Below are 69,667 nucleotides of genomic sequence, written 5' to 3'. Positions count from 1 at the left end.
AAGCTTCCAAGAAAAAAAAACAGATCATTAACACAGGATTAGTCTTGAGATTCAATAATCAATCACAAGAACTGATCAAAAAAAAAATCTGCATTCAATGAACATGCTAAAACTAGTACTTCTATCCTTCAGATTCAATAATAATTTCACAACGAAAATTAAATGAACACTAATCAGAGAAAAAAATTAAAACCACTTCTAATCTTCAGATTCAATGACAACACAAGAAAACAATCAAACAGAAAGATTCAAATCAAATAACAATTTAATGAAGATCTTTAGCTTCAATGCTGAAAACACCAAAAATCCATTACAAGACAATTGAAAGTTTGTTGGAGGATTGAAAAGCAGCAAAATAAAATAATCTTCCGGGGGAAACTACTGAAACTAGTATCATAACATCCAAGTCTACCCATAAAGATTGCACAAACCCTAGAAAATCCATAGGAAACAGGCGTAGGAAAGACGCTACTACGGCATAAATCAAAGAAGTATCACCTGAACCAGGTGTCAAAAAGGGGAGAGAGCTTCTTCTCTTGTTCCGCAGAGAGAGAGAGGGGGGGAGAAAGAAAGTTCTAGAGCGAAAAACAGAATAGGGAAACGGAGAGAATGAATGGCTTTATAGAGAGAGTTGGAGGTGTTCAGAGGGAGCATGCTCGGTGCAATGGGGGGCGAATCTTAAACGGTTAACACTAACAGAACCGCCCTTCAGCCATTGGCCTGCAATGGCCCACATCATTTTTTCCTCTACTTGCCCCTACACGTTTGGAAGTTTCTTTGCCTTGGGTAAGGACAATTTAGCCATTAGCTTCTCATGCACCAGCAGACGGTATGAGAAATTGTCTGAAAGAAGAAGACTATGGAGTAGTCAAATGGTTTAACGGTTTGATCGAATAGGACATGCAGTATGATTGATATCACTATACGATGTGTGGCTACGATGGGGGCGCTTAATCACAATGGAGAGGGATTCACCACAGAGGAGCAGAGCCCGTGGTTGTTAGCAGTAAACCGTCAGTCACATGCATCACAATTGCCACCAACGGCAATGCTTTTTCGATGTTTCTTGGACCCAAAAGGGTTTTAATTTCGTGTAAATCAATATATAAAAATAACGGTATATGGAACTGAGATATATGGCAATGGCATTATGTTTTTAGTTAGTGTAACAGCAGATAAGGGTCCCAATAATTATTCCCATGAATGGGATTGTTATCGTTATGGTTATGTCTAGAATATAATGCTTGGGCAGGAAGATTAGATGGTGGCAGGGATGAAACACAGGCAAGGGTGTATGTAAGGTGCATGGTTGCGGTTAGAGATGGGTATTTGATTAGAAAGTTTGCTTGGTGTGGAAGTTTATGGAGGGTGGTGGTGGTTTTGGGGCATTCGAAATTTCAGGACCTGTGGGATTCAGGAAAGGAGGCATCATGGTTTTGGGGAGTTTGCTTCTTTAACACAACTTTAACTACCTCTTTTGTCTATAGCTCCCCCATCAAATCTAATATTGTTTGGTGAATAACCACATGATCCCACAAGTTGTTAAATTAGCCACGACATTCTTCTCATTCTCGTTGACCTCATAATGTTTTTCCTTTAAGATCTGGATTCTCTTTAAATTTGAATCATCAAAAAGCATGTATAATTGGGTTTCGCCTACCAAAAGAATACCCAGACCATAGACCTTGCATTTTGAATACCACAATCATTTCTAAAACACAATAACAACGTGGTAAGTCATTCGGTGGCCTGGTTGTTTAATAAGATGATAGAATTCCTTAATTTAGAAGTGAACCCGTCCATGTACCATATATATATATATACACACTGCAGACAAAGTGGATTTGTTTCGAATCTGTATCCATATCGAATTCTACGGATAAGCAGCAGATATAGGCAACTTCTGTTAACACCAGGCCTAATTTTTGCAGCTATAGCTCGTTTAGAACCGATATTATACATACCTTTACACGAGGGACCAAAAGAATTGGTTGGAATTAAGTAATAAACATGACAAGTACCAGTGAAATGTCATTAATTTGCCCTGGGGTTGATCTTGTACACAACAAACTAAAATACAAAAATAGAATGTTATCTTCAATAACTTGGTGTCGCATTGACACTGTCAGATTCGTAGCCTTCTGCTTTTAGTGATTGACCTTTTACCCGCTTTCTTGGATCAGCTTTCCGAGGTGTGTGTCGGATTTGCTTTTCATTCCTGAAAATAATAAGATACAATTTGCCATAAGAGAGCATTAATACACAAGGGGAAATGTAACCATTAATACACAAGGTGTGTGTCGGATTTGCTTTTACCCAGTTGCACCCTACCAAGAACTTATTCAGCAACCATTAATACACAAGGGGAAATGTAATGTTGCAGACGAACAAAACTTAAAATCTTGATATCATAGGCTTGGGTTAATAATAAAACCATCCGTATCTTAATCTTTTCAAATGTGGGTTCTTTTAGCAAAAGGGAGCCACATAGATGATTACTGCCTACTAGTTTTAACCATTCCTGGATGCTTATTCCTGTAAATACACCGATTGTTTCTACGGATAATTCTCACACTGAAGTGTATTTCAACAGTTCTTTAGCTGTTAGTCAATATTATATCCTTGAATTTTAACAGTAAACAAGTTCTTAGTGATGATTTTAATCAACAGCTAAAATGTTTTTAGTCTGCTTCTTCTACTTTATGTTATAAAATGTGTGAAAATATCATGGGAAAGGGAATTCTTCTATCCTTCAGGTTTTTATTAAGGGTTTTCAAGCCTTTCCAAGGAAATTTGTACAGTTAATTTTTTAGTATTCTCCTAGGACCTTGAGACATTAGGGTGCGAGTAGTCTTTTAAAACCTCTACTGTTAATACCAACTTGAAAGCAACTTCGTTCTTTGACTTGGCTAAACGAAAGGCATCATTCATACAAACCCTGAGGTGGAAATGATGTTGAAGTCCTATATATGATGGGCACTAAGGTTGGTTGCTTACAACTGCAGGTATCAGTTAGGTACTAAAATCAGAAATTTATTGTTTTTCTAGTTCAGTGGGTATTAAGAGCTTGTCTACTTAAAAGGAAGTAGGGGATTCAACACCTCACTATGACAGCCCAAGGCAGGGTAGGTTAGAATTTATGACTAGCAAAGGGTGGGTGGGACCTAAGAGTAGCCCAGAAATCGAAGGAAGAGGGGGATGAGGATGGGGATTGGGAGGGGAGAAAGAGATGTCAGGGTCTGATTCAAGTAAGCAGAAATCCTGTTATTGGAGAACTAGTTAAAGAAATTGGATAAATTAGTGAGTAATAGGTGGTTCATGAGAGAGACCTTAGAGCAATCCATGACATTGATGATCCAGAAGAACATGGGAGATGATCTTGTTACTTACATTCGGACCTTCTTCTTCTCTTTGTATCTCATCATGGCATTTTCTCTGGCTTCTGAATGTGCACTCTCCAGATCAGATGAATCAAATGGAGGCCCTCGTGTTGTCGTAGGTGAAAGTCCACTATCGAGATAATCAGTACTACTGCTTTCTGGACTGAGTATTGAAACAGAGAATGACATAGCCGAAAAGGATGGTCGAATTGGGCAGTGAGAATTCACGCTTGTGGAGAAGTGATGAGCTTGGTCAGAAGGATCTGTGTCTTTGTCCACATGAGCTGACATAGTGACACAAACAGATGAAGCCACCGAAGCAACCTGTCATCACAGATGAAAATAGAAAAAGGAAGGAAAACAAAATACAAAGTTAAAAATAGAAATCCCAATGACCCAAAAATCTACATTCTACAGTGACAGCAACAATGAACATTGAATTCCTGGAAAGCCTCAAGCTAAACACAGGTTCCAAGGAGAAGCAAAACTCACACCCAGAATTTGCCAAAATGCTAAGACCAGGCTACATTGATGGCCTCTAGTCTTGGTGGACCATCCTACTCCCCATTTGATGGATTCAATCAAAGAATAGTCAGAAAGGTGAATATCACAGTCCAAACCAATTTTATCATCTAATTTTTGCTATTATTACAGTGGAACAATTCATTCTTGGGTCACAACCTGGAGGGTTCATGATAAATGAGTGAGTTTAAGCATATAATAGCTTTTTACATTTAAACTGAATTATGCAACTTAATCTGAAGCACACAATCCAGTAGTGTCCTTACCTGTTTTAGATAAGCATCCACCTAAAAAAATTTCACCTTTAGCACTAGATACCGCTGAAGCACTCCCATGAAAAGCAACACTAAGGCTCTTCAGTGCATCCTATGTCCCTAGGTTTGAGAAATAATTGCAGAAGCCTAGGCACTTGCCTTTGACAACACTGCTTGTGATAATACGTTCATGCAAAGGTTGTGAAAAGCTTTTAGTAAATAAACAAGTAAAACAGCAAGAACTAATAGGAGCCTAAGCTACAACAGCATAAAGACTTGTTGTATACAGGTGACTCAGCATGATTTCAACCAGCAAGAAGTGACCACTGGGTCACTTTATCTATCAGAAAAAAAAAAAGAAGGAAAAACTTAAAAATTCTCAAGATCTTATAAAAAAGCACCATGAATGTTGTTGATTTAACCCACTGAAGACTTTGTTGGAAGCACAGGGCTTATAGGTAAAGCTTTAGGCTCCATATGGATCATGGAAAGAAAGAGGGAAAGTAGGAGGGAAAAAATAAAAAAGAGGAAAAAGAGAAGGAAAGAAAAAGAGAAAGAAAAAAGTATAAACCCAAAACATTTTTTCTATTTTGCCTCTTCACTGTTCTTAGCCCTCTTTTATATAGGGAATAAGAATTTAAAAATGTAGAAGTTCATAAAAAGTTCTCATATTTTATTTCCCTTCGTACTTCCATAGAAAACCAAACAATGAGATTCCTTCCCTTTTTTTTTTCCCTAGTATTTTCCATGATCCAAATGGACCCTCAAAATAGATCCAGGACCTAAACCTCATCATAGGAAATGCCCGACTGGTCGTAAAATGAAATTAAATGAAACACTAAAATGAATAATTCTGCTTCATTTTACCAAGCGATGACCACAGGAGAAATTCATCTAGCTTCGCATTGAGCTCCAAACAAATGCAACACACTCATGGATGTATTATTCCAAAACTGGAACAAATTTTCACTCATTTATCAATATCTGCCAATGTATCCACCATGGCAGTGCTTGATCTTGCCACACTATATTTCTCACACTCTGCTCTTCTCACTTGTTACTTGTAGTGCTTTGATTTATTGACCTAATAACATGTTCCCTTCATTTTCCCAGTGTTCCAGTGAAAAATTCATGCTTCCCCCAGTATTTCCTGAGCTTCTTTTCAGGGAAGCAATCCATCCTACTGTATCAAAATTTTCAGCTTTCATGGTGAGATTGTAATAATTGCTAGAAACACTGAAATAAATTTGATACAAGTAGTGGTTCAAACCTCCATAACTCTTGTACAGCCATCATCCGATTTATCAAGGGATGTATCCTTCTCCAAGGAGGAATACGTCACATCTTCAATGTCAACAGGTAATCTGGTTGGATCTTGATCACCCCCAAAGAGCTCTTCAAAGTTTTGAAACGTCAGATCAACATCAGGAATGTTAAAATCATCTAAGCAGTTAACATCCTCACAAACTCCAAGATCTTGCATATTTTGAGACCACAACTGCATAATCCAATTAGAGAAGATTTATATGGAACCTAACCATAATGAAGAAATAAACACAAAATTTCATATTTCCATAAAATGTTACATTTTCCATACATGAAACAAGCTTCATTTTTTTTTTCCAATAATGCATTAAAAATATCATCTAATTTTGATTACAGAACTATGTTGATAGATTGCATACTACCAAACTTTTCTTGTGAACCACAACTATTCTTTAATAGAGTATGCTAAGGGTAAAATGGTATCTCTAACAGTCCAACACTAAGTTTAGAATCTCATTCAAGTGAGGTATATGCTCATTGAAACAAGATGGCCATAAATAAGCATTCTAAAATATTTGCATACTCTTGTTACAGCTAAAAATGCATCCTAGTCTCAAGAATCAGAAACAAGTCATACAACTTCAAGACATTCAGATTTATAATAAGCTAAAATGCAAGTAAACTGAACGGAGCCTTTGTCCCAACTATTGGGGATGACTACAGATTCCTGTTTCACTATTAAACCATTCAATTTTCACTGTGCTATTAGTTGCAAACAAAATTTAAAATAATAACAATAATAATGTGCATTTCCAACTTCATAAATAAGACATTCTATCACAAAAAGGCAAAGATTTCCTAGCATAACAATAGTGTGGGTAAACAGTCTGAACAAATAAAATATGATTTATCACATCAATGAACAAACCTGGCTACTCTGAATTGGACTTTTGCATTGCCAGAAGGGGTCTCCATGCAAAGGGATTCCAACAGTTGAAGAAGATGATAACTGCTCCAGTTGAGAAAATGGTGAGGGAAAAGGCTCCACTTTCAGTTCCTGCTTAGGACTATCCATTTGCTGAAGATCAGAACAGATACCAAGCGAATTTTGTGAATGCTCATCAAGATCATCATCAAGCCTTTGTGAAGTGCTAAACTTAGATGAAGATATATCAGTTTGTTCTTGGCCACGTATCAGAGATGATGTGTTTTTCCTGTCAGTGAGCTGTAGCCTTTTCAAATCAAGAATTTGCTGCAAAATAACAGATGTTTTTTGCTGCCCTTGTCCATTGTAAAATGCCTGTAGCATGAACAACCACAGTAATAAGCGATGCAACTAAATAGAGGTCTTTATATGCAAAATCTTTACAAAAGCCCCAGGAAAACCATGGAAGTCTATACTTTTGTCCACCAGCAATAACTCCAGATTGCCCTTAGCATGCTTAAGTGATTTTACTCCATTTTCTTTTCAGTTTGAAAATAGATTCAAGATTTATACCAAGAAAGTTAACAACCAAAATCCATCAACAGAAAAGGAGGTTGTTCTATTCAAAAACCTAACGAACAAAAAGAAAAACCAGAACCAAAACAAGGAAGGTATGATATGTAAACTAGGTTGAAAATCTGGTATAAATTTTGCCCTTGAAACCTATGTAATAAGGATGTAGATTTTTGCTATATCTGGAGAAGACTCTCATCATCATTCTCCATCACCAGGAGCAGCACACTGTCTTTTACCCAACTTATTTTAGCTGTTACATATCATTGTTCAGGTGGAAGCTTTAATACTTAACATATTAGTACAAGAACACAAGATAAAACAATCCGAGTACAAAGGTATATGAGGTTTGAACGTAGTTAGGCCAATCATGCCCATATCCATGGAAATATGGGACTAAAACATCTCATATTTCCCCATTTCTTGTATCTAAACCCTGAACTGTGAGTTCTCCCTCCAGCCGATGTCTTCCACTCTTTCTCACATCTCTATTTACCATATATAATCTTCACAAATACATCTTCATTTCATAACTTTTTTCCCTCATAACTTAGAACACTTACGGAAATATTCATAATATCCAACACTCTTTATCCATGTTGAGATCATAACTGCAATATAAAAATGGAATATTTTCAAACAGAGAGCAGAAAAAGATTAACCTATTCAGGTTGGTGTATAAAATACATTATCATTACAAATTAATTAATCAAAAGATATCAGACAAATCAATTTCAAAACCAGTCCAATTTGCTCCTGAAAGTGACAAGAATATATTTAAACTGCTCTGACATGAAATTTACCATAGGACCTTATTTCTTTTACGGTTCTCAAGCAGCACTAGTGTTTCTTGTTGTCTATATTTAAACTACAAAGAATTCTTGGAGGAGTATTACTAAAATCATGTCCACGAAGAAACTAACTTTAAACAAAGAATGAAAACAACAGTTTTAATTTTCTTAATATTAGCAAATACCAAACAAAAGTTCACATTTTCATAAAAGGAAAATATCTACCAGGTAGCGATAAAGCAAGTACAGGATGTAAAATTGTCTCAGAAATCCACTACTAACTCCCTATCAGCGAGAAAAAAAAAAAGGAAAAAAAAATTGACAATCTTTAGTTTTATGAGGGCCAATTCAGTTTTTTTTGCAGAAAGTAGAAGTCATCTGTAGTGATCAACATGAGATATTGATCATTCATCTAACTAAATTTCAGACTACACAAAAGTATATGGACCGAAGACACATGTTTTCCAGTTGAACCTTTAATTATCCCAAGTTACTATTTTCCTTAAAAGCATCATTCAATATCCTACTCTGATCATATAACCATCTTTGGAAAAACTAAATAATACGTTCAGTATTCGGATTAATAAAAGTTTGTATCAGTATAAAAAATAATTCTAGATCATACATTTTATGTTTTCAAATTTCTATTGAGATCTCTTATGCAGCTGCTCAACTCTTAGACCTTGAGGGCTACCCAATACACCTGGTGGGTATGAATGAATATCAAAAGTATATCAAGTAGTGAACCATTTGGAGAAAATATTTAAATTATCATGATTATGGAAGATAATCCTTTTATCAAATTCATCAGAGGCACGTATTTTAAGATATTTTATTTCTTATTGCTTTATAATTTTTGGGTTAGGAGTCAATAGAAGCAACATATCATTATCAATTTGTTTAAATAATTTCTTCTTTGTGATTTGAAAATGGAATAAAGAATTGACTATTCAAACATCAACTCAATGGGATGCTGCATAAGTACATGGAAAACCTATGTAAGCAAAAGATACATACATACAGAAACTTATTCATAACTCCAAACTTTCAGCATATGAAAAGTAAGAAAATATTGAAAAAAAAAAATAGTGGACATGTACATCTTTAATTTATCCCTGTGCATCTCACGTATTACTCAAATGCAGTTTGTATGGACTTCATAAGCTTTTCCAAATGTATCACCACTTTTTCTGTGGTTGAACCCCTAAAATTGTCAATTGAAAAGATCATCAATGTTATATACCAGCAGAATAACATGCTGAATCAGATCAATAATGCCAATTAAGAGAACTGTTGAATATCAAAGATGACAATTAATGAACTAGACAGTTACCAATTCAGATAAGTCCTGCCTACCTTACTTTGTTGTGTGCTCGATCCCACCTCAGATTCTGCACCAAATATTGAAATTGAGGAGTTTAGTTCAAAAGCCAATGAAGAGACTCCATCTTGTTGGCAAGAATGTCTTGAAAAGCTTGAATTTCTCACACGAGGACCACATGAATTAGAAACAAACTGATCTCGAGGAGCAACAGTTTCCATTTCGTTCAATTCAAACCCCCACAATGCCACAAAATCCTTAGCAGATGGGCATCCCACATAACTTCTAATTGCCCGTCTATGATGTTGTGAAGAAACTTCATGCAAGCTCCGGTCACAATTACGACACAAAAACACCCGGTGATCTAAACATCGAAGAGAAGTCGGGCGGCATTTGCATGACTCACATAGTAGGGTTCGAGGATGCCGGTTGGAAAGTGCATTTGCTGAGTGAACCTTTGCATCACATGAAAGGCAAAGCAGTGCTGCATCTGCCTTACAGTAAACAACTGGCCTCAAAGATGTGCAAAATTCACAAATTTTCTCCATTACCTTATTTCCTAATCATAAAAGAACCCCAAGGTTCCAATAGCATTTGAATACTGAGTTTCAATCACTTCTTGAACCCAGATTCCATAGCATTAAAGTTTCAGTTCCTTCCAAGAAATCATGATTCTTCTTTGTTTCTACTCCAATCCCAAAAAACACCTAGCCATAGAAAAATTTAAATTCAGATTCAACTTCAACCACCAAAACAAAGATCAAGCCTTAACATTATAAATTTAATATGAAATCGGCATACTAGAACCTATCAAATGGACGACGCCAGCCAGTCCTCTTTGTACTTCTTCAGCTATCAACTTAGAAGATCTCACCACGGAAAAACTCAGTCAGAAATCCCGAATCTTCCTCTTTAGTTTCCCAAAATTGAAAAACTCAACCAAATTAAAATAGATGGTTGTAGAGTCTCCTGTTATCCTTTCTCAGCAACCAAAAGGCGTTTAAGTCTGTGTGGTTGCTGAGAAATAATAGGAAAAGATATAGGAAATTCGGAATTTCCTAGGGGCTTCCAAGATTTCCTTCTTTTATTGCATGTGATTTCTCGGAAACCAAACGGAACAATTCACAAGTAGATGCGTAGTTCATTTGAGCTCAGAAACATTTGAAATTCACGATCAACCGTGATTTAAATTCATGAACAACAAGCAGTAGAGGAACAAGAATAAACGCACCTGTCAACCGCGTTTGGTTGCCAAGAAAATACAAGTAGTTTAATGTTTGTGTACTTGGAAAGCCCTAACACCGCGTGGCCATAGAGAAGAGAGCTTGGAGCAGAGCCTTCCTCTGGAGAATCAGCTCTGAGTCTGAGCTTCTTCAGTTCTTCTCTCTTCTATCCGCTGTTTCCGTCTCTCAATCTTTACCTTTTTGATCTGACGTGGTCATTTCTGGGCAGGGGGCTTCTTACGTGGACTACGACGCGTGGCAAAAGTGGGCCCGCCGACGTTATCTGTGTGCATGTGAAGTTTGTCATGTGATCCCAAAGTTTAGCCACTCAATCCAGTGGGAGCTTGCCGCGTGGTTGATGATGGAGCGACAACAGCTAGGCCATTGTGAGACAAAATCACCTGGTGTAAGGACCATGGTAGGCTGCCGCTTTTCAAATTTATAAACTTAAATCTCAATGAGAACTGAGAACTGATAAGGCAGACCATGAGAAGACGAAAACGTTACCAGTCATTCGTGGAAACGTAAATAAATACATATTAAAGGTACATGTCCTGATCCAAGTGCAAGTCCGAGTTTCGTAACATATAATTTAACCTGATTTAATAACTTAATTAAAATTATTAAATAAATTAAATATATTTGATAAAATAATTTAATAGTATAATTTAAAATAATAAATAAAGATAATTAACTTCTTCTTAAGTCTAATTTTTTACTTTCATTTACCTCAGTTATCTTTATAAGCTTATTTGTTATTTCACAACATTATTACTTGACTTTATTTGCCATAATTATAATTTATGAGGATAAATATGTCAATTTGATTGTTTAAAATAATTTATAAGTTAATTTTATTAAACAACTTTAATACTTAAAATAAAAATTAAATAATAAATTTTAAATCAATAACTTAAATTATAATTTAACTTAAAGTTGGTTTAAGTTATTAAATAATAAGAATTAAGTTTTACCAAACACCCTAAAAACTAATAAAATTGATCCATATAACCATCAAATCTATTTGAAAATTTTAAAATTTTGAAAATCAATTTTATTAAAAATTGAACTAAATCAAGATTCCAAGACTTTCATATTACATAATTTTTTATTTTCCAGATGAGTTTTTTAATATTTGCTATTATATATATATATATATATATATATATATTTTCATATTAAAATAATTCATTATTATTAGGTTATAATCAAATTAATTTTTTAAATATATTTATGATATTTTAAACTTCTAACGCAAGTTAAATTGAATTAGACTAAATGCATACATTAATTTGCATCTAATTCATCATTTAAACCGAATCAAATCAACTATAAACAAGCTTGATTTGGTTTGGTTTTTCTATTACTAAAAGATTGATTCAACTTTAATTCAAATAGAAATCGACCATGTTAGTTGGACTATTTCTTCAAACTACGACAAAACAACTAATCTTAACATCCAAAAATGGTGATAGGAAGGTGCTTTACAAAGTGTGGAGATTGACTTGTAATTATCAGGTAACAAAGTTATGATAAAACTTTTGAAAAATGATACTTTTGACACCAAGAAAAATTATTAATGGGAATATTGATTTATATTGAATAAATAATTTATTAATTTCTCGTAAATGAATATTTAGTAGTTTAAAGAGAGAATCATATTTCTATTACATCTCTTGTAAACGAAAAATATATATTAGAAGTAGTGTATGTATTGAAAAAGACTAAGGATGAGATTGAGTTTTGTTTTTATATATAAAAACTGCATATTTTGAGAAAAAGTTAAATTGAGAAAATATAAGTAGTGAAAAGTTACTCGATGCTGTATTTTATTTGCTATTTTTTTCAACAATTATTGATTTATATTTCCTATAATTTATATTTTTTATTTTTAAAAAAAATATTATTTTATATATTCAAAGTGCATTTTACAATATTTGTTCTCAAAGTGTTTTTAGTGAAACTAAAAAAATGTTTATGGAAGAATCATTAATTAAGAGTTCGTTTGATAATAATTTTAAGAAACGCTTTTAATCTTTTTAACAATTAAAATTTTTTATTATTCAAATATTAAAAGGACTATAAATATTTTCTATAATAAATGTTAAATGCATTTTAAGAGTGCATTTGATACTGATTTTTAAAAACATTTTTAGACTTTTTAGTATTTGTATGATAAAAAATTTCAAATATTAAAAATGTTTCATAAAATCACTATTAAACGGACTATAAATATTTCTTTAAGAAGCATTACAAGTAATTCTTTAACAACCTATGTTTGACAATGATTCTAAAAAACATTTCTAATCTTTCTAATATTTAAATGATAAAAAAAATTTAAGTGTTAAAAATATTAAAAATGTTTTCTAAAATCACTTTCAAACTGGTTCTAAAGATGTTTTATAAATTTTATTAAATACCTAATTTTTTTGTCAAAAAAATATTTTTGAGGCTAAAAATGTTTTTAAAAAATACTATCAAACATGCTCATGGTAAGATTATTAATTGAGTATATTAAACCAAATTGAGATTAGAAAACTTTATTATTTAAATAATTTTATTAATTTATAGAATATTTATTCATCATTGTATGTATAAATAAGACTATAAGTTACTTGTGTCATGCTTTGGTGTTTCTCACTTGCGAAAATATGTTATAAAGTACAAAAATGAATAAAGAGCATATCATCTCAATTGAATATGATTATTAATTTAATACATTAAATCAAATTAATATTAGAAAATTTTATTATTTAAGTTCATTAATTTATCATATATTTATTTTTCCAAATTTCACTGTATGTGTAGTAGCCTAGTAGGACTATAAATTACTTGTCATGTTTTGACTGTGTCTCGCTTGTATAAATATGTTATAAAAAATTATTATTACTTTACTTTAATTTTTTTATATTTATCCTTTTAATTTTAGTTGTTTTTATTTTAAAATATTAAAAATATAAATTTATTTAAAAATTTCTAAAATATAAAAAATGGCAAAATTATAATATTTTATAAATTAAAATTAATTTGATAAAATAAATTATTAATATAATTTTTAATAATTTTAATTATTTAAATAAATTAATGTCAATAACAAAAAATTATCACCATAAATTTATAATAAAATTTTAAAAATTAAATGTCAAATAAAATATTTATATAAATTCATTTAATTTTTTTTATTTATAATGTAATAAAACATATTTTAAATGAATTTAAGATAATTTTTTTTTAAAAAATTTGATAAATATTATTCTTGACCATATTTACAGCAATTATAATTACAAAATAACTTTAACATATATATTTTTATTTATTTCATCATTTTTGTTTTTGTCAAAATATGTAATATTTTATATTTTATTAATATTTCTGATATATTTTCATCCTCGAACAAAACTATCAAAATTCAAGACGTGCTTTTCTCATCTATGGCGCATGTGCTCGTGTGGGCACAAAAGCAGCAATTCTTTGTTCAGACTGCAATGACCATGAGAAACAGGGGAATACTACAGTTTTGAGTTTAAACGATACCTTAGGGCAGCAATCACGTCCAGCACTCGCACATGGTGCCACCCACTACCTCTGAATTTAGACGATACCTTGTTACTCTACTACTCTTTTGAGTGCCGTAAACAACATTTTCCTCAAGCTCATCGCTGCCACAACCGAGTCAAAGCTGCATTTTGGGTGCTTCAAGCTAACACCTCCAACCAACTGGAAGTGGGCACCCACCATTTACTTCAGCCTCTAGAAAGCCCAGGCACGAAAAGGAAGAATGGAAGACATCCTCCTCATCAAAAAGTGAAAATAATCTTTCGCAGGCAAAATTGATTGATTTTCCAAGTACTAGAAAAAATGAGAAATAAAAGAAAAACATTTGATCTCCCTGCAGGACAAAATTGATTGATTTCATTTCAGCATTTTCTCAAGGTACATGCATGTTCTTGAATAAATTGATTCTAGCTCCAATCTGGACTTTGGGTTCAGCAAATATACAATGACACCCACGTCTAATTTAAATCAAGAAGCAGAAATCCATGATGTCTGTACAAAGTACAAACAACTATAAGTTAATGGTCCTGTCCATAAACAATTTTAGCAACATATAGTTACATGAGGACATAAGCATGGGAGAATTGTTTTTTGTTCTGAAATCACTTTCTTGTGATTAAGCAACTTATAAGCTTATAATAGTTATTGTTGTTGCCTAGAAAATCCCAAAATTTTGCATAGCACAGCAATTGAGGGCCAAAAAGTTGGGAAAATGGCGAGCTCCAAAAGAGCAACACAAGTTGATTATGGAGCCACAGCTGAAGCAAAAGACCTGAGTCAAAGAAGCAGCAATTAGAGAAAATCAAAGAGGAAGTTAATGCAAACAGCCATTAAAAAACAAGAAAAAATGAAAATTAAACTGACAATCAGGTGGCAAAGTGAGGAGAGAATTAAAAAACAAGTTGATTGAGTGTACATGGAGTTGCTCTCTTTCTCCCCCATGCACGCTTAAGATCTGCATAATAATTTCTAGCATTATCATGCTTCCACCATCCCCTCCCTCTTGTCCACCCGTGTCATGGCATCACTAAACATGCCAAAAATGTCTGTGAAATCACTTCTAAACTATCCACCTATTTACATCCCTTGCTCTGACTTTCTTTGCCGGTACATTAGACCTGAGTCATTGTTCCAATTACCCATGATTATTTGGCTCATAGTATAAGAAAACCTATTTTCAATGAGATTCATGTCACAAACTAATGAAAGTTTGATTAAGATTATAACAGAACAATTTGAAAGCCTTCAGGAAGCTTTTGGATAATATTTGTGACCCTCAGAAATATTTTTTTCTAGGGAAATGCACCTTCAAATGTTCTCTTGACATTTGCATTGTAAGCAGAATATGTTATAACATCTTAGCCAAGTGATCTTCACATTTGCAATTTTTTTCAACCCCGGTGTGTGTATATATATATATATATATATGGAGAGAGAGAGAGAGAGAGAGTCTTTAATCCATTAATTTACCATTACCACAACTTGATTATGATGCATGCCCTTAATCAAGTTACACCTTGAACATCAAATTTCCACGGCAGTTTAAAACTGTTAAATTCCAAAGCAACCCTCAAAATGCTAGTCCTGTGTTTGCTTCTGGTTTAGTTATTCACTGAGACCACATCATAGATAAGGCGCAAATTTGTTTTGAAAAACAAGCTCAAAAAATACCCCTGATGTGAGCCTACTGTAACATACATTCTGGTCCCACCATTTTTTACACAATCCATCAGATAAGCCTTAAGTTGCATATATTTTATGTTGGTTCTCCTAAAACCACATAAAAATGGTTTTTGTAGTTAAAGTAAACAGTTCAATTTTTTTTTTCCTCTCAAATAGAATTAAATATGTTGTAACTTGGGGACCTTTCCTTTACAAAGACAATGTTTTGAAACATGGGAAATTTGAAGCTAGCATTGGTTATAATGTTAAGAACTAATTCTGTTTGCAGAATCTAGAGAACAGTGATAGGAAAGCTGGGACATGAGAGTGATAAGTAGCCTATTCTTTATTGGCAGGTTTCCCCTTTTTTTGGGTATATGGAACTAAACCTCGAACATCCCCCATATCCACCACAACAGTACAAACCCTTGCCACCTATCCCAAGGGCTGACAATTACCCTATTAAATTAACATCCTTAAGAAATAAGATTTCTATCTTCAGGTTTCACCATTCAGGAATTACTTATTTTTTTATGTGAGTATTTGTTTCATTTGGAAAAGAGCATGATGAATGGGGAGCCCCTAAGCTATGAAAAATTGTTCATCTTAAAGATTCACTGTGTCACCTGCCAACTCTATGCCTCAGTGTCTGTTGTGCGCAAATGAGTTTTAGGATTATAAGACACTAAAAGTTCCAAATTCCACTTTTGGCAAGATTCACTATGTTTAAAGCAGCAAACTGTTACAACTATATCACAAATATGACATAACCTAAGGACACCCAAAGTAAGACCCATCCAATATGAACACATTCACTTACATGCACATACACTTAACACATACATCAAAATTAACCAGTAGCCAAAATAGGATCACAAGCATCTGCCACAATTTCAGAACCACAGAAAGGGAAACTAGAGGTTTGCTGCTAAAGTTGATCTTTTACCTCAGTTAGCTTGATTTAATGTGCACTTCAACAATATCATTGTCCTCCATTCCAAGCTCATCAGGAGTTGCTGTGGGACTAATTTTATCCCCATCAAAACAAAAAATTAAGCTTTTCAGGTCAAGCTTAAGTTTATCCGCGTACATCTTAAAAAGCCGCTCAAACTTGTCATCCTACAAAGATGGAGTAACTCTTAATGACATCAAACATACAGTTTATGTCAAATAAAAAAAAAATTACCACAAAATAATAGTATAAAATTGGATCACAAAATATGCACAAAGGAAAAGAGATGCATGTATTTAATTTGACTAGAAAGAAAAAAAAAATTGAGATGCATTTGGTATTCACATTCAGTTACATGGCACTTGCATAAAGAATTATATAAAATGCTGGGATACACATGAAAGCCCAACTCAAGACCTCCACATGCTTCTTGCTTGGATCATAAAAAAACTAGGGTATCATTAGCAAATAAAAGAAGAGACAATGCCCCGCCCTCGCCTCCTCTCCCACTCACCATGAAACCCTTAAGATAGCCCCCCCTTGTAAAGCTCTTTTCAATATACAAGACAGCGGCTCCGTTGCCAAAATGAAGAGGAAAGGAGAAAGATGATCTCCCTATCTTAAGCCTCTAAAAATTTTGGAAAAAGCCTAATGGGGAACCATCATTAAACAAGATCGACAAAATGAGCTTAAGAAATACACCACCTCATCCAACTAACCCACTTAACCCCATCTTTTCCATGATTGCTAGTAAGAAAGTCCAATCCACATGATCATACGTCTTTTCAATATCCATCTTGCAAATAATGCCACCCTTTGCACTTTTTAGTCTTGAGTCTAAGGCCTCATTTGCTATAAGGACAACATCCAAAATATGCCTACCTTCAACAAGGCGTGTTAGGAATTTGAAATCACTTTCCCCATCACTGTTTTCAATCTATTTTCCAAAACTTAAGTTAGAAGCTTGTAAAAACTCCCCACTAAGCTTATAAGACGAAAATCCTTCAAATCATTTGTTCCCCCCTTCTTAGGTATGAGAACAATAAAGGTGGAATTTAAACTTCTCTTGAAATGGCCCGAATCATGAAATTCAGCAAAAAAAAGCCCATTATATGTCCCAACAAAATTGCCAAAAAGCCAAAGTGAACCCATCCGGTCCAAGGGCTTTATCCCCACTCAAACTAGAGAGTGTATTCTGGATCTCTTCCTCAGAAAAAGCATCCTCGAGGAGCCCCGCCTTGACACTGTCCAAAAAGGAGAATGACAATTCAGAAATGCTCGGTCGCTAGTCCCATGTCTCTGAAAAAATATTCTGAAATGCATTAACCACCCCCTTCTTTATCTCTGTCTCCTCAGTCAACTTCCTACCATCCACTATAATAGAAGATAAAAAATTCCTTCTCCGAACGTAGCCATCTTATGAAAGAACTTTGAGTTTTTACCACCTTCTTTCAACCGCAATTCTCTTGACTTTTGCCTCCAAGAGATCTCTTCCATGACTACCCACTTGCCGAAGTCCTCCACTACGCATCTTCTAGCCTCGGAATCCTCTAACGAGAGACCACAATCTCTTTCTTTGGCATCCCAAAAACCAATCCAATTGAGAACGATGTTTTTATTCAAGGAGACATTCCCTATCACCTCTCTATTCCAAACTTTCAAATCCTACTTCAGAGCCTTTAATTTAGTAGCAAGAATGTGACTGCAAGATCCCTTGAAATTATAGCTTGTCCACCAATTCCTGACCAAGTCTTTGAACCCCTCCACTTTCAACCACATATTTTCGAAGCGAAAAGGGGTTTTTCGCCTCTGATCCTTCCTTCATCCAACAAAATAGAGGCAATCCAATCACTCTCACCCATACTTCACTAGCACAAGCCTCATCCTTAAAATAGCCAACATCTGGCCCTCACTTGTCAGTCCGCAATCTTTTCCCCTTGTAAAAATGTTCCCCATATGTCATATCCTTTCAACTTTAAACCATTCTTAAAACTCAAACACGGTGAGAGAACCTCCCAATAAAATCGGTCGAAGGTTTCTTTTCAATCTCCAAAATTCACTAGCCCAAGATTTCAAAGAGCCCACATCCAACACCTAGTCTAGAAAACCTCCTCACCTCCTCCATCTGAATCCAAATTGCCTCACTCACCTTCCTCTTACCTTTAATCACTCCCTTTGCAAAAGAAACACACTTTGGCAGGACTTCACCTCCACTCTCCTCCACTCATCGTAAATCCACCTTGGGGGCCGCCTAAGGCCTGGGCAAGGAACAACTCTAATGCTCCTCAACTTGGTGGCTAGGGTCTTCTATCTCCCTAGAAGATCCTTACCTTACGGGAATACTAAGGAGAACCTTTTCTCCTTTGTTAACAAAACTGAGCATATCAAGAATCTATTGACATTGTTGCTATGTAGCACCAACTTGTAGCCCTTTCCTCCTTCAAACCACACCATCTTGAAGGGCTTTTTGGACTTCCTTGCATAGCAAGGTTCAACCCCCATCCAACAACCAACTTTTAGTGGAAAATTTCTTGAACTAACTTTGTTGAACCTCCTTTCTTATATCAAAATAGCCAAACTAGCCAACAATTTAGGACATGTATCGCCAAATAGATGCATACAAATCATAAGAGAGAAAAATTTTATAAACTTTGTGAGCAAAAGTATACCATATATATGCGAAATTGCTTGAGTCCATCCTTGTCCTGGATAGAAATAACTATTTTAGCTCTCTCACAAGGAGGCTTGGATGGTTGGCTTGCAACACTTTCAATATAAGACTGTAATGAACTGCCAAGTTCTCTTTTTGCAGACTCTTCCACAGTTCGCAGCACATCTTTGGCTGATTCAGCAAATAACAGCAACTCCTGCTTCTTTAACCTGCATGCAGGGAAACGCATTTAATCAGCAAAAGTGAGAGTAAAATATCAGGAGGAAAACCAAATTCAAAGAAACAAAAAAGGTAAACAGCATTAGGACAACATTATTGAACTACAATTTGGCAAGCCAAAGGGGTTTTGATAAATAATGGACCGATTGACCAATAGTTACCATTTCAATACCCATAGTAGCAGGACCACATCTATCATCTTCCATGAGATTACAATGTATAAAATCTTTCTCACCACATGTCACAAGATACTCATAGCTTAGTCCTCTCAAGATACAGAAAATGGTCTCAAAAATAAAAATAAATTAAAAACTTGCCGACATTTTTTCCCCCCTTTTTTTCCTTTTGTATAGGCTGAATCTATTAGATTATATACATAGGACACTTGTCCCTATTGATGGTTAGTGTGTTAGAAAATTTTAACACAACACTCATGTCCATCTGTGTCCAATACTTACCTTTATGTCTGTCAAATTTGTGCATGGCAAATAAGTGTGATACCTAGTTGGTGTGCACTTTACTTCAGTAAATTCTTGTAGGGGCACTTTAGACACCTATGCCATGTCAAGCTAATGAAGGAATCATAACAGCTTTCTGTAAGAATGCTGCAAATGTAATTACAGGGCACCCATGATAAGCTTTTAACTGTTTATGCCAATGATCAGATACAAAGAGCTTCCAGCTGGTCAATAGATTAGTGAGTTTACAAGGGGCGAGTGGAGAAGGCCTATATTGTAAAGCAATTCTTAATCATAGGAAGCTATCCCATAGATGGCTTACTTAAAGAGACACAAACAATAATTACTCCTCATGTTTCAATAAGTTACATCCCTGCCATCATATATATTCCAAGACTCAATTTGAGTGGTTGCTTAATGCCATTTAACAATTTTTTATATTATATTCCATACAAGGCCTACATTATGCAGAGTTACATTCCTGCCATTTTCTCTATACCAAGAAGCATATTTGTGTGATTGCTACATGCAATTTAGTATTCTCTATATTGTATTCCAGATAAGGAACAATTTGTGAATACCTGAGCTGCTTTAGAGTCGAATCCTCACCAAGCTGGTTTTGCACATCGACAGAAAGCTTGGGAGGTGGAGGTAGCCAATCTTCTTCCTCGTTTTCTTTGCAATCAATCACCTGTGTAACATTCTCGTTCTTCTCTTCCTTTTCAACCAAATTCCCCAATTAATACACAATATATCTTAAATAAAAAATAAAAAATAAAAAACCACGCCCACAAACACTCAGGTACACACACATGCAAAATCCATGAAAGCAACCCCATTCTCAAGTACCATCTCCACTCAAATGAGTCAAATTCAATTCAAAGTAAGAGACGTCAGAAAACGCGCACATGCGTACATCCATGCACACATAAATATACAAAGAGAGAGATCTTACAGAAGAATTGGAAAGCTTTTTTCGTTTAGGGGTCAGATTCGGGGATGAATCTGAATCATCGTCTGCCCATAAAGAAGGAAAGTCACAGAGAAAGAAACGAAGAGCAATACAAAGAGAGAGTGGGTGTTAAACTGACCGTCGAGGGGTACGAAATTTAAAGGCTGGACTCGACTGTAATCGAAAAGGGGTTCAAGTTCCTCTGTTGATTTCTCCTGCAAAAATCACAATTCCAGTTAGACACTCAAACCCTAGATATTCAAACTTCAAAATTCCACCCACTTAAGACCACCAGCGCCGGAGAGACACCCACCATCTTCCACTTCTCTCTCTCTATCTCCCTTCCTCTCTTTCTCTCTCCCTCTCTTTCTGTCTCTCTCTTCCCCTTCATTCGTAGACTCCACGGCTCCCTCTATTTCTAAATCCCCCGCCCAAACGCCATAGCCGCGGGCTCAGAGGTCTTGGGCTTCGTTTGGTATCTCCATCCAAAAGCCTCTTTTGGCCCAGCCCAAACACTTCTCTAACCTTTAAGCTTTAAGCCTTTAAGTACTTCAATTATTGTAATAAGACTGCAATCTAAAAAAATAAATGATAATTTAATGCAAAATAAAACAGAAATGTCAGAAAAGAAAACATAAGGACTCACAAAAAAAAAATGTAATAAAGGGCCGAGAATTGTTTATTATAACAAATTTCTGCTATTCCCAAAAAAAAAACACCAAATATGTTTGGTAGTAAAAAATTGTTTTCTCCTTTTGTTTTTATGAACAAAAAACCAAGCGTTTTCAAAAACATTTTTTTAGTTATTTTTTTATTATTTTCACTTTTTTTTTAGGATTCTTTTAAGAAATAATTATACAATATAATAATTAAAAATAAAACATTACATATAAAAATGATTTTTAAATAATTTAAAAATATTTTAGATTTCCAAACAAACTTTTCTTCTACAAAAATTAGAGAATAGATTTCAAAAACGATTTTCAAAATTATTTTTCAGAATTATTTTTGAAAACAATTATCAAACATCCCCAAAGTTTTGCAATAATATAACAATATCTTAATTAATAATAAATAGGAAATTAATGCATTAAAATTAGTGCTTCACTAATAATGGCAAATTTATAGCATTGAAATTTATTTTCAATAATTATGAAAATTTATTTAATATGAATGGTACTACAAGTTGTCACAATAATACAAATATAGAAGTATTTTAGTAAAATTACCAAAAATAATAAACTTAATTTCTAGTGCATTAAACTATCATACAAGTACCATTAATACATTATATTATTTATTATCATCATCATAATTATTGGTATTAATGCTCTTTAAATTAATTTTGAAGAACTTATAAAAGGAGAATTAAACAAAACATTACATAATTACTATACAATCTTAAAAATTATCTATATATAGATATTTTTTATATTTTCAAGCATTAATATGCATATCCAAAAAGGCTTCATCCAAGATTTTCCGTATCTCGGAAACTTTTCTTTTTTTCCCACTGTCATCAATATTGATAGCCATTTGGATTTCATACATGAAATCAAATTCATTTTTTTTAATGGAAATAAACTACAAAGTAAGAGTATTTGTACATCCCATTAAACGAAGAACCGTAATAGTAGTCAAAGTCAAATTTTATAACATCTTTGAGGAAATTTGATTTTCAAGTAAATGACTTTAAATTGTAAATATTCTGTTAACTAAACAATATGTTGTTCAATGACGAATAAATACATTAAGATTTTGAGTTATTTTTCAAATATCTTCCATTAACAACATTAACCGGTGAAGTGAAATTCATTGTTTAATTCAAGATGCCTAAAAATAAAAATCAAATTCTTATGTTTGATGTCAGAGATAAGCTCTATCTCTTAAGCTTACCAGTGTTGCTTTTCTATGGGCGTCCTCCTCCGGGTGCCATATATAGACCACTCATTCACGTCCTTTACTGTATTCAAGCAGCTTTCCTCATAAACACTTCTCTCTTTCTCTGTATTTTTTTTTTTTTGGGGTGTTTTTGGTCTTATGATAATGGAAGAGAATTGGGATCCGTTAGCCCGCAGAATTCCCAGCTTTGGTCGTGGCCTACGGATCCTTCTGGTGGATCATGACACTACTTCTCTCATGTACATATCTTCAATGCTGGAATCCCATTCCTTCAAGGGTAAGGCCAATAATTATTTTTAGAGATATGTATGTGTGAATTCTCTTTGTCGTAGTAGTGTTTTATATCCAACATTTTTTTAGGAGGTTTTGATGGGTTTTATGAGGTTTACAGTCTGGGTTTTGATTTACTTTAATATCTTCATTTGATAAAGCTTCTATCTCTAAAGGAAAAGCCCCATACTTATACTGGTTTAGGGGGAATTGGAGGTTGATTCTTCTTTTTATTTTGATGTTTTAGCCCCATGTAGGATCTTCTATCTGTTCATCAATCATTCATTTTCACGTCTTCGATACAAAATGATTTTCAAGCTGATCTCTAAGAGAATCTATGTTTATTGAATCCATGATAATCTGGTGTTATCTTACTTTCAGTTACAACCATTGAACTAGCATCTCTTGCCATGGCCATATTTGCAGAGCGGAAGGACGAATTCGACTTGGTTATGGCCGATGTTAACATGCAGGATATGACCAACCTTCGCTTTATCCAACAAATACTTCTTATGAAAAATCACATGCCCATCATTTGTGAGCTTCAACTTTACTATTGAAATTCCTATGTTTCTTCATTTCTTCTTGGTCAATCCAATTAACTTCATTCCATTGCAGTAATGTCCTCCAGGTATCCTGGCAAGATAGTTGCAGAGCAAGCCCTGAGAGATGGGGCATGTTTCTTTCTTCAGAAACCTGTTTCTGACAATGATCTGAGAGACTTATGGCAACATGTGTATCGGAAGAGAAGGTCTTCGGAATTTCCAAAAGAGAGGAGTAAATCTCAAGGTGTGAAGATCAAAGAAGAATCCGCTAGTGCGTTTAGAAATGATTGGTTTAGGGAGGTGGGTAGTGTGTCCAGGACCAACTCTAGGACTGCCAATGAAAATGATTTGCATGGCACTAATCATGAACACTGGATAGCTGATCTAAAAGGGAAGAATAAGCAAATCAAACCGGACAGTGGCCTAGTTGATGGGGATGCACAAACTACTGAACGTGAACTGTTGAGGATGGCAGCTGACCAAAAACCAGGATGCAATGATAGAAAGAGATCAAATGAAGACAACACAGAAAAAAGAAAGTGCAAAAGGAAAATCTACTCTGAACAAATTCATTCCCAAGGTATAAGCCCCATTGAAGAAGACGGGAATGAAAAGAAACAGAAGAGTAGCACCTTGGAGAAAAGGCAATGTATGAGGTGGACTCCAGATCTTCACTTCAAATTTACAGAAGCCATCAGAAAACTGGGTGAAAAAAGTAACCTTTCTTTCTCTAGTTACACACAATCTAAAATTCCAGTCACTTGACTTTTTTATTTCTTCTCACACAAAGCTCTGCATTGTAGATCGTGTGCTTCCCCTGAATAAACTGCTTCTTCTTGTGGTTTGTTGTTTGTTTTCTGGATGCAGAGGCTAGCCCAAAAGCAATACTAGAGTTGATGAAGGTGCCGGATTTGAGACAAGGCCATATTTCCAGCCATCTGCAGGTTCATTTCTGCACTCTCTCCCTCAGTACCTTTTTTGTGAAATTTCCCTACTTTCCTTGCTAAAACTAGAAAACAGCTCAAAATCTACTGTTAACTGGTGGTGAAGTAAAGTTCTTCAGAGCGAGGACACCCAACTTTAAGCTCTCTTTAACAAATAAAATTTATAGGACAGTCAAGAAACCACCGAACAGAGCTGGTGGCGGGTGATCCTAGTGATATAATTCCTACTTTTGACATTTGCTTTAGGTGTAAGATTATTTGCCACATGTTTTTTCAGAAATACAAAGCACAAGTTCAGAGCATGTTGGACACCTGTGGGAATACTCCACTGCCACTTCCATCTTCTGTGAATATATCAACATCCAATGGCAATCGCCAAATGGGAGTTCCACAATTCCAGGAGCGGCAGGGCTCTGTTGGAGTTAACGCTAATTCATCATTGCAGCTTCATCCTCCACTCCCTCTGAAGGCTAGTCCTGTGCCAGGAAATGCAGGGCCTAGCAACTCAACTGAGCACAAGCAGCATCCAAATCCAACCAAAAACAACAATGGAGTTCAAATGGTGGGGTATGGAAAGCATCAAGGGACAAGCCAAATAAGGGAGAGGACAGGACCTTTTCCAAGTGACGTCAACATGAATGAGAATGGAAAGGGGAAACAGCCTCTGGGTTTCCAAGGGAACAGTGATCCACATGTGGCACTAGATCAGGCTACTCTTCATAGATTGACTGCTCAGCAGTGTTGGCAAAGGCTAACCCAGTTTCCAACACCATTTAAGAGGTTAACTGAGGCGCAAAATTTGGTGCCTGGGCTGACTTCTTCTGCCGGTAGACCCAACTCAGACATTCCTGATGGCATTAATGCTACCGAGGATGCTATACCACGACTGGCTCATCTAGCCAATTCAGCAAATCAGAGCATTGCCTATGCCCCAGGTACAGGCCATGGTGGATTGGATGAGAGCGGTGATGATTGGTTGACTGAATGGTTAAGCAGATCTCTAGATGAAGATAATCCAGATGCTCGTAACTTCGATGGGCCAGACAAGTAAACTTTATGTACTGTTAACACATGATATTGTTATTAATGTACAAATATGGTTGAGCGGTGTTTCTTGTGTTACTGATTGTTTTCCATTTATTTCCATTGTTATTACTCTTCCATCCACTGATTCCCCTATTAAATATTCAAATAGCCTAGCCTAAAAAACTCTTTATCTCCAAAACAGTGGTCTATGATGCATGCACTCAATCCACGTTATTTAACCAAAAGTCTAAATCCAAAAGAAATCCAGAAGCAATTGCATTGGATTGCTCGAAATTTTGATTAAAAAATTTGATTTCTGTTGTTGGTGTTGGAATTCATCTCTATTGCCATGCCTAAATATGGAAGATCACACAGCATACTTACAAAGTAAATAGAATATATTTACCAAAACTTCATGTGTGCTTGTGTGTGCGCACAGTCCAAGAGCAGGTCGAATGAAAGATCCCATATTATAGATGTTTCTAAGAATAACAATGAATGATACAGATACATTACTTCAAGTATCTATGTTGGTTATTGGACCTTTAAACCAGTGTCGAGCACTTATGATCCAAGAAGCAACTGCGAGAAAAAGTAGGCCACCAACTGCGACCGGAGTATAGTTAAGAGTCTCCGTTGTGATGGGGTAGGCCACAGGCAATGAGAAAAGCACTGAAATTGTTATCACCCAAAGAACTGCAACCCAGCCAACAAGGATTCCGTAGCGGCCCAAATTGAAAGGTCCTGGAATAAATGACTTACGGGCCAAGGTCACCCTAAAGAAGATGGGGAGGGCATAAGCAATGTAGAGTCCAATAGTTGCAATTGATACCATAGCTTGAAATGCCACAAGGCTTCCCAGTGACTGCAAAAGATTTTAAACAAATGAGCACCTAATTTAGCTGCTGAAGGAAGAGAAGAAGCATGAGTGCAGGGGAAACGTCAAAATCAACATGACTTGGAATTAACCAAGTGCATGCGTCATTGGGAATCACTTTGATTTGAAAAGAAAAAGTAAAAAACATCATTACCAAGGTTATAAACTAATAATAAAAATCAAAACAAAATCAATGTCTTGAATATTTTATGACAAATTCCATAAATGTGGAGAAAATGATCCCTTCCTTCCCTGCTAAAAACAAAATAGACTTGTACATGGAAAACAGATACTCATGATATGTAAAAGTTAGAGGTGATTTCAGATCCTTGTTATGCTGGCAAACACTAGTTTGTTTCTGCCTGAAATTTGGCAGAAAACCCAAAAATCCATGGTTGTAAGGAAAGGGGTGTTTGTATATGACTTTACTGATGGCTATCATAATCGCAGAAGTAGAACTAAAAAAAAATAAAAAATAAAAGAATCATACCGTCAATGCCATACAAAATGATATAACAGCAGAAAGCCAAACTGCATTTATGGGGACCTCCTGTGAGTTCACTTTATGCCACAAGGGCGAAAAAGGCATTGCACCATCTCTAGAGAAAGCATAAGCCATCCTGAGAAGGAATTTTCAGCATCTTCAGTAGGTCTCTAAGGAATTAAAATCCCAAGTGAAATCCTTGTCATATGAGAAGAAATCAGTAATGAGCAAGTTACCTTGAGTTGCTAGTAACTGAACCCATCCCACAGAAAAATATGGCAACAGCAACCACTCCTAAGCAAATGATTCCTCCAACTCCACTGCCATACCTGCTCTTGAATGCTTGGTAAAATACTTCAGCAATGGCATAACCACCAGCATCATTGGTCCTACTCAAAAGGTATGAAATGTCGGTAACTGCAAATGTGATACCAATTATGTAACCCCATCCAACAATTACAGATATGCCGATGGCACTAATTATTCCTCTTGGTCCATTTACATCTGCGCTCTTGGTTTCTTCTGTCTGGAAAAGGAGGTTCAAAGAAACAGGCTGGTTTAGTTTCTGTCGTCTGGCTAAACAGAGGTAAATGACAGAATGGAGAAGGGCTAGACCTTTATAAGTAGAAAAAGGAAAAATGATGTAAGTTGCAAACCATGAAGAAAATAACATAGACAAGCTCCATTCTATGTAACTAAAATTTCTTGAATTGCTGAACTTTAGGGCTAAGGACTCCCTGCTCTCAGGAAAACTGGAATCCATTACATTCATTCAGTTTTTAGTGTTAAACAAAACAATATAACCATGGAAAAGTTATGCATCATCCAAGATTCCCTAAACTTCGTATTGTCACAAAGGTCCCGTGTTCACCATGAGTCAATCTCATACAACTTTGACATCTGTCTGACTAGTTAGGCTGGACACATTTCTACATATTTCAAATGCAGTGAGTTTATTCGAGAAAGAAACTAGGAAGATAATTCTAGTTACCATGTGAGCAGATGCATCATACCCAGTTAGGGTATATTGGCTCATTAGAAGCCCAAGGACAAATATATAAGCTTTACTGTTGATTCCTTTGGCACTATCAGTGTTGAAGTAAGTGAAAACAAACTTGGCACTTGCCCTCTCTGTGGCAACCAAGGGAATGAGAATCATAAGAACAAAGACACCTGAAAAACACCAAAACATTAGAGGATGAAAAAAAGGTTGCCTCAAACAATACAAAGTGGAGAAAGGAGAAAATACCAGGAAATTTTTCATACCTACAATATTCCATGCTGCAGCAAGCTGCCCAAAGAAGGATAACACTGAGATGGGAAGACTGTTTAATATAGCATGCATAAGCAGAATTCCCCCATGGAAAGCTATAACTACATATTTAGATGCCTCATATCCACCACCATTTGCTCCACCTGTGCTAAGAAGAATGATCACCTGAATCATCTGTGCAAGGGAGAAATCGATACTTGTTGTAACAGCCCACTGCAAATGAAAAAGTTTCTCAAATGATTATTGCATAATAGGAAATGTGACATCCGTAGCAAGGTTAACCTCCATATATATGTTCAAGATCTTGAACTCCACAATATATGAATTCTTAGAAATACCTGACCAACAATGTTGAACCTGCATGGAAACAGAAAACCATTTTCCATGCATCAGAAAATGTTATTGCAGACAAACAAATCATGGTGGAATGTAGAATCAAATTTGGCAAGCAGGATAAATATTATGATTCAATAAAAAAAATTAGAGCTCTAATCCATCTCCAGAGAAAATTGAAGGACAAAAGAACACAAGGAGGTTAAAAACAAGAAACCTTCTTACACTATCTCACAAATTGACAAAGGATTAGCTTTTTAAGAAAACAAGAAGCTGAATTGCCAAATCATAGGAATGTATCCAATTCGCTACCCCATTTATTATATGATAGAAAGTAAACGGGGCAAAAGTTTAACCATTAGTAGATCTTGGAAATTTTGCCACAACATAGAGGGTTGTTAGACACTGGATTGGGGATAAAAATAATAATAGGATTGCAGAACTAATGCAAAGCCACTCCTTGGCATCAGACATACTACAACTGTACTGTGGAGAGAAATTCAGTTGCTGGGCACTTTTCCAAGAGACATGCAAGATTGAATTTATCCACCATAATGAGAAAGGGGTTTAAAAAAAACCATTAAACTATTTCCCTGCATGGATTTGGAACAGGGAAACCAGAAGCACATGTGATTATCTCAAACATAAAAAGATCTGAGGATAGAAAATTAACCAAAAACATTGTAAACAAAACATAAAAATTGAACAAAACATACTGAGGATTCTAAACAAGTTCACTTTTATAATTACTTCAATTCTCAGGAACGTATTTGGTCTTCTGCTGTTCGAGCCCAAAACTAATTACTAGGGCAACGGCCCTGGAGCAAACACCAAAGGTTTCTAACAAAGAGATGAAAAAGGGCACAGGGCTTGTTCTTTGATTAAAAGAAAAGGGCTCCCTAATCATTCTCCACCTACTTATCTGAGGCATCCCCAAAAAAGTTAGATGATTAAGTTAAGGATGGCAAATCAGAAGTAAGTCTGAGTGAAAAGTTGAGAAGACAATGAAATTGAAGGAATGTTTGAACAATATCAAGAAGATCAGCAGAAAATCTGTACCAGCCAGTCATCCATGGAGCAAAGGGTGCCCAACTTGGGCCAGCAAGTTTGGCACTCCAATAGTAGAGGCCTCCAGATGTTGGGTATGAAGAACATATCTCAGCCATCGACAACCCAACTAGCATACTGAATCCACCAGCTATAAGCCACCCATACACCATAACAACAGGTCCACCGTTCGTCAACCCACTATTGTATAGAGTGGTTACCCCAGTAATCACCGAAATGATCGAAAACGAAAACGCAAAATTCGAAACAACCCTGCAATTTCGAACAAGACCCATGAACAAAAACACCTAAACAACACCATCCTCACCAACCCCCATTAACAAACAGGGAAGGAATGGCCAACAAAGATTAGAAAACACAGAAGAGGAAGTGTGTTGGAGTGAATTACGAGAGATCACGCTTGAGTTCCTGCTTGTAACCGAGCTGGCTGAGACGAGATTGGCCGGAGTCGGCGATTCCGTCCTCAACTTGAGAAGGTAGAGACCTTTCACTACGCTCCCAACCCATCTTGCAGTGGAGACTCTTCAAACACCCACCAGAAAGAACAGAACAAAGGACCTTGCTTTATATCAATCGATCATTCAAATTTGAATCTCTCTCTCTCTCTCCTCCCTCGTTCTGGGAGTCCTCGATCGTGGGACCCTCCTAATTGCAAACAGCAATTCAATGGGGATCCATCTGAATCATCTCTACCTCAGCACTCATTCCCACCTCGGATTTTCATCGACGTACCAAATTACCAATTGAGACGTGAGATAGAGAGAGTGATTGATGTAGCCATGTTGGTCAAATAAAGCTCCCAACGGTGTACCGTTGACCCGCGGGGCATGGAGTTGAAAATGCGAGTGACGTGGGCAGTCGCCACTCTGCCCGGGGCCTTATTATGGGTTCACATTATAAAAACCCCTCAACATGCCAACATTAAATTGAATGCATGTGCCCCATTTTAAAAACAATCATTTGTCTTCCAATTTTACTCACTTTCATGCCAACCTTGTTTCATTCTGAATTTTAAACAAGGAAGATTCTTCCATGATAGGAATGATTTTTTTTTTTTTTTAATTCTTTCTAATCAAGTTTTCAGTTTCTAAAATAGAGAATTTCTTCCGGAAAAGATTCATTTTTAATAAAAGGAGAAAAAAAAATGATTTTAAAAATTATTAAAATTTTTAAAACTACCATAATAATTATTATATTTAATAAAACAATTTTAAAAATATACATTCTAAATTAATTTTATTTTAACTTCTTTTAGTATCAAATATAGAAGTTAAAAGTTACCCCAAATATGGTATCCGTTAGTTTGATATGTAAAAATAATAAAATAGGAATAAATTAATATTTATTTAAAAAATTTTAATTAATTTTTAAATATATAAATGAAAGTCAATACACTCCACAGGAAAGAAAGGGAAAGAAAATGGATTGTCAGGATTGATCAAAGATTCAGATTCCGTCTTGGATCAAAACGCAGCCCCAATGGACGTAAAAAAGACGGAAAGAAAGAAAAGAAGCAAGGAATTTTCAAACTTATACTATTCCAAAGGAGACATAACGGATCTTGGATGACCATGTTGAGTGATAGATTGGGGTTGAATGAATAGAATCGTAATTTGACATTTCTAAACTTTTTGTCCCTTGCGAGCTTGCCTCAAAAAGGGGGCCAACCATGAGGGCTTTTGAAAGGGGCTTTCACACCTGGATTGTGTATCTGCGGGTCGTTGTGATAGTGAAGTTCTATTAAAAATAATACGAAAGTCGGTCCAATGAATGAAGGAAAATATATAAAGATCAATGGCTAGATGGGAGTGCCAAATTTCCAAGTGAAAGATTTGGTTTAGTCTGTGCTTGCAGTGAGATGTAAAAGTCTCTCATGTTAGAGTAGGGATGGCAACGGGGCGGGTTTTTTCGGGTACCCGCCCCGCCCCGCCCCTAATGGGACGGGGTTAAAATTTATTAAACGGGTTTGGGACGGGTTTGGGATTTTTTTTTAAAACCCGGGGCGGGTTCGGGGCGGGTTCGGGTATTGCCCCACCCCGCCCCGCCCCGCCCCGCCCCGTTACATATAAAATTATTTTTAAATTTTAATTTAATTTAATTTTAAAATTAATTTAATTTAAAATTTAATTTTAATATTTTTAATATATAGATAATAATAAATTTTTTTAAAAAATAAGTTATAAAAAATATAATAATTTTATATTTATAAAATATATTTATTTTAATGTAATTTAAAAATTTTAAAGTAAAAAAAAAAAAAAAAAAAAAAAAAAAAAAAAAGGCTAAACGGGGCGGGGCGGGGCGGGTATGGGAAATTCCCATACCCGCCCCGCCCCGCCCCGCCCCGTTTATTTTTTTTAATGGGACGGGGATGGGAATTGATTTTGCTAAATGGGGCGGGGTTGGGATAGGGGCGACCCGTCCCGAACCCGCCCCGTTGCCATTCCTATGTTAGAGGTTTGGTTTGGGCCCTTGCAGTGAGATGTGCAAGGTAACCTAATGTTACGTATTCTAGGATACAACAAGCGCCACAGAAGTTAGACACGTTGAATAAATAAGGCAACTTATCAACTCAAGGAATGTCAAAGAAAGAAAAAGAAGAAAATTTTAATAAGTTTGCTTCAAAAGAAAATTTAATAAAATTTTCTATCCTGCAAATGACTAGGGGCATCTGTTTGGGCTGGATTACTATTCAATTCAGGCTTTGACCTAAGGATGCGTATTTGAATACTGAAATTGGTATAAAAATAAGGCTTCCTATTACCTTGAATTTACACAAGATCCAGATTGGTTGCGTACGAGAACCATTCTTTTCTTTTTGTTTTCAAGGGAAAAAAGAAAACATATTTCTTCTTTTGTTTTCAAGGAAGAAAACAAAACATATTTTTCATTTTCGTTTTAACGGATCTAGAGAGATAGGAGAAAATGTATATTTTTCTCTGATTTTCAAGGAGAGAGAATTCTCACTAGGAGAGAGTAATTTTTTTTTTTTTTTTTTAATAATGGTAATTTTTGGGTAGTTTTAAAACTCTAAAAAATTGTTCCTTTTATTTCTCCCATTTATTTATTGGGGGCGGCAACCAAAACCAAGTCCAACAGAACTTATGGTTAAAGAGTCTTAAGACTTAAGATCCATCATATAATTTTGCCTTATGGTTGATTTTGACTAGAAAAACAGTAACCACACCTCTAAGCGACGATCACCAAAATTGGGCCTATAAGAAGTTCGTTGGACCAGATTGCTGATTTGGGCCTACGGAGAATCCAGACTCACCTCAAATTACCAGGCTAGACCAATTAAGGAACGCTAGGTGATTTTTGGGCCTGATCATGGATTGAATATCAAAGGAGGGTCCAATAAGCCCACAATGGGCCTTTTGCCTAGCCTTCTTAGGGTTTTCAAGAGCGTGGGTTTATTTTTACTTCGTAATACAAAGATGTTGCGGCTTGCCTACTAAACCCTACACTACGAAAAGAAAAAGATAGTTGGATCCATCATCCACGCCAACATGAAATCAAAAGAGGTGAAACAAAAAGGTTGAACTTTTGAAACATCAGTCAATGAATATGCATGCAGTTGAGCACATGAGATCATCATATAAATGCCAAGGTGAAGCAACATACCAGCCAGTGAGCCAGGAAGCAAAAGGTCCCCATTCATTACCACAGAGCTTGGCGCTCCAGAAGTACAACCCACCAGACGTCGGATAAGCAGAACAAATCTCGGCCATGGCTAGGCCAACCACCAGAGTGAGCATGCCTACTATGGGCCATCCATACACCATCGTTAGTGGGCCGCCATATGTCAGGCCCGTGTTAAACGTCGTGGTCAGCCCGGTGAGAACTGATATGATTGTGAAAGTCACCGCGAAGTTGCCAATTGACCTGCCACAAAGCCACAAGCACGATGAAATTGCACTTATTTTTACTGAGATGTACATTTATGCCATTACAGAAAAGTGCTTTTACCAATTTCACGTTAAGAATAATAATAATAATAATAATAATAATAATAATAATAATAATAATAATAAACAATTCCTTGATTTTATCAAAATTAAAATCTTGCATTTGGGGCCTTGGGCAGCACCACGAAGCAGAAAAAGCTTCAACAAAATACTTTGAAAATGGAAATATTCTAAAAATGCTTTAATAAAACACTTTTAAACAGCTCCACTTTCCTCCCTTCTTTCCCAAGAGCCAAAAGCAAGCGTAGCTGCGCAAGAATCAAACCTCACCCAAAATTCTGGATGCATATGGATATGAATCGAAGATGGAAGTGAATGAAAGGGAGAATTGATCGCAGATGTATGTGAAAACTGAGAAAGGGAAGCGGAAATAATAGAGGAGGGGAAGAGTGCGGAAGAGCATACGAGAGACTGCGGCTGAGCTCCTGCCTGTAACCCAGCTGTTTGAGGCGAGAATCATCGGAAGCATTGGTGTACCCATCTGTGAGAGGGCGATAAAGACCTGCATCCTCGGATATCCTAATTCCATCCTCCATTGTTGCTTCCAACAATCGACCGCCTTTCTCTAGTGTTTGCTTTTTGAGGATGAATGCTTTGATCTGATAGAAAAGAAAGTGAGTGCGGTTTTGAACTTTTGATCTGAGAAGGTTCCTAACTAACAGTCAGCGCATGAGAGAGGGGAAAAGAATCAGGCACATGTCTGCTTGGAGAAGACGGAAACCGATCACCAAGGGAAGTCAGCAGAGCATTTAATTCCACTCCCTTCCCTCATTATTTTCACACAGTAAAAACACAAAAAAGTAAAACCCTTCTCATATGTATAATAATTTTACTACTTTCAAGTCTCAAGTATGGAACCGACTTTTGCTTTTTGGGTGCCAAACCACACTTTTTCTCCAATAAAGGCATGGCAAGTGTAAAGGCGCCCTAAATAAAAAAACAAAAAAAACTCCTTCAACAGGTCACAGGTCACCAATAGGTTAACCCATATTTTAATGGGGGAAGATCCTATGCATGTGATATGAAGGTTCTCATTACAATGCAATTAAATAATGTTGTAAAATATTAATAAGAATAATTGTTATGAGATGATAAAATATTCATTTTATGATATAAACTTATAACTCACCTTTCAAAAAATCATATATAAATATATTAAAATAAATATTTATTGTTAAAAATGCGAATTATGATTTATCTATTGTTAATTGAAAATAAATAATGTTTATAATTTCTTAAATTGTAATTTAAATTTATTTATCGACAAGATTGGCTAAATATTGAACCAATTTTTTTTTTTAAATAAAGAAAAGTAAAATTTGTAAAATTTCAAGGGCATGAAAAAGAATGTGAGGACACTAAAAAAAATGTTTTCAATTTCATACTCTTCGTTACATTCTTTGTACCCCAATTACTCTTTTAAAGTGAAACCAAAAAAGTAAGATTTTGTATTACTATCTTATATTTATAAAGAAATGTCATACAAAATGCATAAAAAATTCCTGCTCCCAAATCCCCACAATACTCCCTTCATTTTCAATGGTGGAAAAACTATGAACCTGTCTATTATTAGCTTTAATATCTCATCCACACCATCTTCATCACCTGTCCCGATATATATAACACTAACACAAACTATGTTAAATAATGAGAGTTAGAAGTATCAAAGTAGAAATTGAAAAAAGAAAAACCGATTTTCATTTTAATATGTTCATTCATTCATTAATCTCGTTTTTTTTTTCCCTCTCTTTCTAATATGATTTTAAGGTAAAGACAATATGCCTATAAGAAAAAAAAAGAATAGCATAGTTGAACACCCGTTCCATGGATGGAGTTATATATATATATATATATATATATATATATATATATATATATGTAAAATTCAACAATATTCACATTTTTTTAAGGTTAGAGAATTGATATAACACGTCTAGGCATGTTGACACAAGTAGCAACACAAGCAACAACTCTCAATCTGGCACAAGTTCTTTGCTTCCACTTGTCTTCTTCTTACTTCTAAGGCATTTTTGACAAAGTTTCACAAATGCCTCACCACCTCAGACATTGTTGCCTTAGAGTTTAAAACCACCGTTGTTGACGGGAGCATAAAAAATAATAATAATTACAGAATGGAGAAGAGAAGAGGGAAAAGAGCTTTGATGACAACTTCGACAAAGCTTCACAAATGCCTCACCACATTGAACATTGTCCGCTTAGAATTCAAAACCACCATTTCAAACAAGACCATAAAAAAAATAAAAATTATTACCATAACAAAGAAGAGAAGAAGGAAAAAGGAAATTACTACCTGAACACCCTTTTTCACCTTTTTTTTTTATTCATTGTCCATTTCAATGGCCCACAAAACTTTGGAGGTATGGTAACCACTTTGGTTCAATAAACTTTTCTTGTCTTCAAAGATAGAGTGCTTTTCTAAAAGCTTAAGTTTTGAGGATTTAGGCTCAATGTGCATATTATGTTTCTTAACACCCTTCCTCACATGTATATTTCTCTATACCCGCTCGTAGGGAGATATTATAAAATTACAAATTGGAGAAAAAGATATCAAAGATGGCAAAAGTGGGAGAGGATAAACGAATGAGGGAAACACACATGCCTACATGTAAAGAGAAACCATAAAATAGTAAATTAGTCATATGACTTTATACTTGTAGGTGGAGAGATGCCATAGAATTACAAATTGGAGAGAAAGATATCAAAGATTGCAAAAGTGGGAGAGGAAAAACAAACATACTCGGGGAGAGACACCATAAAATTGCAAATTGGAGAGATACCATAAAATTGTAAATTGAGGGGTAAAGATATCAAAGATTGCAAAAGTGGGAGAAAAGAAATATGTAAATTAGGAAGAGGTAACTTAAATTCATGACCTCTCATTAAACCAAAATCTGATACCATATTAAATTATTGATTTTCTTAAAAGTTTAAACTTGTAAAAAAGAAGTATTGTGCATGTTGGCCCATCATTGTTTTATCGATGGTCAAGCCTAGCATTAATGTTGGGTTCAAAAAATAATTCCTGACAAATGTGGTTATAATAATTGAATTTGAATATAATTTTAATTATCATGCATGCCAAGATGAACAAGATTTTTATGCCCTATAAAATAATTTTAAAAAACTAATATATATATATATTGTGAGATCTTCTAAATTGAGTGGATCCTATGAGAGAGGCCTTTTGGGTCTACACATTGACAACCGATAGTTACACTATTAGTGTGACTTATTTAAATTCCTATCTGATTAATGATTATTGTTGCACATGTATTAGTATTGGGCTGTTATTCTCCCATCACATGGAAGGAGGAAAAATCATTAAAAAAAACCAAATTTTAAGGTGAGGCACACGTGTTCCTGCCAAAAGAATTGAATTCGCATGCTACCAGTAGCTATGAAATCCAATCTCCAGATATATTTGGCGCACACATGTCTATGAAAGAGAAGCCTTGAAAAAAATCAGAAGAGGAATCCCAACAAATATCATGTCTAGCTCAGGCCACAATGTCCGCAGACAAGTCTGCTAGGGAAATGAAGCCATTACGGATCATAGCAAACATTTTCAAAACAGAATTACTTTAGTTTAATCTTTAAATTCTTCGTATATTGCATACTTCTGACATTTGACCCTTTTCTTTAGAAGGGTTGGGTCCAACTCCACTGTTACTTATTTGACTACCTAGACTCAAAATTCACACAGGTTTTTTCTGAATAGATTTTCTCAGGAAAATCAATGAGAAAAGGCATTTAATTTTTGGGACAATGTAAAGGTTTATGTTTCATTTTCTTTAAGCTCAAATTTTAAGTAATGTCTTTGAAAGATTTTCTTCTCTAAGTCTTTCAAAATTTGGGTGAGATGGTTCAGGATCTCAATGATTTACTGGGGCCTACATTTATTTTTTCTTGCATGAATGATGATCTTCACAAAACGCTAGAAGAGTCTACTCAAAGGACAACTGCTTAAGTTTGAGTTTTAGTGAGTTTACAGCAAATAAATTACTACATTTAGATTTAATAACGAGCTAAAAGCAGAAAACATGAGGAAGATGACAAGATTCGAGTCTTACAGGTGGGTTCAATCTTCTTGGAGTGTTGGGCGAGGAGGTCATGTCATGTGCAACTTTTTCTCCATGTGCAAGATGTTTGTAAGAAGAGTGCGTCCAGGGATTTTGAGATCAGTGAAGATGGGTACTACTATAGATTATTCAGTTTATTTCATGTGATAGCACTGTCTGAATCGCCAGCAAATGACTGAAGATAAGGCCACCCCAAGCATCTTCTGAGTTCTCAAGATTAGGGGACTGTGGAAATATATATATATTTTTAATTAATGTTATGGAAATTAATTTTTCTAATTAATGTTGGGTATGAAATAGGTGTGCCCAACTAATGTCTAAGCTCAAACAAAAACTCGAATCAATGAAATTTCAAAACATTGTATCTCATATATATATATATGTGTGATATCCCTCATCCGATAATATACAGGTAAACTCATCTTAATTATGTAAACGTTAAAGTTATAAGAGTCCATCTTCGGGTTTAGAAAGGACATTAGGGAGGGGATCATTGCAAAATGGGAGTATCAGGTTGGGACTGTTTGACTCATATTGTGACTTATGAAATTCATGAAATTTCAAATCAAAGATCCAGAAATTGCTACCTCAAATGTAAGGAACCCTGAGTTGGATCCTCTCCTTTAGTTCTAGGAAATCAGTTCTTTCAATTATCCTTAATTTTGTGGTCCCAACAAATATGGAGTGGGATGGTGGATGATCTGTTTGGCCATTTTCATTTCTGTCTGATCAAAGAAAGAAGACAGAACCAGCACCAGAAACATGAAGAGTGAAAAGATGTTGTGGTCATTTCATTTGAAATGATGCATAGATTACAAAATTTTACAATTCTGAACTCTTTGAGTTACAAGTAGAAAAATGGGAATCGCCCAAAAGACCAGAAAAAGGAAAAGAAAAAAAAATTGCACAAGCAATTAAATGATTGGTGAAGAGTTGAGATGAGAAAGTATCACAGAAATTGCTTCAAAAGGCAGACACTGGGGGAGAAGTTGCCAGCCTCTTATTAATCTCCAAAACCAACCTATTGTCCATTTTCTCATAGGTGGAGGCCATCGAAATCTGTGGGCCTCTCGGAATTATCTTTCCTCCAAAAAGGCCGATGTTACAAGAGTTTCCAGCGTTTCCCACCAAACGAATCATCATATCGATATAAGCATCATGAAACTTCACCAAAAGCTTTACAGGGGATGCGATGCTCAACTGAAACTTCGGGATTAGTCTTATCTTCGAAAGCCGGTGACCTCTCCCACCAAGCCTCCTGATCTTCAGCTTCTTTTTGTTGTTGGGTGCCCCACCACTGAGCCTTTGGTATCTTCTCCTTCTCCAGTACCTTTTCGTGCTCTCGTTGAATACAGTGGAAAGAATGTCCATTTTCTACCTGGTATGACAAGAGTTGTGAAGGAGAGAGATGCCTTTCTTTAGAAGGTGAAGGCCTATGGTGATCAGGGAGCTGTTTGTGTGAACTAGTAGAGCATTTTATATAGAAGTCTGAAGACTTGGTATAAGTTCTACTGGGGTATGAATTAAGGCTTGGTCTTATTGATAATCCGAAGACCGAAATTATTGGGGCAGTCAGACAAACTAACCGTCTGACTGAGCGAGGATTAAAATAAGATCTTAATTTAAATTAACAGGCCTTAATTTAGGGTCAAAAGCTCATAATTTGACCTTAAAGGAGCCTTTTAAGCATACAATAAAATGATCAAAATATCCTTTCATTCTTCAAATTATTATCCCGACTAGGCGGGTCAATTAGTAAAATGCGACAAAATGGTAAATGATGAAAGGATTGAAATGGTCCACTCTCAACTGTAATTGTAGCTATCTTGTACGCCCTCCTCTTCACGTAATATTTATCAGTAATTACATATCTAGAAAGTTTAATTAGTTCATAATAGAAGTGTAATTTGAATAGGTTGGTCCAACTTAACCTGAACTCAATCCCACATTTTTATAGGTTTGGACAATCATTCTTAATACTTGGATTGAACTTAAGTTAGGTGTTTTGCAGTCTGAACTTAATTTGGGTCAAACCACGATTCAAACAACCCAAGCCTAACTTGAATTAATTTGATGTATTTATAATGTATATTATGCTATCTTAATAATATTCATTTTAAAAATTATATTTAATTATATTATATCATATGCTTTATTATTATTATTTTAAATATATATATATAAATTTATTTTTACACTTTTATTACTATCTTAAAATTTTGTCCTATTTACTATTTAAATTTTCATATAAATATATAAAAAAAAAAAATTTTAGAAAATCATTATGACCCAAACTTAGATAAATAAGGTTGGATTGAATTTGAGTAAGTCATCAACTTGATCATCCTACCAAATTATAGTCTTAATTTGTAGACCTTGTCTTTTCTTAGTATGCATTCCAATTTTTAAGATTATAGAAAGATGAAGGTCATGCAATATATATGTGTAATCCTAAAAGTGTTCAGATTTAGAAGATGAAATTAAATTTCATTTCCATTCCAATCAATCTTTTAAATTAGAAGATGAAGATGAAGGTCATGCAATATATATGTGTAATCCTGAAATCTCCATTCCAATCAATCCTTTCATTTCATTTTGGATTTCCCCATCAGTAAACTTTAGTCTTTTAAATTAAATTCATGAAATTTCAATCAATTATCCAGAAATTCCCCCCACCCCACCCCATCCCACTCAGGCCACAAAAAACATCCTTGACAATCTGGGTTCTTACCACTCTTCTTCACAAGGAAAAACACTTCATTCTCAATTTATGAGTTACAACAGTGGGCTTAATTCACCACATGACCAAAAGGAAGACAGAAAAAGATGGCTAGCTATGAACTGCACAATTTAAAACCAAGAAACAAGCAAATTAAGAAAAATTGGGACAGAGCAAGTATCATCCAGACAATTGGCGAGAAGCTGCCAACCTCTTATAGATCTCCAAAACCAACTTACTGTCAACTTCCTCACGAGTAGTAGAAACCATCAGCACCTGTGAACCTTTTGTGATTCTCTATCTCCCCTCCCAGAGCCCGGACTTTGTTTATTCTGCCAACATTACACGCAAGCCCAATCATCGTATCAACATAAGCATCATGAAACTTGGCAAGAAGCTTAATTGGCGAAAAGATTTTTTATTTCAGTTCCAGAATAAAATTTATCTGCTGGCGATCAGTAACCCCACCAAGCCTTACGATCTTCAGCTTCTTTCTGTTAGTATCTGCACCCCTAAGGCGCTGGTATATTCTCCTCCTCCGTTACCTCTTCAAATTATCAGAAGTGGGAAGAATCTCCATTTCCCAAAGAAGGAAGAGACAAGAGAAAGTATGAAGAGAGTGTGAGAGGCCTAAATGAAGAAGACCGTGAGAGCGATATAGAAGAGAAGATGGGTGAGAGCCCTTACATAGAATGTCTCGGTGCAGGTTCAGTGAGATTTGAATGAAGGCTTTGTTCTCACCTGTAACCCGGTAAACGAGCAATTGAGGTGTAGTGTTGTTTATAGGCCAACACATGGCCTCTTTGACCAAACAATAAATTAAAATAATAATGGACTTCAATTTATTTTGGGTCTTGCAAGCATGGAACTTTTCAACCATACTGTAAAGTATAAAATGATAAAATTGTTCTTTCAGTCTTGGAATCATATTTGAGATTCTGTGGGTTAACTCTGATTCGAAATTAGAAGGAATGTCCATTTTTCTATTGTGTCTGTCAGAGAGTTGTAAAAGGGAAGATATATATGGAAGAACTTTTAGCCCAGAAAGTGAAGACTTACTCTTCAATGTCAAAGAACTGTGTCAAAGGAAAGATGTGAGAGCCTTTAGACACAAGGGTGAAGACTTGGTACAAGTAAATGGAGTATGAATCAAGACTCTCACAGCTTATTGTTTATTCGAAGACCAAATCAGACTCCACAATGCTGGACAAACTGGTCTGTCTCTGACCCAGCATGGATTAATTTGTTAATCAATAGAGTGGGTTGATTAACAAATCTTAGTTAAGGGTCCAGAGGTTTTGATTTGGCCTTCAGCGAACCCCTTAAGCATACAGGAAACTGATAAAAAAATGTCCCTCCATTCTTCAAAGTTCAAACTACTGTCAACATCATGTGGATTAATTAACCAAATGATTATAATGATGAAGAGGTTGAAATCGTCAACACTCAAAATTCAAAATATATTGCCCAAGAGTTGTATCATAGCAACCTTGAACAACTACCTCTTCATACTATGTCTAGAAAATTTTGAAAATTTAGTAGTTAAGCCCTGTTTTCTATGCCATTTACAGCTAGAGACTCTAAATAAACAAATAAAGGAAGACATTTTCATGGATCAAAAGTAGATAAGAGATCTTTTCAAAAAGTTTACTTCTAACCATCTTTAAGCAACCTCAAACCACTTATATTTACATCTGACCACCTTTAAGCGAATGAACTTTGAATAATCAAGTAGTTTTAGGAAGGATTCTAAAAGACTCACGCTTGAGTATATGTTGAAATTTTGACTTGCAATCACCAATTTATTTAACGAACCCACAACAAAAAATTATATAAGGCTATTTAATCAAACATATTACTTAAAGAATAATAAGGCTATTTAATCCATTGCAAAAATCACTCAACAAAAGAGGTGAATTGAGTTTTTGAACAAAACTTTTCCGAGCATACTAAATTTAAGCAAATTAAAAAATAATAAGTAAAAAGATAGAGTTAAAAAGAAAAACAAATACAATATTTTATAATGGTTTGACACTTTTTGCCTACGTCCACTTTCCTCAAACTCTAATTGAGTGAGAGTTTTATTATCTTTGAAGTTTCAATCAAGTTTTCAATGTTCTACGCTTTGATTTTGATTCCAATAAGCGCTACAAGATCTCTTCAAATATACCTCAATTTGAAGCTTTAAAAGTTCACAACCTCACTTCAATAATTAATAAAATACACTCTCACTGTAGCTTAATAAATAAGCAAATATAAAGGAAGACTATAATGAATGACAAAGGTGCATTAAGGTAATTTGTAAGCGAAGAATCAATAAACCAAGTAAGAAAATAGAGCTTTTAATGAGAAACAAATAGTTGAAAAGATGATTGTTAGTGTTCTCTATATTATAAATAAAATGGAACTCTTAATTTATAGGTTTTTAACATTAGACAATAAAAACACTAAAAAGTAGTTTCATCTGATTGAGTTTCAATTCAACTGATTGATTAGTCGTTGAATATTAAATGTACAATAAATGATCGTTGGGTCTTGATTGGACCTCGATTGAGAATAACTTCTCATCAACCAAGAGGGGTCTCTTCTCTATCAGGAATACAAACTCATTGGAAGAGAGAGAAGAAAGTTTGCATTCGTCAACCAATCCTCAACAGGAAAAGCTGAACTGGTTAACTAGTCCCCTAATCAATTGAGTATTTCCCTAACTCGGCTTATCTAAAATAGCCTGAAAACCTATATTATTCATTTCTTTTTTCTTCTAACACTTAGACAAGGTCAAAAGGTACTCCAATAGGTTAAGTTTAAATATTTTGCCTAAGGTTTAAGTGTGAATTCTTAGGTTTTAACAAAATAATAAATAAAAAATCAATTTTAATGCATAAATCGAGTATTGAATTATGTATGGTTTAACATGAAAAACCTAGGTGCACTTATGTATTCACTTTACAAAGGATTCCAAGGCCTAAAGAGTCTTCATGTATCCTTAAATTTGTATTGCTTTGATCCTTCGATGATTATATTGAATTTTCAATTTAATTTCTCGCATAAAACCTTAAACTTATCTTAATTTTAAGTTATCAATATACTAATCATGATTTGTTATCATCAAAACGTGATTAAAAAAATTCATGAGCGAACACTTTTATATAAAATATACAAACTTATTTAAATGAGAAAAGATTTTTTTTATAAAGACAATGACTTTTTGGGAAAAAAAAAACATGTTTAAAATATACAAATATTAAAAAAACTACAAGTTCAAAATTTAAAAGTCTTGATGTGAGAACACTTTTATATAAAATATGCAAACTTATTTAAATGATAAAGATTTATTTTATAAAGACGATGACTTTTTGGAAAAAAAAATAACATGTTTAAAATATACAAATATTAAAAAAACTGAAGGTTCAAATTTTAAAAGTCTTGATAATAGGTTTTAAGGAAATAAGGTAATTAATCTTTATTTCATTTTATATAAAATTTAATAAAATAATTTTGTTTTCATTAATAAAAAATAAGAAATGTTTTCAATACCCACCTTAATTATTACGTGTTGATAACTATTACAATGGCACATACATTAACTCAGTATCCACCAAATTTTATCCCATGTAAAACCAAAACATATATGGAAACAATTTATACTCATAAATATGCTCTTTGTAATAACTTTTACTATAGATTGTGTTATAAAGGAAATAAAAATATCTTCTACCAATGATAAATTTGCCCATCATGTGATGATCTAAAAAAGTACATTCCTTCACTCCCTCGTTAATATAAAATAAAATTGACCCAACCAATCTCCAATGAATCTAATGATATATATATATATAATTATCACAATCAAGTAACATAGTTCCTTCCCTAAAAATTGAGAACATTTTGATTAGGCAAAATGTTAAGATATGTAGAGTCTAATTATTATCTTTCGAGTATTGAGAGAGATATAAAAAAATACAGAGAGAAAAAATCTAGAGAGTAAGACGTTTTGAGATTTTCTTGTACTTTCTTTTCATTATATTAAAAATGTACAACGACTACAAGTAGATGTAACTCTTATATTAAAAGTGAATCATTATAAATTTCATGTATTTTTGTATTTTATTTTTCACATTGATTCATCGTTGCTTTCGGAAAGTGCAATTATGATGTTTTAATCCTAATATGGAATTTATCAAGTAACATTAGGAAAAATCATAGTAAATAAATGAATATCAACTATTCAAGTTTAATATTTCATTTAGTTTAATATTATTTTATCAAGAAGATTTGCAAAATAACCCATTACAGTAATCAAGTTATTAGCATTAAATGAAATGAATAGATTGATCCATACACATTTGAAAATTTTTTTCTTCTAAAAATGAATCTTTAGTATTAATTGACATAACAATTCGAAAAATGAAATTAATTACATTTGATTGTTTGTTTATCTCGACGGAGTCACAATAAAAGGTAATAAAAGGTAAGCTTATGATGGATACACCACTGTTGTTTTTTCAGTGGGCGTTCCAACTTCCAGAAAAGTCCACCGGAAACCACCATCCACTGTCCCAAAGGTTGACTACAAACCGCCAAACACCAGATAGGTTCCCTCCTTTGACTCAATTTCACGCTGCTTTCTTTTATAAGTGCTTGTCCCTTTCTCCTTATCGTCCTTCAGCTTTCTTTTCTTCTTCCTTATCATAAATGGAAGAGAACCGGGATCCACTAGCTCGGAGAGTCCCAAGCTTTGCGCAGGGGAAGCGGATTCTTCTGGTGGATCGTGATGCTTCATCACTGACGTACATCTCTTCTGTACTGGAGTCTCATTCATACAAGGGTAAGAGTAAAATCCGTTAAAAATTGTTTCTGTATGTTAATCTTTTTCACTTCTTCTGTTATGAATCTTGATTTTTTTGTTCTTCAGCTTTTGTATGTATGTTTGGAAGTGAGATTCTCTTGGTTGGTATCTGTTCTTAATCTTCAATATTTTGGTAATGGTGTTTGTGCTGATTATACAATGATCGGAATTTGTAAGAGTTTAGTTTTTCTTCTAGCACTTCTCTCCATTTTTTGGCCTTTCTTTTTATCCAAATAGGATGAAATGGCTATGGTTCAATTGTTAGTTTGAGAAGTCACTCATCATTAACCATCTATGTGTGTTCTTGACTGCACTTTCATGGACCAGAATTTGGTTTTTATATGTGGGATAGGTTTTTTTCCACTCTTCTCTATTCTGTAGAGTTTTTATGTTCTTCTTCTATATTATTTCCGTTTTAATTGAGATTAAAAAAAAATTGTCCAAGTAAAATTAAGAAATCATGGTCATTATCCGTTTTGTGTCTAAAGGGGCTCTCATGAGTTTAAAATACGGGTATACAAGGTTAAGAGGAGACCATACATATATAGCGTTAAGAATATTATCCCATATTCAATGTGAGACATCACATTAACCCTCATATAGACACAACGCTCTTATTATGTTCCACGGATTATGGGGCCAAATAGAATGGTACCCACCACGGGACCAAACAAACGTCGTACTAGGATTGAGGATTAATGACTCTGATTGCATTCTCTATCAAGCCCTTTAGGTAGGTATTAAAGTGTGATAGTGAGGCTTTCTCATGACAAAAATGTCACAAGGTATCATTGAATTTCTTGTGTTTTAATTGGTAATTAGAATAAAACAGCTGCATTTCTCCATTTATTGCTAATGAGAGAATTGGTAAGAAAACTAAAGTTGAACTATTTCTATTTTATTATCTATTTCTGTTTGTATCTCTCTCATCTGCTCATTATAGACCATTGATTGATAAGTGGTTTCCTTTTATATATCCTTGATATAGAATATTTTCATGTGATCTCCCAACACAACCTAATTTTATATATGAATGTTCTTTGACGTTATGATGATATGGTATAATCTGTTCTTCTTTCAGTAACAACCATAGAACTAGAATCTGTTGCCATGTCCATGTTTGCGGAGAACAAGGATGAATTTGATGCGGTTATGGTTGACATGAATATGAAGGATATGACAAGCCTCGAATTTGTCAGACGAATACTTCTTACAAAGAATTACACGCCCATCATTTGTAAGCTTGAATTTTAGTGTGAAAAGCGTATATATAGGTTGCTTTTTTATCTTTCATATGACAGTTCAACCTTACTTGATCCCCATGCAGTGATGTCCTCCATGGGTAACGAGGCTGTTGTAAGTCAAGCCCTAATTGACGGGGCGTGTCACTTTCTTGAGAAACCAATTCCTAACGATCAACTGCTGCAAATATGGCAACATGTGCATCGGGTGAAGAAGCTCTCAGAAGTGGAACAAGATGTGGGTAGAGGATCCAGCACTGGGATAGGTGAGGGTGCTGCGATCAAAGAGAAGGGTGAGAAGGGTATTGCACCTACAAATGATACATCTCAAGAGGGTACTGCCTACAGGACTAAGAGATGTACAGGCATTCAGATCAGAGAGGAGGGCAATGACTGTAGACCTGCCACTGGAGTTGAGTTGCAGGGGATTGATCCAAAAGGGAAGAACAAGAAAGTAGAAGGGGAAGTTGGCCTGGTTGGTCTGGAGAAGCGCGATTTCAAACTACCTATAGGACTAACCATGGATGGCATCGATCAATTGAGGATGGAAGCTAATGAAAAACGAGGATGCAGCAAGCGAAAGAGACCCAGTGTTGATGATGGAGAAAAAAGAAAGTACCAGAGAAATGAATGCTCTGAAAACTCTCATTCCAAGGGTAAAAGCCCCAGTGGAGAGGTTGGGAGTGAACGCAACCTCAGTGGTTGCACTTCTGAGGCAAAACAATCTACATGTAGGACTACAGATCTTACAATAAAGTTAACAGCATCCATTCGTGAACTTGGGGAAGAATGTAATAATTCTTTCTCAAATTAAATGAAAACAACAATTCCAGTCTTTTTCCTCTTACTAATCCCTATATTGCACACTGTACCCCCCTAAATTAACTGCTGAATTCTTCCAGTTTCTTATTTGTTTTCTTGATTCAGGGGCTAATCCAAAAGCAATACAAGATACTATGAACGGGCCCAATCTGACCCAATGCCAGATTTCAAGCCATCTGCTGGTTCGCTTCTGTCAAGTTTAATTACTTTCAGAACAAAACTTCAAAAACCATCTCCACTAGTTGCCTCCATGTTTGAACCTTCGCAAAAGGGCCTCAATTTTCTTTCTTAATCTACACATCTTTTCCTTAATTCTTTGTTTCAGTTTAAGAGTGGCTTCTGCCATTTTCTTTTCCTCCATTTTTCCTTTTTCTGTAAGATTACTTACTATTTTGTTTCAATTTCAGAGACACTAAAGTAATAAAACCCAAGTTCAGAGCATGTCAGACAGCCGTGAGGATGCCACAACACCACTTCTGTCCTCTGGGAATGCAACAGCTTTCAATATCAGTAGCAGGACAGGAGCTCCTCAATCCCAGGAGCAGCAAGGCTCAGTTGGAATTGAGGCTAAATTCTCAGTGGAATTGAAATTGGGCGATGGCAGGCGACCAGGGTCAAGCCAAATAAGCGAGAGGGAACCCTTTCCCGGCGAAAAAGGAAAGGCTCCTCCTCAAAATTTTCCTACCAAGTATGGTTGGCAAAACCCAATCCCATTCAATAGCTTGAGTCACAGACAAAACTTGGTCCCAGGGACGAATCCTTTTGCCTATGCACCCAATACAAATGTTCCTACAGGCACTATTACAGGGGGAGCTATGCCACCACTGGCTCATGGCGCCAGATCAGCAAATCCTGGTATGGCCAATGACCCCAGTACAGGCCACGTTGCATCAGATGAAGGTGAGCTGGAGTGCTTGACTGCATGTTAAGGAATTCCTCAAACGAAGACGATCCACATATACAAACATTTGATGGGTCATACATATAAAGTTTATAATTGTTTCCTGCCAATTCAACTGCAAAGATGGACAGAGGCTTCGTAAAGAAGCCTAAAGAATCCGGTGGTGTTTGGTTTTTCACTTAATCCTAAATACAGTTTAGAACCACCTCAATAGAATTAAGAAAAAGTGGTTTGTTTTTTTAATATTTTATTTTTATTATTAAATATTAAAAAGTAAAAAAAAAAAAAAGTCAATATATGTCTTTTAACATTAAAAAAATCAAATATTTTAATTTTTTTTTATTCAATAAACAATTTCCAAAATAAGTAATGAAGCAATAAAAAGTAAAAAAATAAATAAATAAACAAATTGCTTTCAACAAAAAATTTAAAAAATAAACACCACCTCCAACAAATGAATTTGCGTTCCTGTTTTTACTTTTTCATATCCATTTCTTTTTATTTATTTTTTTTTTCAAGTAAAGGGAATATAAAGGAAGAAAAAAATGAATTCCATTAACATCTCTCTTTCACATTTTAAAATTATAATTATTAACCATGCCAAAAAAAAAATGAAACAACAATTACTATATTATTTTATTATTTATCTAATGTTCTATATTTAATTATTTTGAATGAAAAAATAAATTAAAAAATTCTTGCATCCCATTAGGAACAAAAATTTTATTACTTCACATGTATTTTAGGAAAAAGTGACAGAACTAGCCAAATGAGCTTTACTTTGTCCAAAAAAAAAAAAAATCTCAAATTAGTTTAGTTTAAGACCTTTCAATGAAATTCAATAAGAAAATATTAATTTATTAAACAAAATATGCATTTTAGAATTAATATTTTCTTCTTAACCTTTCACTGTAAGAGGATCGTGCGATAAAACTATCTTCTCTTTGACGATAAAGAAAATATTAAAGATAAAATGGTGCAATATTTTGAGTTTTTTTTTTAATTATTTATATATACTTATTATAATTATTTTTTATTTTAATTATATATTTATGATGTTATGTTGACATCATAGTTTGATCATAAGTATACAATTTGTCTTAGCATTAAATCGTAATCCAATAAGGCAATAACTTATCTGGTCTAATGATAAATCCGATTCTAAAAATATTAGGTAAAATAGCTTTTGTTATATCAATTAATAAAAGTACATTGCCAATTATTATTGATATCAACTAGAGTTGTAATGATTAGCAAAATTGTCCGACTAGTAGATGATGTTCTAGTTGATTCATTGTAACAATAAAATCAAAGCACACTAATGCAAAACCCTTTCTGATAACGAGATATTAATTCGTATAATAACGAACAACAAAAATGCCTTTTAACGATAACAAAAATACATTTTTTTTAACGGTAACAATAATACCTACCTTTAACGGCAAAAAATACCTTCTTTTAATAGTAAAATTAAGAAAATAACTTACAAGTTACGACGAATATCGCTAATATAACCAACAACATTAAACAAACCTAATTTCTAATACATTAAATCCAATTAGTTTGTACAATAACGAATAATAGAAACATCTTTTAACGGTAACAAAAATACATTCCTTTAACAATAAAAGAAATTCCTTCTTTTAACAATAAAATTAAAAAAATAACTTACAACGAATGTCACTGATATAACCAACAACATTAAAACCTATTTCTGATACATCAAATCCAATTAGTTTGTACAATAACGAATAATAAAAACATCTTTTAACGGTAACAAAAATACCTTCCTTCAACGACAAAAAAATTCATTCTTTTAACGGTAAAATTAAAAAAAAAATAACTTACAACGAATGTCGCTAATATAACCAACAACATTAAAAAAAATCTATTTCTAATACAATAAATCCAATTAAAAATAAATAAATAAATAAATTGTCTACTCACAAAATTTAACAATAATGTAATACATACTTAATACTTTTTCAATTGAGACCATTATTTAATGAACTAGTTTTTTTTATCTCTAAAAGCATACAATAATGGAAACTCTTATAAAAATAAAAGAGAATTATTTTATTATTATTATTTTTTAATTGTTTAAAAAAATAGATATAAATATTTAAAAAATTTACCACTTTAAGTTTTTTAAAAAATGATAGAAATATCAAGAATATAAGGTAAGTCCCTTTAAGGAATATAAGGAAAGTCATTCTTTATGCTCTTACAATTTTTATTTTTTATTTTTTAACAAGTATAGGTGTTTTTTAAATTATTCATTTATATTTTCTTAAAGCACTTTGCATATAAATGCATTAAGTGACTTAACTACAAGGGCTAAAATGAAATGACTTTTGGAAAAGTGAATTAAATTATTTTCCAAAAAGAGAAGCTGCAGTATTAATTGGCAGATCAATTCACACAATGAAATTAATTTGCAGACGACTATTTTGTGTAATTAATTACACTTAAGCAAAAGTCGAACAAAGGATAAGCACTATCTATGATTGTGGAGCCAGTATTTTCTTTGTGCAGCACCATGACTTTTTTCAGTGGGCCTTCCTCCTTCACAAAACCCAAGAGGATACCCCCACACCAGAGTCCAAAAGCGTTGACTAAAAATGCTATATATGTACATCACTACTCATTCTCATTCTTCATCCAGTTGGAGGCTTAAAGCTGCTGTCCTTCATGGACACTTCTCTCTCGCTTTCTTTCTCTCTGTAGTCTGTAGGGTGGTTCAGGTGTTTTGTTTTCCTTCTGTTTCTTGGAATAATGGAAGAAATCTGGGATCCATTAGCTCCCAAAGTCCCCAGCATTGCTCGGGGTATGAGGATACTTCTGGTGGATAGCGACACGACATCGCTGATGTTCATGGCTTCGATTCTGGAGTCTCATTCCTACAAAGGCAAAGCCAAGAATTACATGAATTTATTTCTGCTGTTTTCTGATTATCTTCATTCATCTGCTTTTAATCTTTTAGAACTTTTCTGATTCTGATATTTTGATACTATTGTATTTCTTTTAGTCATGCAACAGTCGGAATTTGTACAAGTCTGGTTTTTCTTCTACCTTTCCCTTACACATGGTTGTGGTTGGATGGTTTCTTGTGTTGCTAGTTTGAGGGGTTTGTCTTGATTGCACTCTCATGGTGTTGATGATATGGTGATCAGGATTTGGGCTTTACATGTCTGCTTTTTTTTTTTTTCCCACGATCTTCTCTATTTTGTAGAGTTTTTATCTCTGAAATGAATCTGGTACAGTTATGATCCAGTGGTCCGCATGTTGTTTTCCTTGATACAGAATTATTTGCAAGTGATCTCCCAAGATCAATGTTCTTTGAAACTATGATATATAATCGGGTGTAATCTCTTCTTGTTTCAGTTACAACCATTGAACTCTCCTCTATTGCAATGTCCATATACGCGGAGCGGAAGGACGAATTTGATGTGGTTATGGCAAATGTACACCTGCATAATATAACCGACCTTGAGTTTGTCCAAGAAATACTCAAGAAGAATAACACGCCCATCATTTGTGAGCAAGAATTGTTGTATTAAAATGTGTAGGTTGTTTCAATATTTTTTTTTTTGGTGTAACAGTTCTCATCTCCTTGCAGTGATGTCCTCTGCGGGTGTCATGGCTCTTCGGGATCAAGCCCCACTTGTAGGGGCATGTCACTTCTATGAGAAACCCGTTTCTAGCAGCCAACTCAGAGAAGTATGGCAGCACGTGTATAGGGAGAGGCTATCGAAAGAAGAAGGCCGAGGAAAAAAGGTCAATAATGGGAATGAAACTGAACGTGTGCAGAAGGTAGAGGTGCCCGTGACCAGGAAAAGTGTAGGCATTCAGATCAGAGAGGGGGGCACCGGCTCAAGTACTCCCCATAGAAATGAATTCCAGGGCAGCGATCCGAAGGATAAGAACAAGCAAGTCGTAGGGGAAGTTGGTTCAGGCCATCATGGGGATGCACAGGCTACAGAAACTGAAAAATCGAGGACGATGGCAGCTGACCAAAACCAAAGATGCGGGGAGAGAAAGAGAGCCAACGATGATGATGATGACAAGGGAGGAAGAAGGAAGAACAAAAGGAGAATCAACCGTAAACATTCTCCTTCCAAGGCTGGGAGAGAAAAGAACCAAAATGGTAGGTCCTCTGAGAAAAAGCAATCCATGCGGTGGACTAGAGAGCTTCATTTCAAGTTCATAGCAGCCATCAGTAAACTGGGTGAAGCAAGTAATAGTTCTTTATCAAATTAAATTACAATCTAATTCCAGTCATTTCCCGTTCTTCCTTTCTCTTATTAATCTCTATATTAACTGCTGACTACTTGTGGTTTCTTGTTTGTTTTCGGGATGCAGAGGCCAACCCAAAAGCAATACGGGACTTGATGAATGTTCCTAATTTGAGCCTACGCCAGATTGGTCACCAGCTGGAGGTTCGCTTCTATCAGTTTACTTTGAGAACAAACTGCAGAAATCATAGATGCATTAGGCCTCATGGTCAAATCTGTGAACATTTAATATCATGCCATCTTACGAGTGATGACATTCATGCTGAATAGCTTCACTAGATTGCTCAGCACAATACAGTCATAGCACACAGACATCAATGGAGCATCTCTTTTTCCTTGATTTCATTTTTCCTTCTGAGAGTAGTTTTCGTGTTATTCACCATTTTTCTCTTGGTGTAAGGTCACTTACCCCCCTTAATTTGTTTCACTTTCAGAAATACAAAGCTCAAGTCCAGATCATCATGGACACATGCGTCGATACTCCGCTATGGGCTCCATGGTCTCGGAATGCATCAACGGCCAATGTTGGTGGCACAACAGGCGTTCCACAACTACAGAAGCAGCAGGGTGGTTTGGTTAGAACTGAAACTAATCCACCATTGCAGCTATTTCCCCCTGTCTCCCTGCAGCCTGGTTCTCTGAACCTCAAAATTCCCAACAATAGAATTAGACCAGGATATTTGGGACCTAACGGCTCAGGTCATGGAAGGCATCAAGGATCAATCCAAATAAGGGAGAGGGAACCTCTTCCAACTCCTTTCATGACGAACGACAAGGGAAAAGGGAAACAGGCTCTGGGTTTCCAAGGCTATAGTACTGCTCCATATGTGCCTCCAGTGCACCATTGGCAAAGTCCAACCCGGCCTCCAACATTTACCGGATTATCTGAGGAGCAACATTTGATGGCAGGGGCGAGTTCCTCTGCGAATCCACCCAATTCAAACGTTCCTGCTGGCACTAATTCTACTCTTGCCAGTGCTTCAGCAAATCAAAATATCTCTGGTGGACCACTTGCAGGTCATGGTGGATTCGATGAGAGCGATGATCTGGCTTGGTTGACTGAATGGCTCAGTAGATCTCTGAAGGAAGATGATACAGGTCCTCCAACTTTTGATTGGTCGGACATGTAAGGTTGATGAAGAATGTAGCACTGACCTGTGTTGAAGAAACCTCCTCCACAGCATTGTCAGATTCAGCTGCTGCCGCTCTCCCTCTTGACGCCCTCAATGATAATCAGCACCGAATTAATTCTATTTTTGTCTTGAGATATTTCCTATAACTTACATCCTATCGCATGATGATTTCTTTCACTAATTTTCATCTCTTCCCGTTGCTATTTTCTATCCATTGATTCTCCTACTTCAAATGGTTTCTCCTCTCACATGACACTGGCCTCCATACTGCTTTTCCTGCTCTCTTCCCTAATTTCCACTCTTAATGGGAATTATGCTTTGAGATTTAATTAAATTCATGAAACTACAAATCAAAGAGTAAGAAAACCTTCTTCACTAATGAATCAAAACCTAAAAATATTTAAATGCTACACACAACATATCCTAGAAAGCATAAAAAAAAAACCCAGAAAATTGAGTAGGGGAAATATTTTAGAAGACTGCACTTGAACACAAACTTTACAATTGATTCTCAACTTACTGCGTTACAAGTTCCAACAGTGGTCTTCATCATTAGACCAAAAGGAAGCGAAACAAAAAAAGGCCAAAAACTAATACACAGCTTAAGATCATGAATAAGCAAGCAAGTTGAAAGAAAAGTTGAGACAGAAAATCATCTCATCAGTTCCATCATGCAGAAAATTGGGGAGAAGCCGCCAGCCTCTTATATATTTCCAGAACCATCCTACTGTCAACTTCCTCACAAGTAGTAGAAACCATCAAAACCTGTGAGCGTTTCGCAATTCTCTCATCTCCCAAAGCCCAGACCTTATTAATTTTCCCAACATTACACGCAAACGCAATCATCATATCAACATAAGCATCGTGAAATTTGGCCAAAAGCTTGATAGGCGAAAAGATTTTCAATCTCAGCTTGGGGATTAACCTTATCCTCCGGTGATTAACCCCGCCAAGCCTCACGACCCTGAGCTTCCTTTTATTAGTGGTTGCACCAGTACGGCGCTGGTATCTCCTCCTCCTCCAGTACCTCTTCAAGTTCTCATAGCATGTAGCGGGACTAATCTCCATGTCACAAAGGAAATAAAAGACTATGGAGAGAGTGTGAAGGGAACCTAAATGTAGAAGACTTTGTGAGAGATGTGGGAGAAGATAAGGAGAGAGAGGCTTTAGATAGAAGAGTGAAGGTGTGAAGGGAACCTAAATGTAGAAGACTTTGTGAGAGATGTGGAAGAAGATAAGGAGAGAGAGGCTTTATATAGAAGAGTGAAGGAGACTTCAATGGTGTTTGAATACAGGGTTGTTTTCACCTGAAACTCGATAAACCCGCAAGTGAGTTATGATCTAAAAGTGGTCAATAGGGCCCCTCTGACCACAAATGGATCAGCTCGATAATGTTTGAATTTATTTTGGGTTTTTTGCTGTTAATCTGATAGGCGTGGAAATTTTCAAGCGTGATATAAAATGATGAAATTGTCCTTGGATAATTCTCAAGTCATTGTTGGGATTTTGCTGGGTGATTGGAACAACCACGAAAATCAACTGCAATCAGAGTGATTGTCAACAGTCCTCAGTATCAAATACTTATTGATGGAGAAGCGAATGTCTGTCTTATTCATCCACATCTTCAAGTTATAGCATCACCCTTGACATATCAAGCCTTATCTTTAAAATCAATCAATAGATTTGACTTTCAAGAACCCATAAGAGAATATTTTTCTTATCAAAATTATTAGCATGTACAGCATTCCACGCTTATTTTAAAATGGATTTATAAATAAAACAAATTAGCAAATCCAAATAATTTTTTTGATAAGCCGGAGGACGAAATGGACTTGGTCACGAGCTTTGTGCGGGGCCTAACACAAAGCGTAACAAGAAATATAGTACGGTAATTTAAAAAAGTTATGCTTAAATTATTGTAGTAGAAGAAGTTATTACAAATATATGGTAGTTTTTGCCACCTAGGAGAGAGGAGAGAGGGTGAATGGATAAATTTTTTTTAAAACAAAAATCATCTTTTCAAATTTCAAAAGGGAAATCGTCTCTTCAAGAGACGAGTTCCCATGAAAATATATATATATATATATATATATATATATATATATATATATATATATAGCCCTGCCGGTTGAGCCGTTGTTAGCCGGGGATAGGCGTTTGTTAGGCTGTAAGAGGGTTGGGGTGACGTCTCATCAGGTTTGTCAATCTGCTATTAGGCTCTAGTTCAAAAACCCTAAAATGAGTTCAATTTTCCGAACCATGTCTAGGAGATCCAGTGATTCTCAAGATACTGTTGTAAACAGTGAAGAGATCAATTATCCTAAGATTCAAAATGATTTAGATGATTGGAAGTTACCCAAGGTGTCTAATCAAGAAATTTATAAGAAAGGAACCTTTAAGTTCTTCACAGATTATACCATCAAGACCTCTGAGATGTCAGTCAGTTTAGAACAAGACGACCAAGTCATAAGACTTCTAGATAACAGATCCATTGATAAGCATAAGAAAGATGGCTATAATTTCATACACTTTGGTATGATTCAAGTAGCAGCTAAGCCTTTGACAAGATTAGGTTTAAACACCTCTATTGTCATGTGTTTAAGGGATAATAGGCATCTCGAATATCGAGATTCTATTATAGGCGCAGTCCAAGCTGGACTGAATGATGGCCCAGTTTATTTCCAGTGCTATCCTAACTTCACAGTTAGATTAAGAGATGCAGACATCTTAGATTCAGTTGTCCTGCATATTAAGACCCATGGCTTTAAGATCAAACCAGGAAACAGTCCTGTTTCCATCATAACCAGGTTTGCCTATAAGAGCATGAACACAAGCGTTGGATCTGGGGCTCTTTGCACCAGTCCTAAAGGTGAGACCACCTACTTTCACTCTGATATGCTAGATAAGTCAGATTTCATCATCCCCAAGAAGATCTTGTGGAAAGATGTTGATTTTCCTGAAAATTGGCATTTTGCTAATGCTGTTCCAGCCATAGCACAGCGTTCTGAAAGTATTGAACAAATTGTTCAATACCCTGATGGAGGAGGAGAACTGGTTTTCTCCAAATCTTTCAGACATTCCAGCAGCCCTAGAGTTTCTGTTTATGAACCCTCTAGAGCTTCAAGCTCTTCCATCCCAGTTAGAACCACTAGGGAAGAAGAAGGTTCCAGCTCAGGAAACCCTAAGAATATTAAGCTAACAGGTGTCAGAAGTCACACCAACGTGGCTAGACCATTTTACTCTGAGGAAAATGAGGAATCCCAACAGGATGAGTCCCCTGTTATGTCTCCTACCTATTCCCAGATGATTAACACCATAAGCCTAAGTGATGAAGACTTTGAGATCAACAAGGATCTCTTAAGAAAAGACTTCTATTCTGAAGTCAATAAGCAAAGAAATGATTGGTTCTTTAGCACCGTCCCTAAGGTCATTAGAACCATTTACCAAGAAGAATTCTATGCCTACTTAAGACAAGAAAAGAAAAATATTAAGTTTTGGATTTGGTTTGAACTCTTCAAACAAGAGGAATATCCAGATTATCCTAGTAAGCGTGTTAATAACACTAAGAGCACAGAGTCCTTTGAATTTTCTAAGGAATTCCAAGAAAATCCCCAAATCAACCAAGCCTTTGTTGATAGGATTAATCAGAAGATTAAGGATAATCTTATTGCCCCTTTGACTGTCCAGCCTCATATGAGAATCAATATGGTTAAAGGTGATATTAGTTCAGAAGAAGAAGCTGATGAACTAATTAAGATGTTTGAGGAACCTCATAATCAAATTATCAATAATTTAGAAACCTTTAAGACTAGGAATTACTATCCTAGACCTACTTTTCCTGACATGCAGTTTGAGGAAAGAAATCAGTATACTCAAGCCTCATACACCAGTGGTACTATCTATGAATGGAACATAGACGGTATGACCGAGTATAACATACTCACTAAGCTTCAAGAAATGACCATGGTTAGTACAGCCTATAAGTTAAACAATAGACTGCCAGATCATGCTGTAGCTCAGACCATTGTTGCTGGGTTTACAGGTCAGCTTAAGGGTTGGTGGGATAATTATCTCACTTTCGATGATAAAAATAGTATTCTTAAAGCCTACAGGATTAATGAGAATAGTGAAGTTGTTAAGGATGAAGATGGCCAAGATATAGAGGATGCAGTGGCTACTCTTATCTACTCAATATCCAAGCACTTCATTGGAGATCCTGCAAAAATTAAGGATAAAACTGCAGATCTCTTAACCAACCTTAAGTGTCCTAAGCTTCATGATTTTAGGTGGTATAAGGAAGTCTTCCTAACCAAAGTCATGCTAAGGTCAGATTGTAACCAGTCTTTTTGGAAAGAAAAATTCGTCTCAGGATTACCCAAGCTTTTCTCTGAGAGAATTAGGATCAAGATAAGGGAACAGTATAATGGTCAAATCCCTTATGATAAGCTAACCTATGGTGAGATTATAAGCATTGTCACAGCTGAAGGGATTAAGTTGTGCAATGACTTCAAGCTTAAGCAACAAATGAAGAATGAACAGAAAATCTACAAGAATGAATTTGGTTCATTCTGTAGCCAGTTTGGTTTCAGCCAAAAGGAAACTAAGCCTCCCTCTAAGCAAAAACCAAGCAGGAAGCCTAGCAAAGATAAGTTTTACCACAGTAAGAGAGGCACCTATGACAACTATAGGATGAATGATACGAAGCAGTCAAGACACGTCCAAAGAAGAGTCAACAAGGATACCCAGAAAAAGGTAGAAACTCCTTTAGACGTCAAGCCAATTATCTGTTTTAAATGTGGCAAAATTGGCCATTACAAAAAAGATTGTAGAGTTAAGCAAAAGATTAATAACTTAAGCGTCTCAGATGACCTAAAAAATATGCTTTGTAAGGTAATGTTAAGCTCCACAAATTCTGAATCAAAAAACTATAAATGTCATAAGCCAAGATCAGGAATTCATCCTAGATTCTTTAAGAAAGGTTGAAGATGAAAAGACTAAGCAAAATCTCTATGAAGTTTTTAAGAAATCTGTTGTTAAGGTTGAAGCCAAGAAGACTGTTAATCCTTACAACCTTAATGATATCTTAAACAGGTTTGACCAGCAGTCTCCCAAGGATGTCAGCGTTAAGGAACTTCATGATGAAGTTAAGCAGCACAAAAGGGAGATTAAGGAATTAAGACAATTCATAAGTCTAGGTCTCTCTGATCTGCAAGATCAAATCAATAGAATTGTCAACCAAGGAAACCTCATGGATATTCCAGAATCTTCTCATATTAATGATAATGAGACAGATAATTTTTTGAATACTGTGAGTAGGGTTATCTTCCAAAGGTGGGAAATCTCCCTTACTATAGTAATCAAAGATATATTTGTCCTTGATATTATTGCTTTGATTGATTCAGGAGCGTCTGATAATTGCCTTCAAGAAGGTCTTGTACATATATATATATATATATATATATTTAGGATTTTTTTAAATATATATATATATATATATATATATATATATATATATATATATATATATATATATATATATATATATTTTCATGGAAACTCGTCTCTTGAGGAATTGTTTTTTTTTTTTTTTTTAATTTGGGAATTTTTTTTAAAAAATATTTTTTTTTCATGAGACGAGTTCCCTTGAGGAATTGTGAAAAAAATTTTCCAAAAAAAAAAAATTTCCATGAGGAACTCGTCTCTTAAAGAGGCGAGTTCCTTGAGGAATTGTTTTTATTTTTTTTATTTTAATAATTTAGGAATTTATATATATATATATATATATATATATATATATATATATATATATATATATATATATATATATATATATATATTTAAAAATATATTTTTTTCCCATGGGAACTCGTCTCTTGAAGAGACGAGTTCCCTTGAGGAATTGTTTTTTTTTTTTTTTTTTAATTTGGGAATTTAAAAAATATATATATTTTTTTTCATGGGAACTCGTCTCTTCAAGAGACGAGTTCCTTTGAGGAATTGTGCTTTTTTTTTTTTTAATAATTTGGGAATTAAAAAAAAAAAAAAATATATATATATATATATATATTTTTATGGAACTCGTCTCTTCAAGAGACGAGTTCCTTGAGGAATTTTTTTTTTTTTTTTAATTTGGGAATTTGTTTTTAAAAAAAATATTTTTTTCCATGGGAACTCGTCTCATGAAGAGACGAGTTTCATTGAGGAATTTTTTTATATATATATAATTTGGGAATTTAAAAATTTTTTTTTTATATAAACGGGGAATTTTTTAAAATATTTATATATATATATATATATATATATATATATATATATATATATATATATATATTTCATGGAACTTGTCTATTTCCCTTTTGAAATTTTTTTAAAATCTTCTTTTAAAATTTGAAAAGATGATTTTGGTTTAAAAAAAAATTTATCCGTTCACCCTCTCTCCTCTCTCCTATCTCCTTTTTCCTAGGTGGCAAAAACTACCATATATTAAAATGCAAAATAAATACAAAATAAAAACAAATGTTTGACCAAAGTGTGTTGAACAGAGGAGTTCCAGATCCTGCCCAATGAAAGTAGGGCACTAATTTCTCATAAGTAGATGCCAAAAGCTTTATAGGAGGGTCTGTCCTTTCATGGAACAAGATCAACTTATTCCGTCACTACCTTAGGGTGAAGACTTTTTCTTCAGCCGTGAGAACGAAAGGGAAGTGATGTGTTTATCCTTGGGCCAAGCCCATTTTAAAAACGTAGCGTGCAAACGAAATTATGAATCCTTAATGGGTTTTTATCTATTCCTGTTTTTGTATGTTTATGTTTGGTAGTCAAGAATATAGAGGAAAAGACAAGAAAATAGCAGTGAGGATGGGCTGTTTACAGAATGGATTTGGAAGGGTTTTTGTTCAATACCTCTAGCCGAACTGCCGAAGCTCCAACCAGACCGATAAAACAAATGCCATTTATTCTCAAAAGAGTTCTATTATAATCATTATGTGCCGTTAATCTGTCCGGATTTTTTAATAATAATAATAATCATAGGTCAAATTCCAGAAGTTAACAGCTTTAATGTACGGTTACAGAATTAGGTGAAAGGGATGTAGAATTTTGATCATCATACCAGGGAGGAGAAACAACAAATTATTCCGGAGTGGTGGACCATGAGCATTCAGACAATAGTTACAGGACCACGAACAAATGAGTTTGTTGACTTGTCTCTATTCCTGCTCTATGAAACTGCCATGGTCCGTGTGTTAGGATGCCTGCAAACTATTTCGTATCCAAACAACACCCATGGAAAAATGAAAGAAAATATTTGCATACTCTCCGTATTTTATTCCCTTTTCCATTTTTTTTCCTTTTTCCTTTTTCAGCTTAGTTGTTCCATATATAGTCATTCCTATTTTATCACATTGGTCTCGCTTCAGCGTTCATGATAAAAGATCCCATTTTGCAATTTAATTCTTAAGTTAATGGTATATCTTTCCTTCTGTATCCAAGAATTTCTAAAAGCAAAACTTTTTTTTTTCTTTTAATATAGAAAAAAAGTTTTAAAAAAATATTTAAAATAAATCTAAAATCGCTGCATTATTATTATTTTTTATTATTTCAAATTCATTTCATTTATTTATTTTATATATAAATTAAATAATTTCAAAATATACAAAAATTTTAATTATTATAGTTAATTTTATCAATATTTTTTTATAATAAAGTCAAATATAAAAAAAACATTTTTCCTTAAAAAAAATTATTTTTTTCTTCCTACTTTCCTAGAAGTTCCAAACATAGGGAAAGCGTTCCTAAGGGGCAAAAGAAAGATGAGGAACCAATGGGCAAAAGAAACAAATAAAAAAGCATATGAAATGGTTGTTTCATACTGTACTACAAACAAATGAATCAAGAAATAAAGTTTGTTCAAAGTGATGCAAAGAGTAGGTTCAAGGATTGAATATCTGAAGCAAAAATAAAACATATTTCTCTACTCATTTCACAGAATATATGAACACCTGTTGACTATCTCTATTTCTTCTTTACTGTCAAAATCTTTTAGTCAATTCCTCCTCCCACCGTTCAATCCATCCAAAATGGGGCTTGTATCTCGGGTGTAAACTACTGATGTGTCCATGCCCAGATGACTTTCAACATGTACACTCTGAAGCTCCGTTACCCCCATGCTGAGATGATTAATACCTGTGGTTGAGGACTGAATACCATTTCGGCTTTCCGCTAACATCTCAAAATATGCATGAGGTCCCCAACCTGCATATGCAGAACAAGTACATTAAAAACATGTGGATGAAAGTTCATAGCATCGTTTTGATCAATTCAAAAGCAACGCTTCCAATGTCCATTGAGAAGTTGAAGAAACACCAAATGGATCCTAAGCATTCCTCAAGTTGCAACCCTACCGACACTGGTGCCTTCTTTGCCAACATTGTTACACTAAAAGTTTCACTTCATAAAAAAGATTAAAATTGGAAACAATAAGGACCGTACAACCATCGTATAATCATGCTCACAGCTTTTAGCCTATTAAATGAAAATAAATAAATAAATAAACATCACTAACACAGCTTTCAAATTTAAAATACAGCTTGTCCATGGGCAAGCACCCTTTCAAGTGGAATAAATAGTGCAATTTTGTAAAAATAATTATGCAGAATTCATGTTTGGTTTCTTTCTCAATCCAACAAAGAAAATATTTGCAAAACCTAAATGTTTGGATTGATCGGATAGGATGTAAATATTGTTGGATATCATTTTCAACCATATATGGCATCCTTGAATATTATATCCAACAAAAATAATGTCTTAGGATTTGGATATACCCTATCATACTCATGTTTGGTTTGTCAAAAGAATAAAAGTTAGAATGGAAAACAAATTACATTTCAATGGTTGATATTTTTTAAAAAATAAAAAATATATGATATCTCAATATTTGCTATTAAAAAATATGTTTTTTTTTACATTTAGTATTATTTGGAAATCATTCTATAATTCATAATTAATAAGTAATATTTTATTTTATTTTAATAAAATTCATGATTAAAGTATTTAAAATTTATAAGTAAAAAATATTACATTATCTTGGTAAACATATAAAAAAGCATTTTGGGGTATACTATATATTAATATTATTTTTACATTGTATTATACACATTTCTTTAAATATCTAAAACTTATAAATAAAAAATATTACATTATCTTGTTAAACATATAAAAAAAAAAAAGGGATTTTGGGATATTAAGAAAAACATTTGGATAAGTTATCATGTCACTTGTCCTATCTCATGTTAATTACCCCATCTTTCATAACATCCCTTGCAATATCCAATCAACCAAGCATGACCAAAAAACATAATGTTTTAATCACCATAAACTGTGAATTCCCTTATTTGTGAACATGTGGAAGATGACCTATTGGACTTAAGAGATGGCCTCAGCCTTTTTTCCCCTTTCCTCTTGCATTTTTCTAAGTGCCATGGCATTTCCCTCGCCAACTTGAATGCCAATTAGCAAATGATTAAGTCATGGCCCCATGGTTGACAAAAGTTCATACAAACTGAGGTTAACAAATTCTAAGATAATCAATCAGTAGGAGCAGTTAAAGGGCATACCATCTATGTCATAAGGGGGTGGAAAGAACTGCAAGTAACAAAATGAAGCAACTGTTGCTCCTGCCAGAGAGGAAGGACAAAGAATTATACTAAGAAGAGTGTATAAATCAGAAAAAAGTAGAGTAAGGAAAGATTCCATTCATAATCATTGGTACTGATAAAACAGACCTATTACACCTCCGGCAAATACATCTTGCCAGTGATGCCAATAGTCATCTACTCGAGAAACTCCCACTAGAGCTGCAAGAAGTATGGGCAGGAAAACAATACAGAGCTTTGCTACATGGCCTTTACGATCAAATGCCCTGATTTTGCCTGACAAGTACCATGAGAGGAAACTGAGTCCGGCAAAGGACCCTGCACATGACAACCAGAATTCCTGTGAGCTAATATCCTCATTACAAGAAAATCAACATAAACACTGCAAAAGAAACGAACACCAAAAACGCCATAAATATTTCCCCCCAACACACACTGGCAGATACACACAGATGCATGTGTAGAAGAAAATCACAGATAAACTAAAGACATCCAATATGGCCACTAACTTCCACTCGTAAAGTAGCACATAAAGTGCATTTTCACATAGAATAAACTTTTCCAATAAATTTCAGCTCCCTGAAAAAATTGAATATGAGAATCTTCCATTCCATCATAAATCCCTTATACGAAAAATCCACATTTTGTGCGGGTCAACTGATTGATCAAGCTCTTAAACCAGTGCCTGTTTGGTTCACCATAGGGCTGCATTTAAAATTCCCAACTAAACAAAGGCTGGTCTGGACTTCAGTTAAGCCCTTAGGCTCCATAGCCCAATAACATAAGATGGATAAGCATTTACACATATGTCACAAACCATATAGTTTATTATTCCTATTAAAAAAGAAAAGAAAAGAAAAAAAAGGCTTAGTTTTGTTAAATATGTACGATATTATGCACCAAGAAAAATTATAAATGAAAAAACAATTCCCAGCCCTAATTGTTTTCAAATGTTTGTTATGCCATATTCTGGGGTTCCTTTCCACCAATATCTGATTATAAAACCATGCTCTAAGGATATTTGCATAGAAACCCATGGCTAGGGTGGGTTTATCTCTAGTTGATCTTCTAACTTGCACAAGTTGCAAGCCTAACTTTAATACCAATAACATATGACTCAAGTAAAATATTCATAAGTGAGGATAAGAGATTAGAAATATGACAGAGATATTGACTATTGCTTATCAGGGTTTGAAGGTCTTCTTAGATGGAATTCACTGTGGTGTATTGATAGTCTCACGTTAACTTGGATTATATGGTAGGAGAAGAATGTGAGGAAATTTTAGAACAAATGGAGTATTTTGGAGGCATTGTGAGATTCAACTATTTCTCCTCTTCTCTAGGAGCATCAACTAGTGCAACAGTTGTGGGCCCCTTTGAGCATTATGATGCTAGACTAGAATCTAGTATGTGGATTTGTTAGATTAATTGTGGAGATACTCATAGATGGATGCCTTTTCCAATGCACTACGTCAAGTTAAATTTCAATGGGTGATTCTTCAATAAATTAGGACAGCTAGAAATGGGAGGAACAATTGTAAATCATCCTGAAACATTAGTAAGAGCATTGCTTGAAAATGTTGGAGTGAATCTAACCATTGAGGCAAAAATATTAGCCTTGGTGCAAAACCTAAAGGTAGCTAAAGATGAGGGTATATCCGAAGTTTTAGTAGAGGGACAATCTACACTAGTCCTATATTAGGTTAATGAGGAGAGAGACTCGTGGAGTTTTAATGGGTAGCTACACCAAATTTTTTATGTTGTTTTAGAGTTGGGATGTTCCTTTTGCTAGATTCCTTGAATGGTTAACCACGTGACAAATACGTTAGCAAAAAGGAGAGCCAATTGGTCTCTTTTGTAAGGGATTTACCACACCTAAGTTTTGAATTTTTAATTGTAAGCACTTTTAGTTGTGAATTTCTATTGATATCTCGAGTAGATAATTTTCTTGCTTCTTTTTTTTTATTATTTTTTTATCAAAGCTATGTATTGTGCTTGAGGGAATGATTTCTTATCCTTTTTTGTATCTACTTATTTCATAGTAATAAAATATTTGCTTTCAGTAAAATAAAAATAAATAAATAAATAAAATAAAATAAAACTTATAAGGGATTAGATATAAATCCAAAATCTGCATGAAAAAAGAAATGCTCCGGAAACTAGCAACAGGAACCATATATTGATACACAGCATACAGTTCCCACAGTAATAGGTCACTTACAAGAAGTATGCCCACTAGGGAAACTTTTATGTCCTTCCTTGATGACACTTTTGTCTCCAGTACACAGAACATCTGTTGTTCTAGTGTCAAACACCTGAATAATCCATGCACCAAATATATGTTGGCTGAGTATAGGACTGATCAAGAGCAAAAAAATAAACTGAAGTTAACAATCTTGGGAACAAAAATAAAGATAGTTGATGTAATGGAGAGCCCACCCCTTTCCCATTAGGGAAACAACGCCAAAAGAAGTCTGGACGAGGTCGGCCAACAGCATCTTTAATTGCATCAGTTATAACTGCCGTGATCAGTACAGAAAATAGAAGGCCTAAACATGCACACATAATCCATTAAGCAATGCACCACAAGGAAACAACAGTACCTGCCTTAAAGAAATCTAGGAAGGGAAAAAGTGATACCCAATATGGCATGGTGTAAATCATAAACATCCTGTCTAATGAAGTAGTAGACAAGAATCACAACAATGGGTAACAATATTGCGATTAACTGCCAAAAAACAAAAGGATGAAAATATTATTCTTTTACAGTGGTTGTCATAAAAGTGATATGTGCAATTTCAACAAATATCAAATTTTCCACATATGGTTTGTCTTAAGTTGGCACTTACTGGTACACTCCAAAAGGGAATAGTATTGGTTTGCAATGGGTAAGACAGGTCTGTTAGCATCTCTTTTCCAACAAAGCGGTGAAATGGTTCAATAACATTCAGAATGACCTCAACCACCACAAGTAGTATGAGAATCAGCCAATCATGCATATGTGACCTTGCTACTTTAAGTCCATGGGACCTTATAGTGTGAGCTCCCAATTGAATCTCTGGCATTTTTCAACAACTAGGAGAGAACTGAAAAGATCACATGACAGAAAATGAAGTTAAAAAATCATAGGCAAAAACATTAATCAAATGCAGGCTTGCCATTCAAAGACACCAGAAACAATAAGCACATGTATCCCAATGATAACTATTCACAAATCAATTATCAAATTAAGCGTAACTACAGGAAGACACTTAACCTTCGGAAGCATGGACCAACAAACGTTAATTACTAGGATCTTGTAAAACTATGAATGCATTCTGTTATTTTATAGCCAAAGTAACACTAACGGGATCTCGTAAAACCAAAAATGCATCCAATTAACTATAGCAAAAGTAACCCTAATCACTCATATGAAGATAAGCAAATATAAAGATTCCAGTTGAGAGATGATGGATGGCGAACCAATGTAGCCCTTGAATAAAGAAGGAAGGAGAACCTTAGGGACCTAAATGAATTCAAGAACTGCTACAAAACCAGTTCAGAGCTTAGTACAGAACCATGGCCAAGCTTAACCATACAAAGTTATAGCCAGCCAACAAGACCAAATCTAGAAGCTTCATGGTTGGATTTGCAGCCAAAAATCATGGCTAAGGCCAGTCCGATCTATAATTAGAAGTATAGAATTGTACCAAACCTAGAAAGACAAAATGCCAACCTAAGTATACCCAGAACTTCTGCAAAGAAGTCAGGGCTATTATCTGTCATACAGCAAAATACACTTGGCTGCGACACACATGTCAAACATAATATTCCTAAAATGCTTCTGGAATTTTATAGTAAATTTTTTAAATTCAGGCATGTGTCCATCACGCAGAGACACAGGTCAGTCATGTAATGAAAACATTGGGCCATTGGCTGTTATTTAAAGAAAAAAAATGAAAAAAAGGGTTTTGTACAAAGAAGGAAGATAAACAAGATTTAGTCATATTAAGATAAATATTATATTAATTCTATGTAAACAAATATATATTAATTTTTGTTTTGTCCTTGTGTTTCTCTTTTCCATTTTAAAATTTGTTCTCTTGAAAGTCTATATCATGTTGCTTGCAACCCGAGTTTGCGGGCATGCAAAACAGGCAGCCCAGTTTTAAGTTATTAACTGGTAAATTAACTTACTAACTTAACTTGACTTAATAATTTAACTTCCTGACTTAATAATTTAAATTAAGTTATTAAGCATATTTGATAAAATAAATTAATATTGTAACTTAGAGTTAAGTCATAAGTAAGCCAAGGCAATGTTTTATTGGGCACTAAATGTTCACCTGGTACAGTATAAATTGCATTTACAAAGCTAAAGTTTTCACTCATTACAGATTTACTGTGAGATGAGAATAATGAACATAATTTTATAACAAGAAAATACTTCAAAGCAACAAGAGAAAAACAGAAGTATGTTTTAGATGAAGTATAATACAATTTTGTAAAAAGAAAACTATTTCAAAAGAACATGAGAAAAACAAAAGCATTTTCAATCTGAAGTTTAAATTCAAGGAAATGTGGGCGAATAGCAGTGTATGAACAATATATTATCTAAACTAGCCCAAAAGAGCGGGCCATTGAATTATTAAGTTAATTAAAGATAACCTAAACTAATCACTATCAATTAGACTGATAAATCCATTACAAAAAAATCAGAAAATGACACCAAATTGAAATTTGGAAAAAAAAAAAAAAATTCTTATTCATAGACCCTCTATGAAATCTGATCATGTGCTGTTCAATTGCAGCCTGCTGCACCTGTTGCACTTGTTATCCAAATTCAGAAAAAGTGGCGATGGCATCAGTTTAAAACCTAAATACCATCATAACCAGAGACGCAAACAGACAATATATGTATATATACAAACCTGCATTTTTGCATATATCCTAAGCTTTTGAATAGTAACTGGAATGAGAACAACATAAATTCATTTTGGTTAAATAGTTGAAGTTACACACAAAAACAACCAATACTGGTTCAATATGGTAGATATTGTCCAACACACTAGTCGAATATGAGGCATGGTCAAATTGTTAAAGGAAATTGTGAGGTTTAAACAGTGAATGGAGAAGAAAGAGAATTAGCAGGACACATATTCATGGGCAAATGCTGCACTAGGTGGGAAAAAAATTTTTAAAATTGCAGAGATAGTGCAGACAAGATAATTCCTTATTTGAGGCAGAAAACTAGCGCCTCGAAAGTAAGAAAAACCAAGGGCTAGGGCTTCTTCGAGCCTGTATCTCCTTTATACTCTGTTCGATCCGGAGGAAGAAAAGAAAAAGAAAACTTCGAATCCGCTAACATGCTCAAGCTGAAAGTATAGTGATGAGATTCCAAGCTTTCTCTTATTGTCTCTTCTTTTCCGTTCCTACCATTTCTCAAAAATCAAGCAGAGCCTTACAACGAAAATCTATACACAGGTCGACAGAAACATTTATAAAGACAAACAAGAATCGGAATGGATAGCGAAAATCCGGAGCAATACTAGTCGAATATGCATTAAATAAAAACTATTTTAAAAAAAAAAGGATAAAACGAGTGGATTCAGACCAATATTTACATCTACATCATTTACCAAAAAAAATAAAATAAATAAAACTCAATTCCAACTTTCAGAAATCAAAACAAAGAAGTCGGCAAGATTCGGAAATTCGAAGTGTCACTCGCTTTCCTGTTCCTCCTCATTTTCTCGCCAACCAAACAACCAGATAAGAATTGAAAATGAGAAAACGAAAAACAGACTTTTAGAGTGAGAAAACTTACCCGGTGGAAAATCTGAGGAATGAGAGGGACAGACACAGAACGTACTGAGAATTTCAGTAATTATAACGGGGATTGAGGCTGATCAAAATAGAGAGAGAAAGCGCGTGAGATGAACCTGAATGAGGACAAACGGAGCGAGACAAGGTAGGGTACACCTACTCCACGTCTCGACCGCATCACATCCGATAAAGCCATGGACCAACAAATACAACGAAAAGAAGAGATTAAAGCAGCTTAAGTGTGACCACTTTACCCATCACCCTATTATATTTTATCATTCTGTTTCTGGTCAATGAATAAGTTACATTATTGTTTGTAATTTTGGTCCCCGCAATTGATGCTGTCAAGGACTCAAATTCCACACTCAGGTGAAAAGTGTGTTAGGATGTTTCACAATTCAACCAATAATTATCATGTCGTTTTGATAGTGTCAAGGAGAGGGCTTAAAAGTAATTACATAAACTAATCACTCTAGCTTCATGCATTGCAGAGAATGACGTTTGACTTTTTGTTTGGTGTTATATGGCATTTTTTTTTTCTCTTTTTAAATACTTAAGAAAGATGGTATAGCCATAATTCTTCTTGCCTCTCTTTATCTACACCATCAATCCATGACATCATCTTTATAAAATATTTTCTACATATTTTATTCGGAATTATTCAATTTAATTATTATAATATTTAATTATTATTTTTTTATATTTTTATAAACTTATGTTCCACATTAATATTTT

General features: G+C 34.7%; 8 protein-coding genes across 14 annotated transcripts in view; 3 read left to right on the top strand and 5 right to left on the bottom strand.

The window, feature by feature from the left end:
- The window catches only part of LOC117913020 (zinc finger CCCH domain-containing protein 15), a 3,431-nt gene extending 2,790 nt beyond the window's left edge, over window positions 1–641 (bottom strand). Inside the window, exon 1 of the mRNA XM_034827870.1 lies at window positions 499–641. The gene's annotated coding sequence lies outside the window, so the exon portion shown is untranslated. The remainder of the gene's footprint in view (window positions 1–498) is intronic.
- A 1,141-nt stretch (window positions 642–1,782) lies between these two features.
- LOC117918380 (putative zinc finger protein At1g68190) lies at window positions 1,783–10,431 on the bottom strand. 3 transcript variants are annotated; one of them, XM_034835006.1, is made up of 6 exons: window positions 9,840–10,431; window positions 9,068–9,739; window positions 6,351–6,722; window positions 5,427–5,654; window positions 3,391–3,704; window positions 1,783–2,218 (listed from the first exon to the last, which is right to left on the bottom strand). In XM_034835006.1, the coding sequence occupies exons 2-6, from the start codon at window positions 9,578–9,580 to the stop codon at window positions 2,098–2,100; spliced, it is 1,548 nt and encodes a 515-aa protein (XP_034690897.1). In that variant the 5' UTR covers window positions 9,581–9,739; window positions 9,840–10,431; the 3' UTR covers window positions 1,783–2,097. The 3 variants fall into 3 exon arrangements, 2 of the variants coding, with proteins under 2 accessions (XP_034690897.1, XP_034690890.1); XM_034834999.1 differs by having other exon boundaries at window positions 10,264–10,431; XR_004651850.1 differs by having other exon boundaries at window positions 2,133–2,218; window positions 3,330–3,704; window positions 10,264–10,431.
- A 3,710-nt stretch (window positions 10,432–14,141) lies between these two features.
- Window positions 14,142–21,145, bottom strand: LOC117927182. 3 transcript variants are annotated; one of them, XR_004653312.1, is made up of 8 exons: window positions 21,038–21,145; window positions 20,864–20,939; window positions 20,728–20,789; window positions 20,354–20,490; window positions 19,094–19,304; window positions 16,419–16,591; window positions 14,727–14,928; window positions 14,142–14,582 (listed from the first exon to the last, which is right to left on the bottom strand). XR_004653312.1 is itself a non-coding variant. In XM_034846655.1 (7 exons), exons 1-6 carry the CDS (start codon window positions 21,113–21,115, stop codon window positions 16,424–16,426), a joined length of 732 nt encoding a protein of 243 aa, XP_034702546.1. In that variant the 5' UTR covers window positions 21,116–21,145; the 3' UTR covers window positions 14,142–14,582; window positions 16,419–16,423. The 3 variants fall into 3 exon arrangements, 2 of the variants coding, with proteins under 2 accessions (XP_034702546.1, XP_034702658.1); XM_034846655.1 differs by lacking the exon at window positions 14,727–14,928; XM_034846767.1 differs by lacking the exon at window positions 14,727–14,928 and having other exon boundaries at window positions 20,728–20,777.
- Window positions 21,146–22,724: 1,579 nt separating this feature from the next.
- On the top strand, window positions 22,725–25,548 carry LOC117916213. The gene is made up of 5 exons (XM_034832133.1): window positions 22,725–22,903; window positions 23,278–23,433; window positions 23,515–24,156; window positions 24,309–24,385; window positions 24,663–25,548. The coding sequence occupies exons 1-5, from the start codon at window positions 22,765–22,767 to the stop codon at window positions 25,434–25,436; spliced, it is 1,788 nt and encodes a 595-aa protein (XP_034688024.1). The 5' UTR covers window positions 22,725–22,764; the 3' UTR covers window positions 25,437–25,548.
- A 243-nt stretch (window positions 25,549–25,791) lies between these two features.
- On the bottom strand, window positions 25,792–34,149 carry LOC117916220 (amino-acid permease BAT1 homolog). Of its 2 annotated transcripts, none has more exons than XM_034832146.1 (8): window positions 33,820–34,149; window positions 33,071–33,331; window positions 28,384–28,402; window positions 28,039–28,258; window positions 27,764–27,945; window positions 27,009–27,298; window positions 26,779–26,908; window positions 25,792–26,276 (listed from the first exon to the last, which is right to left on the bottom strand). In XM_034832146.1, the coding sequence occupies exons 1-8, from the start codon at window positions 33,948–33,950 to the stop codon at window positions 25,929–25,931; spliced, it is 1,581 nt and encodes a 526-aa protein (XP_034688037.1). In that variant the 5' UTR covers window positions 33,951–34,149; the 3' UTR covers window positions 25,792–25,928. The 2 variants fall into 2 exon arrangements, with proteins under 2 accessions (XP_034688037.1, XP_034688046.1); XM_034832155.1 differs by lacking the exons at window positions 33,071–33,331; window positions 33,820–34,149 and adding exons at window positions 29,438–29,698; window positions 29,835–30,554.
- Window positions 34,150–44,928: 10,779 nt separating this feature from the next.
- On the top strand, window positions 44,929–47,348 carry LOC117914716 (two-component response regulator ARR1-like). The gene is made up of 4 exons (XM_034830170.1): window positions 44,929–45,061; window positions 46,164–46,319; window positions 46,410–47,114; window positions 47,251–47,348. The coding sequence occupies exons 1-4, from the start codon at window positions 44,929–44,931 to the stop codon at window positions 47,346–47,348; spliced, it is 1,092 nt and encodes a 363-aa protein (XP_034686061.1).
- A 237-nt stretch (window positions 47,349–47,585) lies between these two features.
- On the top strand, window positions 47,586–53,471 carry LOC117914709. The gene is made up of 5 exons (XM_034830158.1): window positions 47,586–48,045; window positions 51,431–51,539; window positions 51,649–52,283; window positions 52,409–52,485; window positions 52,776–53,471. The coding sequence occupies exons 1-5, from the start codon at window positions 47,586–47,588 to the stop codon at window positions 53,469–53,471; spliced, it is 1,977 nt and encodes a 658-aa protein (XP_034686049.1).
- Window positions 53,472–61,302: 7,831 nt separating this feature from the next.
- Window positions 61,303–69,052, bottom strand: LOC117922787 (lipid phosphate phosphatase 2-like). 2 transcript variants are annotated; one of them, XM_034841006.1, is made up of 8 exons: window positions 68,934–69,052; window positions 65,977–66,213; window positions 65,768–65,855; window positions 65,567–65,676; window positions 65,349–65,442; window positions 63,257–63,445; window positions 63,089–63,148; window positions 61,303–61,727 (listed from the first exon to the last, which is right to left on the bottom strand). In XM_034841006.1, exons 2-8 carry the CDS (start codon window positions 66,190–66,192, stop codon window positions 61,519–61,521), a joined length of 966 nt encoding a protein of 321 aa, XP_034696897.1. In that variant the 5' UTR covers window positions 66,193–66,213; window positions 68,934–69,052; the 3' UTR covers window positions 61,303–61,518. The 2 variants fall into 2 exon arrangements, with proteins under 2 accessions (XP_034696897.1, XP_034696901.1); XM_034841010.1 differs by lacking the exon at window positions 68,934–69,052 and having other exon boundaries at window positions 65,977–68,909.
- Window positions 69,053–69,667: the final 615 nt, after the last annotated feature.

Source organism: Vitis riparia, chromosome 1 (genome assembly GCF_004353265.1).
Source record: "Vitis riparia cultivar Riparia Gloire de Montpellier isolate 1030 chromosome 1, EGFV_Vit.rip_1.0, whole genome shotgun sequence".
Lineage (NCBI taxonomy): Eukaryota > Viridiplantae > Streptophyta > Magnoliopsida > Vitales > Vitaceae > Vitis > Vitis riparia.
This window is presented reverse-complemented; position numbering and strand designations above follow the sequence as displayed.

Excerpts from the sequence above, each read along its gene's own strand:
- LOC117914716 (XM_034830170.1), top strand. The coding sequence starts at position 44,929 with ATGGAAGAGAACCGGGATCCACTAGCTCGGAGAGTCCCAAGCTTTGCG. Across the intron at positions 46,320-46,409 it reads GAATTACACGCCCATCATTT|TGATGTCCTCCATGGGTAAC; the intron begins GTAAGCTTGAAT and ends ATCCCCATGCAG. Across the intron at positions 47,115-47,250 it reads TCGTGAACTTGGGGAAGAAT|GGGCTAATCCAAAAGCAATA; the intron begins GTAATAATTCTT and ends TTCTTGATTCAG.
- LOC117916220 (XM_034832146.1), bottom strand. The coding sequence starts at position 33,950 with ATGGAGGATGGAATTAGGATATCCGAGGATGCAGGTCTTTATCGCCCT. Across the intron at positions 27,299-27,763 it reads ATGATGCATCTGCTCACATG|ACAGAAGAAACCAAGAGCGC; the intron begins GTAACTAGAATT and ends CTCCTTTTCCAG. Across the intron at positions 26,909-27,008 it reads TCAGTTACTAGCAACTCAAG|GATGGCTTATGCTTTCTCTA; the intron begins GTAACTTGCTCA and ends ATTCCTTCTCAG.
- LOC117918380 (XM_034835006.1), bottom strand. The coding sequence starts at position 9,580 with ATGGAGAAAATTTGTGAATTTTGCACATCTTTGAGGCCAGTTGTTTAC. Across the intron at positions 3,705-5,426 it reads GCTGTACAAGAGTTATGGAG|GTTGCTTCGGTGGCTTCATC; the intron begins GTTTGAACCACT and ends CTGTGATGACAG. Across the intron at positions 2,219-3,390 it reads GAGAAGAAGAAGGTCCGAAT|GAATGAAAAGCAAATCCGAC; the intron begins GTAAGTAACAAG and ends TATTATTTTCAG.
- LOC117914709 (XM_034830158.1), top strand. The coding sequence starts at position 47,586 with ATGTCAGACAGCCGTGAGGATGCCACAACACCACTTCTGTCCTCTGGG. Across the intron at positions 52,284-52,408 it reads CAGTAAACTGGGTGAAGCAA|AGGCCAACCCAAAAGCAATA; the intron begins GTAATAGTTCTT and ends TTCGGGATGCAG. Across the intron at positions 52,486-52,775 it reads AGATTGGTCACCAGCTGGAG|AAATACAAAGCTCAAGTCCA; the intron begins GTTCGCTTCTAT and ends TTTCACTTTCAG.
- LOC117922787 (XM_034841006.1), bottom strand. The coding sequence starts at position 66,192 with ATGCCAGAGATTCAATTGGGAGCTCACACTATAAGGTCCCATGGACTT. Across the intron at positions 65,677-65,767 it reads TTTACACCATGCCATATTGG|GCCTTCTATTTTCTGTACTG; the intron begins GTATCACTTTTT and ends GTGCATGTTTAG. Across the intron at positions 65,443-65,566 it reads GTTTCCCTAATGGGAAAGGG|GTGTTTGACACTAGAACAAC; the intron begins GTGGGCTCTCCA and ends TGGATTATTCAG.
- LOC117927182 (XM_034846655.1), bottom strand. The coding sequence starts at position 21,115 with ATGAAGGGGAAGAGAGAGACAGAAAGAGAGGGAGAGAGAAAGAGAGGA. Across the intron at positions 20,790-20,863 it reads AAATTTCGTACCCCTCGACG|ACGATGATTCAGATTCATCC; the intron begins GTCAGTTTAACA and ends CTTTATGGGCAG. Across the intron at positions 16,592-19,093 it reads AGCAATTTCGCATATATATG|GATGACAAGTTTGAGCGGCT; the intron begins GTATACTTTTGC and ends CCATCTTTGTAG.
- LOC117916213 (XM_034832133.1), top strand. The coding sequence starts at position 22,765 with ATGATAATGGAAGAGAATTGGGATCCGTTAGCCCGCAGAATTCCCAGC. Across the intron at positions 23,434-23,514 it reads AAATCACATGCCCATCATTT|TAATGTCCTCCAGGTATCCT; the intron begins GTGAGCTTCAAC and ends ATTCCATTGCAG. Across the intron at positions 24,157-24,308 it reads CAGAAAACTGGGTGAAAAAA|AGGCTAGCCCAAAAGCAATA; the intron begins GTAACCTTTCTT and ends TTCTGGATGCAG.